This window comes from Anguilla rostrata, chromosome 9 (assembly GCF_018555375.3).
Source record: "Anguilla rostrata isolate EN2019 chromosome 9, ASM1855537v3, whole genome shotgun sequence".
NCBI classification, from domain to species: Eukaryota; Metazoa; Chordata; class Actinopteri; order Anguilliformes; family Anguillidae; genus Anguilla; species Anguilla rostrata.
In genome coordinates this window covers 5,392,245-5,463,118 of record NC_057941.1, presented here as the reverse complement: position 1 = coordinate 5,463,118, position 70,874 = coordinate 5,392,245, and the positions used below count along the sequence as shown (strand labels likewise).

Here is a 70,874-nt window from a genome sequence, read left to right as displayed (position 1 = left end):
TTCTTCTTCTTCTTCTTCTTCTCTTTCTTCTTCTTCTTCTTCTTCTTCTTCTTCTTCTTCTTCTTCTTCTTCTTCTCCTCTTCCTCCCAGACTGGGGCTGCAGTCTCCACCCAGGACGTAGCCAGAGGTGGCCGACAGGCGTTGGTCTGGCCCCTTTACAAAGAGTGTGCCTGTGCTGCTCCCAGGAACTCCGAAGACCGATTTGACCCAGACCCTCCTGAGGGCACTCAAGCAAGGCAAAACCCCACCCAGACAGAGTCTACTGCGGGGGGTGTCCAATCTTACCCCGAAAAGAGCTGGCCTGGGTGCTTGTTCTAGCTTCAGCCCGTCACTAGGACACCTGATTCTTCTTAATAAGGTCTTGATCGAAGGCCACGATCAGTTAACCAGTTGAAACAGCTGCCATAGTGCAGCGCTGAAACTGTACCCATAATGGCCTTTTGCAGATAAGATTGCCCCCCCCCCCCCCCCGGTCTGCTGGTTTCAGATGAAGGGAGGTGGGTCTGGGTAAAAAGAACAGCAGGGTGGGGTAGGAACCGGGGGGGGGGTGTGCTCGCTGAATGTGTCTGGGGGGGCCTTGTCATGCCCATGGGCGCTTGGCACCATGCCCCTGCTGAGCTCTGTTTTTTGGGCTTTTTTTGGAAAGGGGGGGGGGTGTTGTTTGAGAGGCGCTGGAGACTGGAGTCTAGAGGGCAAGGTACAAGTACAAGGTACTCTGCACCCCCCCTCCAAGCCCCCCCAGGACAATATATACAGCACATATATATATACAGGGTAATATAACAGCACATACTTCAAAGAGAGAATCCTGGATGATTTTCAGCTCCGATATTTAAAACAGCGACGCTCTGCGCTCAGAAATAAATAAAATAAAAATGCAAAAATAGAAAAAACCAGTTTCGCGTGTGATGGTCGAGCCTCTTTTCCCTCGACAGGTGCCCGCGTTGGACACGTGAGCGAGTGGGACGCGCGTCCTCGTAAAAAGGGAGCCCTACGTCCCTTGTTTTCCCCTTTGTGTTTAGGAGACCTTGTGCTAAACGCAGGCTTGGCGGGGTAATCTAATTGCACAGCAGAACGACCTCGAAGAATCCCGCAGGGCGCGCATGCCAAAGTGGGTTTTCTTTTTTTTTTTTTTTTGGGGGGGGGAGGGGGCGGTGGGGGGGGGAATGAAGCTGTGCTTGTTTAACACACGCAAGGCTCACTAGTTCCGTTATGCAAACACAACGTTATCCCAGTCACAGTGCTCCGGCCTGACCTTTGTGTGCTCATCCCCCGCCCCCCCACCACCGTTCCCCCAGACGTGTGGGGGTGAGGGACAGAGGGTGCGGGGTGGGGGGGAGATGGCAGGCAGTGCCGGGGGATGATTTGGGAATGGGAACAGGACGGGGTGCCTTGGCGGGTGAGCCGCTGAAGTGTGAGGACTTGAAAGGCTTGGCTTTGCCACAGCTCAGCGCGGCCGAACAGTGTGCCATTTAGGCTCTCTCTACCTACAATCCCCGGCGGGCACCGCCGTGCTCCCTGTTATCTGCTGTTATATCCAGCACCCCACCCCCCCTCCCCGGCTGCCCCCGAAATTCGCCCCCCCCCACACTACCCTGTCTCTGTAGTCATTTACATACACCTCTGTGGTGCGTTGATAGGAGAAGGAATTACCAATGATCTGTCTATGAAGTTATTTTTCTACTTATCTATTGATCTATCTATCTGTGTGTCTGTCTGTCTATCTATCTACCAGTCTGTCTGTCCGTTAGCCTGTCTGTCTGTCTATGTGTCTGTTAGTCTGTCTGTCAGTCTATCTACATCAGATAACAGACTCACAGAATATTAGGTGTAAAGCAGTCTGTGGTTCTACTCCATCTAACCATCGATCTGTCTGTTTATTACAATTTGGATGAAACGCAGTTTTGATCGGATCATTTAAGGGAAAATATGCGGGTCGGCATGTGGAAGCGCACGGGCAGCTCTGCACAAATAGCCCTGTTGCTGATGGTCTGTTTGTCTAAGCCTCTGCTTTGTTTGCGTAGCACATCACAATGAGGACTCGGTCCACCGTTACATTAACCAGGCGGACAGCAGGCCTGTCGCCACTGTTATGGGGGGGGGGCGGGGGGGGGGGGGGGGCGCTGAACTAATTACCTTCCATCAGGAATTTGATTACGGTGCATTTGCTGCGCGTCCGTTCGATGCCGCAGGACCGGTACGTCACAAAAAAAAAAGCCCTTTTGGTCGAGGTACCGCTTTTTAACACCATTTGTCCGGACCCTCAGCGAAGCTTCTGTTTGACTGCGCTGTCTACCGTTGGCTGGACTGTATGTGTTCTGCGTACTCCTCAAAGTATTTTTAAAAATAATTTAATTAGATTACAATAAAGCTGTATTCAATGGGATTATTAGGCCATAGTTTGTCACACGGGACAATGATCCATTCTCTCTTCAGTGCACACTGTGTGGAGTCCAGAGGTTTGTGGTGTTGAGACCTAGTGTTTCCTTATATAGATGGAAATGGAGAAGATATGTATCATCAGTTAAAATTTCCAGAGTGGATTGGGGGGAAGGGGGGAGGGGGGGAGGGGGCTGCGTCTTAACCACCATACAAGCTTTTATGAGGAAAATGTCCTGACGACATTTGGCAACAACAGTGTGCTTCCTGTAAAGAGGTAGAGGAGGAAAGATCAAAGAAGGCCACCAAACGTGCCTGAAACAGCCAGCGTGTGATAGGCCAGCATCGTGATTGATGTCACAACAGGTGCGACGGCGCGCTTAACGATAGGTCACGTCAGCTGTCAATCTCTCCCCCTCTCTTTCTGTGCTGCCGAGCTTGTCACATGCGGTTAACTGAAGACAGCAGCCAGTTCACTGCACCAGTGATTCAGGTCTCATCACTTCAAAAAGCAACAGCTCTGCGATTAAAAAAAAACAAAACAAAAAAAACAGATGACCTACATAGTGAGAGATTTTCCAGGAAGAGAAGAGAGGAGAGGAGAAGAGAAGAGGGCTCACGAAATATAAATGAAATCACTTCCACTTCACACTTGCATCTCAGTTACGGTTTCGCTATTACGGTCCACGGCCTAGGAATGATGTGCAGAACTAAACATAGACTGAACCTTTTGAGCCACAGCCAGATTTTAAATTGACGCTAAACGGGACAATCTTAATCATCGAGGTGCAAGTTTTAAATGGGCTTTTGTCTTCAGTACATACGCGTGTATCCACAGAATGATGTCCCTGATGTTCTGTGCACCGCAATTGATTGCTTTGTTTGGCCTCCATGTTTGTTCTTGGTTCTGGGAAGCGTCTCCTTGGTGATCCAAGTTTCACTTGCTTAAAATAAGTTTTTAATCTCAGCGTGACTTCCAGGTCTAATAGCGGGTCTATTACATTAACTGTGCACTATATATACAGTTAATGTAATAGACCCGCTATTTGACCCGGAAGCTATTTGACCCGGAAGACCCAGTGAACTCTGATCACATGACCTTGGTGAAGAACTTTGATTGGATAGAGGAGCTCCATTACTGTCTCTCATTGTGACATCCACATATTGAGCAAACACACACCATGCACAAAAAATGATCCTGATGAGCCACATGCCACATTGCCTGCTATCAAATGTTAATTGCACCAGTGCCAACTGTGGCTAGTGATGCTTAATTGCAAACAAGGCCGGGAGCTGTTGGACCGAAGGGGGGCGAGGGGTGAGGGTGCTGGGGGGTGGGGTGGAAGGGAAGATGTTGGGGGCGGGGGGGGGTCATTGACATGTCAATTCATAACAGGCTACTGGTAAAAATATTTTCCATGTATTATACAAACTGGACATTGCAAATAATTTGAAAACTGGATATTTCGGTTGAAAAACCGGTAACCCTGGTAACCCTACGGCCCAAAAGCCAGGCAGGGCGGTGCGTAAACGTCTGGAGGGAGGGAGGGTTTCGGTCGGAGGGGTCCGCCCTGTCTCAAGCAGCTCATGTGGTCAGTCACGCGCCGGCTGTCTGCCTGAGGGAGCTGCTCATGCTCCTGACTGCGCAGTCGACCGCGGACCGCAGGGACTGCGTTGTGCGTAAAGAACATTCTGGAACTGACTGATGACACTGCAGCAGTGGTCAGACAGGCATGCAAATGAGATTGGGCCATGCAAAAATCTTAAGATAGGAAAAAAATGTGCGACAAAAATTGATTAAAAAAAAAAACCAACAACTGATTGCAGTCACAATATGATTCATTTTGTGACTGCGGTGTAATTCCATCCCCATGACAACAAAGGCTGTTTCAAAACACAGAACATCCATCTGCAACCGAGTAGACCTTTGTTATAGTTTACTTCATTTACAGACACCCATTGCAATTCAGGGTATGGGCCATGTTCATGGTTACTTACTGCAGATTTGAACCCACAACCTACTCAAGGAACTGTATTTCTGGTTCATTGACAAACACTCTGCAATGCCTACTGGCACAATAATCATATTTAATTTGACCTCCTTACAGTGTCCCTATAATTTTATTTCTCTTTTTGTTGCAAAAGGGAAGTCATAGGATAATTCTGCATGCAATTCAACATGCCTTTATTTGCATTAACTGAAATGTTCTTATATACATAAAAACACATATATGCAAACAGATGCTCACAGACAGGTGCTGTTATGTAGCAACTGATTGGTGCCTGATCTAAGTGTGCTAAGAGACCACATTTAATATATTTTTAATGCAACTAATAAAATATATTTGTCTAATCGAGGGTTGATCACTGTATCACTAAAAACACCACACGAATCAAATACTAATTTACTGAAAATCTCACAATAATAATTCACCCAGATTCAGGCGGATTCAGTCGTTAGGCTGCCGTCCCGTCAGAACCCGGTCCCGGAGAGATCACAGATACGGAGCGCGGTGCCGGAGAGCAAAGGGTGCGCTGGGTGACGTTTCCAGATCGGGCGTGCTGCCAAGGTCGGGGTAATAACTCCGCCTCCTCCGAGTGACTCAGCGCCTTCTCTCTCTCGCCTCGGTTTCCTCGAGCAGCAGCACCGAGCGGGTTTCTGGCAGCTAGCCGCTCCTTTTCATTTATATATATATATATATATTTCTTTTTTTTAAAGCGCGCTCACGACAACACGCAAGGAGAACACGTGGACGAGCAGCCTATCGCGTCCATAAAAGGCACGGGTAAAGGAGGTACTGTTATCAGGTGGGGGCGGGGGCGATGGGGAGGTCGCAGTGACGAGTCACGTTTTAATCCAGAATGATTTATGACAGCTCACGATGTTGGGGGGGGGGGGGAATTCTCTACCTGCTGGGCATGCTCCCACCACCCCCACCCTGTTGCCCCCCCCTCACCCTCCTCCCACCGACCCCCCCCTCCTCAAGCAGCTTCTCCTCTGTCAGCTCCCTCTGAGACCCACTTAAGACAATGCGGGGGGGGGGGGGCAGGGGGGCACAGTAACAGCTGTACCTGGGAGGGCGGGGGTTGCGCTCGCCGGTGTACCCGGGGCAGCCGAGCAGGGGTATAACCGTAACCGTGTTCGTCCTTCAGGCAGCCAGAACGCAGGCGACCCAAAACCCCCTGGTGCGGGGACCTTGTGGGGGGGGGGGTCCTCTGGGACAGGGCAAGCGGGTCTTCAGGTCCAGCGTAGGCCGCGGACTCCCTGACAGATGGTGAAAAGGTGTGATGGTGTAATCCTGCGATCTTCATTCCTGGTTCTGGAGAGGCGCAGGGTCCACTGGGTTTTTGTTGTTACACGGCACCAAATTGATAAATGAAAGCCCGTAAAATTACACAGTTGACCTCACCTCACCTGGTGTCTTGGGTCTGAGCTGGTTGCTGATATTAAAATGAAAACAAAAAACTAGCAGACCCTGTGGCCTTCATTCCAGGACCTGGAATGAAGATCGCTGGCGAGAGCACTGCTGGGTCACGCTGCCCGTGGGTGTCATGTGAAGAGTGAATTAAGAGTGAAAGGAGGAACCGAAAATTCTGAAGACCCCGCCGCTCGTCTCTCCACACTTCTCTTTAAAAAAAAAAACAAGGATGAAATAGGGAAGAGTGCTGGTGTGAAAGTAGTTCATTGACTGCAAATTTTTTACGACCGTAAAAGAAATAACTCTTTTTAAGGTATTGATCTCTAGAGCATCCACCCCCCACCCCCCCTTACCCCCTGCACCCCTCTCCAGGGGGTGTGGTCAAACACGGACCCCCCCCCCCAAAACCCCCGCCCCCGGGGAAACCAGGCGAACAGCTGCTGCTTCCCAGGACCCAGCGTGGTGACGCTTATCCAAAACGGGGGCGGCCCCAGCGCCTCTGAGCGAGAGCATTCTCAGAATCACCCTAAACAGCCCAAAGTCAGCTGACCCCACTGAGGTGACTCGAGACGCTGAGCTGAGGCGCCCAACATTAGCATGCTGGGGGAAAAAATAAATAATAAAAAAATAAAAAAACATTCTCAGTGGGGTCTGGAAACACCCCGGCGCATCAGTTCTTATCAGAACAAGACACATGGTACGTGCATATTATTATCTGCATATTCATGATTAATGAATATTCATTCCTGCGCCTCCTCGAATGATACGCCATTAGCATATTGCCCTTCATGCAATTGTGTCAGCTTATATTGACGCAATGCTTCTTCTGTATTCTTGTGCGGCTGCGTTTTCCTGTTTTCCTCCTGATGATGGTCCTTGCATATAATCGTTTACTTGGAACTGCAGTCTCTCAACGGCATTTAGAACAAAGACACAAAACCAACTGTAAATGAGACAAACCACATATTATATACATATATAGGCCATTCAAGCACAACAATGCTCGCCATTTTCCTGACTAAATTGTACCTAGTGCTCTGATTACGTACAGACTAGATAGTATCTGACGCCTTATCAAGCCTGGTTATATATGTATTATTCATTGTAACTGGGTTAGCTTGCACGCGTAAGATACTTAACTTTGCACAATTTAAATATTCATGATGGAACATATAAATGGCAATTAACCATCAGTTAATTAGTTTAACAACAGGACAGTTGTTCTGTGGGAGTGCATGCTGGGACATATGCATATTTTAGTTATGTACGCTTTTATATTTGCAGGTGCTGCCCGTCGCCAATGCGCCCGAATCTCGTGTCAGCTGAGGACAAGGCTGTGGCAGGTAGCCATTTTCCAGTTTTAAAAACTTCCCCTCTGAGGTTGCCGAATGCGGAGAAGGGATTTATCGATTTTCCCCTCGCAGCGCGGGCCGGACGGACAGAGGAACATCGGGAGTCATAAACGCGGGGTGCGTTCGGCGAGACAACGACGCGAGAGATTTAAAAAAAAAACGAGCTGATGCGGAAGGATTATCCGCGTGTCGTAAAGCAGTCGATCGGACCGTGCCCATCAATCCAGCGGACGGTGAACTCTGGGAACTGAGGTCAAACAGCCGCAGCAGGCCCTCTGAGACGCCAGGCCAGGGATCAATGGCTCCACCAAAGCCTGAAAAGGCCAACTGCTCTCTTTTACAATAAACCCCCCGAATGCAATACACTACAGTGCCTGTTCTGTCTGTCCGAGAAACAAAAAAAAAAGCCACAGAAATATTTGTAGGCGGAGATTTATTTCAACAAACGTTTGTCAGGTCAGTTGAGGCCAAACACAACCATCTTGGAAGCTGAGAAGACGAACCGCAAAAATTTACTCTAGTGCCTCGGAAGGTTTACCTTAGTAGGCTTTGTAAGTAAAAAAAAAAAACTTGAGGCTTTATGTTGTATTGCAACAGGCAGATTAGCAAAACAAAATTATCTGGAGAGGGTTGTTGCGATAGGATGAGTTTAAAGCTGTACAGGAGCCGGAATTAGTCGCTTCTGTTCCAGTTACAGCCACAACAAATTAATGATAAACTGTAACAGAAATAGTATCGCAGGGCTGGAAGTGACCTTCGCAGACTGCTTATTAACAAGAAAGAAAACGTACCGTGTTTCCTAACCGTTTTGGCAACCAGGCGTCTGAGGATTACCTGACTCAGGTAACAGGTAAAGCCCAAAAAACAAACAGAGGGAGGGAGGGAGGACCGCCCAAACAAAGCCGCGCGCGAGGACGGCTCTGAATCGGAGCGTCCGAGGCCACGCTAGCCCCGTTAGCCGCCGCGGCGCTCTCCGGCCCTGTGTGTAACCGCATCCCCCCCCCCCGCGAGGAGATGAGAAACCCGACCCGCCGTCTCTATGGATACCGGCCGTCGTAGGGATCTGCATTATTGATGAGGCCCGCTCTGCGCCATCGCCACGGCGCCGAGGACGACGCGGACCCGCTGACTCAGCGCTTTCGCGGTCACTGCCGGGCTTTCATTTATTTATTTATTTACTTATTTATATTTTTATTTTTTATTTTTCTCCTCTCTTTAATTTGGCCTCGTCAGCGTCAGTGTCAGCAGCATCAGCAGCAGCGGCAGTGTTGCAGAGGGGAGAGGAGAGAGGAGTCGGACCCAGTGGCCCCGGCTGAGGTCAGCCGCGGGAGCAGGGGGGTCCGCTTCCCCTACGGCGTCCATGGCAGCGACGGGGGCCCCCGAGATCCGGTACGCGCATCCTGGGGGCCTGGCTGTCATCGGGGGCCCTCGAAAACCGCCGCCGCCCCCCTCCCCCTCCCTCCTCCCCACTCCACAACACCTGGCACTCAGGTCTCTGGGGTACAATCGGGCCCAGCTGCTACAGCGTCACATGCCCCCCCCCCTCCTCCCCCCCACCCCACCCCCCCCTCAGAGGACTGGGGACGTGCTGAATACCGCCGTGACGTTGACTCGCCGCATTCCACCCCATAAACGCTGAGACGTGCCTCTCTGCCCCGGCCTCTCCTGCTTAATTAGTATTTGATCCCTTGGGGGTGGGGGGGTGGATTCTGAACGAATCGGGAGCAGGCAACACGCACTACAAATGCTCGGAACACATAGCACGGATGCAATGTGTGCGATCCCTTCCTTTCTCAAGACAAAAACAGTTAAGGTGAAAGATGACCTGATATGTGATTAGAATGTTCTTAACTGGACATTCTAATGCTGATGTAACAATCACTGCTGGTCATTGAAAGCAATGGAGTTCTAGAACACTGACCTAGAATTTTGAAAAAAATAAAACATTTTTTTTTTTGAAGTATGCTTCAAGGCTTTAAAAACAAGACCTTACTCCATAGACAGACCCAGAGTTAGACTGAAAACAAGCTAGCGCTGTTTTTGCTCTAAATGCGGGGCAGCTGGTAGCATCAGGAAGATAATCTGCCGACGGCTCCTTTATTGGCGAGCGTATTTGTACTGTAAACACACACGCGCACAGTCGCAGAACGCACACAACAGGACGGACACGGGCTGTGGGGCGGGGGAGAAGTTGCGCCGTGCATGAATAAATAAACTATCAATCAGCGAGTAAAGACCCGGGGTGTGCATGCACCTCTCGTCTCAAGCCCAGAGCTGGGTTCAGGAGCTCGCGTATCGAGGAGAAGCCAAGCTCCCGGCAGCACGGGCCGGTGCTGATTGCTTTGTTTGGTGTGTGTGCACAAGCTAAATATTTCATGCTGCGCAGTGCCATAGGTATTACACAATGCAGCGCGGCCTGCATCGCAGTCTATCCGGGCTCTCCGGGAGAAATTGCACCATAATTTGCCTTAGGTGGGGGTAATAAATTTTTCAATGGGACAAATGTTTTATTCATACCCTCGCCTGCACTGTTGTGATATAAAATAGGAAGGCAAAACAAGGCCTTATTTGCAACTGCACGCATGCGGCGCAGACGACAGCGTACCTCCTGGTCATCATCTGCATGGCGTGGGGAAAATAAATGAAAAAAATCCCACTCTTTCAGGAAGCTCTCATAAATATGCTTATGCTGTTTTCCACCCTCTCGGCACCCGCGCATTTGTTTGGTAAGGAAAATGAACTGACGGTAAAAGGAGAGCAGTTTCTGGCTTGGAGGAGAAGCAGGCCGGTAGAACGAGTTATTCATTTCTGTGATCCATTTACCTACACACTCTGACACCTCTTCCTGCTCAGGAAGAAATATGTATATGGTGCAGGCTCTTCCACCTCTTCCCAGCGTTGTCACCGCGTGAATGATTAAGTATCTATGGGATCGAGCTGCGGAGCTGGAGAGAAAATTGGCAAAGAGGGAAGGGGGGGGGTGCAAGCGCAAGCATACACAGAGGTCCCCAATTAATCGCTTCTGTGCAATTATAACAAGGCAGCTGCTAAGATACTGAAACAATATGCATGTTGTACAATGAACAGGCAAAATGTAGGATGTAGTTAGAAATGTGATCAGAAGATTAAATGAGATCCACCACCCCCCCCCCCACACACACACACACGCAGATGCAGTTCGCACACACACTCACTATGAGAAAAAGGTGACATATGTTCAATTTTTTTCCATGAACAGAAGTTAAAAGAGAGACAACTGTGAGTTGTGCTGAATTGGAAGCGGTGCTTTGGGTATGAAGTGCTTTCAAGCTGATTGCATCCTGAATTTTTAAGAGCCAATTGATGTTTGCATCGTGATCCTCTGTAATGTAATCCCTGAATACAAACGCTGCATTGTCCTCAACCTGAGCCACACACACACACACAAACACACAAACAAACAAACACACACACACACACACACACACTGCAATGGCAGCAGATAATCACAAACATTTGAATTCAACTCAGTCTAAACCGTTATCAGTTAAGAGCGAAACAGACGGATTGCTTATCTCAGCTTAGTATACGTTTACATGAAAACAAGCCAATTTTTTGTATTAAATAACCTTACATCACTTTTTAACACCCCCACCCCTCCCCTCATCCCCACCCCCCCCCCCCCCCTCCCCAAACGACTCCACTCAGACCTCATATCTTTTACAAAGCACAATGTATCAGTTGGTTTAAAGCAATCTCGCCTTTTGTTTGCCGCAAGGCCCGACCTGACTCAGGCGAAAATGATCAAGCAAGAAAAGCTTGATTATGGACCGAAAGCAGCAGCGGCCTGTTTTAACCAGATCCCTGCCTGCGACCACGGCCACGCTGCTGCTCTTTAACCCCTTAATTTTGTGGCTCTACTGGCATTGAGTCTGATACCTCTCCTCACGAAAACGGAGAGGGACAGAGAGTCGGTGCCACTTTTGAAGAGAGCCCTTCTCAACAACCCCCCCCCCCCCACCACCAAAGCCCTCACCCTGCACACACATACATACAAGCACATTTTACAACCACATAGAGGTCAGAAAGAATTTTTGGAGGTTGCTTGGTGTGGGGGTGAGGTGGGGGGTATATGGGTGGGAGTCCACATTTGCCTTTCAAATTCCTCGCTGAAGCAACCATGCCGACTGCTACTCGCGTCAAATGGTCATATGTTGAACTTGTCGACCTGGGCCTGTTCACTTACGTGTCGTGAATTTTTCTCATTTATATCCCACAAGAGAAATGTACTTGTTCGGCGAAACTGCAAATTTCATCTCCACCCCTCAAGTGCTACTGAAGGGTGTGGTGACATTTTTTTAAAACAACAAAATGTACGTATGAAGAGCTTAGGCTATGTGCTCAGCTGGCAGGCTAAGTGTATTTTTGGCCATTACAATTCCCTATGAAAATTCTTACTTGTATATTTGGTAGATGGTCTAGTCCATACGGGCCTATGACGCCCACAATGACAAGCAGCATGACAGTCAGACAGGTGGCAAGGACATCAATAAATAAAAACAAAAAAGACACAATTTAGGGAACATGGATTTAATATTCAATACTACTGGATAAATATATAATGTAATATTTCTTGAATGCATTATTTTTTGTTGAATATTGTTTCGCTGTCTGCTGCTTGACAGCTAGCTTATTTCAACAAAGCTAGATTGCTAGCTACACTATACTAGCCTGACCTTCTTTTCAAATCATTTGAGCAAAGAAACGATCGAAACCAGTCCCGGCAGTTTCTGACTTTGCCAAACAGATCCCGTCAATAGTGTATTTTTGGGTGGAGTGGTCCTGTACAACTTGCTCTTTCGAAAGCCGATTGCAGTCGTGGAAAGGAATGTTAAAATTGCCTGTCCATTCCCACGAGCTCCTCTCAAGACCTTACCAGGCGGGTGGCTTGAGGAAGCCGGGTCTACTGTAAACCAGCTGACCTTAAAGGGCGGAGATATCATTGTGCCTTTTCTTAATGCGGGAAAGATGGGTGCGGCTTTCGAGGCTGTGGCCAATTGAACGCCGCTGACTCTACAGGCGTGCGAAGCATTTCTGAAGCTGCTGTGGGTGGAGTTTTGAAAAGGGGAGGGGTTATAGCCGGAAGTGTATCGCGACTGGACTGGCTGTCATTTAGCTTCGGTCTGCTCTGAGGATAGAAGGACAGCGGTGAAGAATTGCGGTGGCAGAGAAAGAAACACCGAAATACGAGCAGGACTGACACCACAAAACAATGAAACCGGTAGATGAACACATTTCAGTGAAAGCCAATTGAAATAGCTACTGCTAGCTTCACTGAAATATAAGGAACTACCGATGACGTAAAATTTGTTTGATAAATAAGGTTAGCGGCTAGCTAGCTAGCTGGAGAGAAGGTTGTGTCATTGAGCAGGCAGGACACGTCAAGACGGAAAATATTGCTAGCAAGCCACGGGGTTTATTTTTTATGTAACAGAATTATAGGGAGGCATCACATCTGTAGAAATTACATAGTAATTCAACGCTCTGCAGTTAATTTCTGTGGTAAATACAGCAACGGATCTCGTCGGGGACGTCGCACAAGGGTATAAAAAGGTGAAAAAAGTCAATTTATTCTTGATTAAACCCGATGTCGGCTTTTACACTAGCCTTTACCGAGATGTGTATATTAAAGATTTACATTGAGGGCTATTAAAATAGGGGAGAAATTGACCTAAATCCTGAACAAACAGAAGACGTCATCAACATTTTCCTGTACTTAAAAGGGTCGAGGCTGGATGGCCAAGGTGTTTGCAGGAAAAAAGGAAGGAAATTCGATAGCTAGTAAACTAGCTCGTTAGCAGGCAAGATTACTTGTGTATTCAATGTTTTAGTTTTCTATAGCTAAATGCATAACTATACTTTACAGGCAAAATCAGATGGAAATGCACTGACGAGTAAAAATGAACTTTATATATCTGGCGAGCTGGCTTATCGGGTACTGTGACCCGTATGTTGGTTAGCGTATGTTGGTTAGCTCTTAGCTTGCTAGCTAATATATTTGGAATCGCCTGGGTATTTTATTGAAACGTCACGACGCTATTATTAGATGGCTTGCTAGCTTGGCAGGCAGCAAGGACGGAGTGATTAATTGTAGCCGACTAGCTACGTGAATGTATTGCAAGATGGTTTGCTAGTTAATTACATGTAGCCAGCTTACTAGCTAACGAGTCGTCAGCAGTACTGGTTCGCTGGCTAACTGAAGTAGCTTCCTGGCGACCTTCCCATTTTCTTAGTAACATTGAGACGAGAACGAAGTTGGTTAGCTGGCTAGTCTGCTAACGTTAGCTAAAGCAGTAGCTAGCGCTATTCGATTTCGTATGACGTGCTATATAATATAATACCCTGACTTGTGATACTGCTGAAACTAATGGCTGTATGATTTTGCTTGCAATGCATGGTCATTTAACCCAGTTGGAGAGACCGATTTTGTGGCTAACTCTCTCGCCTTTCCACTTGTCGTTTCTCTTTTAGGAAATAAGGAAAACGGAATAGAATATTGTCTGGGAAATATAGCTATTGGATAATATAAATGGGGGATTACGGGTTTGGAGTCTTAGTACAAAACAACACTGGTAACAAGTCCGCTTTCCCAGTAAGAATTCATCCACATCTGCAACCTCCGCATCATCATCAGAATGCGTCTCAGAGTTCTGCGGCTTTTATAAATAACAACACGACGGGCACTGGCAGCAATGGCGGGTCAGCTTGGCTGTTTCCCGCAGCAGCTACGCACAGCAACATGCAAGACGAAATTCTCGGGTCCGAAAAAACTAAAACCCAACAGCAGCAGCAGCAGCAGGAAACGCAAGAAGCGCAAGAAAAGCAGCAGCAGCAGCAACAGCAGCTGTCTCCCGGCCACCAGGAGAGTGGCATGATATCTGAGCTTGAGAAGGCGAGGTCGGAGGAGGGGAAGGGCGAGAACGGCTCCGCGGAGAACGGCAACGGGAAGGAGAAGCTACGCATGGAGTCCCCGGTGCTGACCGCGTTCGACTACCAGGAGACCACGGGCCTGGGCACCACTGCCCAGTCCAGCACCTCCTCCTCCTTGAGCGGCTTCAACAACTGGTCGGCTGCCATCCCGCCGACTCCGTCCACCATCATAAACGAAGACGTCAGCTTCTTCAACCCCGCCGCCTCGGCCAACAACGGGCCGCTCCTCTTCCAGAATTTCTCGCACCACGTGAGCCCGGGCTTCGGGGGCAACTTCTCCCCCCAGATCGGGCCCCTGTCCCAGCACCACCCCCCGCACCCCCACTTCCAGCACCCCCACAACCAGCACCAACAGCACCGTCGGTCCCCCGCCAGCCCCCACCCCCCGCCCTTCCCCCACAGGAATGCTGCTTTCAGCCAGTTGCCCCATTTGTCGAATAACCTGAACAAGCCCCCCTCGCCGTGGGGCAGCTACCAAAGCCCCTCCCCCACCCCCTCGTCCACGTCCTGGAGCCCCGGCGGCGGGTACGGCGGCTGGGGCGGGTCTCAGGGCCGCGATTACCGCCGCGGGCTGAACGGCGGAGTGACGCCCCTGAACTCCATCTCCCCGCTGAAGAAGACCTTCCCCAACAACCACGTCCCGTCGCAGAAGTACTCGCGGGCCAACGCCGGCTTCAACCCCAAGTCCTGGATGGAGGAGGGCATCGGCCGGAACGAGAACATCTTCCCCTTTCAGGTGAGCCGTTTTTTTGGGGACGAACGCGATTTCATTTTATTATCATTATTGTTATTTTTTTGTTAATTTCTTTTCCAAGGGAAGGTCGGAGGAGCAGGACCGGCCTTCCCGTGCCAGGGCCGGGCCCGCCGCCGGATGCCGGGTCTAATTTGGGCGATTAGGGCCCCTCTCTCCCGGGCCTCGTTTGACGGACGCGCGGCGGCGGCGGCGCTAGATCAAAGCCGCGCGGGCGCTCTGAATGTCACAGGGCCCTGATGAGTGATGCGCCCGTGAGCTGCTGCCTCGCACCCGCGTTCGAGAACCAGTCGGCTTCAGAAACCCCCCCCCGCCTCCCCCCCCCCATTCCCCGTTTCAGAGAAACGTTACTGCTCCAAGGAAACGGAGAGGCCAAACAAAAAAAACAAAAACAAAAAAAAAAAGAAGGGAAATATCGCATTTCCTGGCTCCCCACAGTGACTCGCACGGTCAGGTGATAACTGGTAATTACCGCGGCGGCAAATTGCAGTGTGGGCTCTTAATTGCCAGACGCGCCCACCGCCAGCCTTTCATGATGCGCGTCGCTCTCCGTTTCCGTACGTTTTTTTCGCCTTTGTGAGAATAGCGGTAAAGAGAGAGCGCCACGTTTCCGCCTCCGCCCCGTCCCCCCCCTCGTCCTTAGCGGGGTATCCCTGCGCGTTCCTGACCGACCGACCGACCGGCCAGTATCGAGCGGCTGAGCTTTGAGATGAAGGAGGAGAGGGCACCAGGTTTAGTTTGTGCGTATTGATCGGGGTCGGGGTGACTGCTGTGGGAAGCGGGTGTCGGGGGAAGGGGGGGGTGTTCGCCCTCCAAAGCCTCAGGGCCCTGCACCAGGCACGCCGGGTCATCATCCGCATGGGCCGGGCCCAGGATATCCTGCTGCCGTGTAATTGGGATTACTCAAAGGCAGGTGGAGGAGAGGAGTGTTCAGCTGCAGGGCCTGGGATTTCCTGCAGCCAAAGAGCCGACCAATCAAATGGCAGAGAAGTATTCTGCACAGGCAGAATTAGGACGCCTATTTCTCTCTGTCTCCTCTCTCTCTCTCTCTCTCTCTCTCTCACTCTCTCTCTCCCCCTCTCTCTCACTCTCTCTCTTTATCTCTCTCTCTCTCCTCTCTCCTCTCTCTCTCTCTCTCTCTCTCTCTCTCTCTCTCTCTCTCGCTCTCTCTCTCCTCTCTCCTTCCTCTGCCTTCTGCGTGTCTTGTTTAATGCACGTATGTTTAAAAATAACCGGCGTTCCTGTAAGCCGTGTTGTGGTCTCTGGTACCGTAACACAATAGGTAAAGTGAGCAAATGGAAGCACAAATGGCTTAATTGTTCTCGGAATAGCTGGACTTTTCCGTTGGCTTAAATTGCTCCCGTTTTGCTCTGCCCATCTGCGGTAAAATCGGCTTGTTGCTGCATTGCGTGTGGCGCTCGGACACTCCTGAGAATTCCGTCCTCTAAAATAATAATTAAGCAAGTTTTTTAACGAATTAATTTTTTATATCCTCGTAGCCCAGAGAGATGGTGCAGCAGTGCTAGTGTCTCCGGACTCCGGACTCACTCAGTGTTTCATTCTTGGAAGAACCTGGGTGATGTTTTTTTAAAGTTGTACAGGCACTACCTGTTTTCACAGTCCCCTGTGGTTTGTTTGCCCGGTTGGACTTTTGTGGATGTTTGCGGATTTTTAAACCCAGCCCCCAGCCCCCGGCCCCCGGCCCCCGGCTCCGAAGGTCTCTGCCTCCTCTGTTTGCGGCCCGGATTCGAACAACAAGCGAGCGCTCGGGTGCGAGCACGCGGGCGCCTTTCCCGGAATCACATGCCTCGCTGCTGTCGCAGGAGGCCGCGTCCGAGCTCGCCCCACAGAGTTTCCAGTTTATTACGGAGAACAGGCGCTGGATTGTGTCCCTGCGTCTCCTCCTCCTCCCTCTCGCTCCCCCCCCCCCTCGCCCCCGGCCCCCCCACCCCGGGCTCGCTCGGCGTTAAAGGAGCCCTCTTCAGTTGAGAGCGCGGCCGGACAGAAGCTGCTTAAGAAACGAGATCCGTCCATTTTCATTTCCCAGCCTTCTCCCCCCCCACCATAACATGTACATGTTTACAAGCTACGCTGCGTTGCGCAACACGGAACGTGATGTACAGACAAAGCCCCGATGCTGTGTTCCACCAGAACATACGCGGCCCAACTGTCAATTTAGGGGAGGGGTTTGGGGGGGTGGGGGGGCAGGTGTTTTACCTGAAGCCTAAGTTCAAGTGTTGCCAAATTAATAGCCTTTAATTAAAATCTACATCCTGCGGCTGGCTAGCTCGTAAAGTGGATTATGTTGTACTGAGCTCCTGGCCTGGGTTCCCCCCCCCCCCAATTGTGTTCAATGGTAGGAAAGTAATGGATGTCTCGGATTCACTGAAGTTTAAACTGGACAGTTCCAAGGTGCCGCCGATCCCCTCGGTGGGGGGGAATAGGTCAGGGGGGGGGACTCTGCTGACTGCTCACGCAGGTGAGCTGTAATTTACCCTGGGGGGCAGAGAATAGCAGGGGCAGAGAATAGCAGGCAGACCCATCTAGCCGCCGTTACCGTAACAATAGGGAGGTTTCGGGAGGGCCAAACAGATCCACCCGTTTGCTGAGCCGGGTTCCCCGGTAACCGCCCCCCCCGGGGGGGCCGTATCCGCGATGGAGACAAACGCAGAGCGGGCGGGGCGGGCGGGCGGGGCTGTTTGCCTTACGGGCCAGACCCTCTGGCGTTTTTTCGGCGTTTGTTTGTGACCTCTCCTAGCGCCGCGTTTGTCTCTGAGCGCCGGGGTCCGGCGACAGGTGGCCGCGGTAAACAGTCGGCAGGTTGCCTAGTACCCGTGTCATCTGCGGGGGGGGGGTTTGCGGAGACGCACCGGTGGGGGTTGGGCGGGCGGGGGGTGTGGGGGCAGGGTGGTGTTTGACAGTACCTCCTGGACAGGGCTGTAAAAATAGCCCGTGTGCTCACGCGCGCATTCATGGCCGGACAGCTGTCCATCCGTCCGTCCGTTTGTCCGTCTGTTCTGGGACCGCGGTGACAGGGAACCCCCGTCCGTGGCCAGAAATGGTCCGGGCTATCCTTGCTTTTAGCAAGGTGCCCCATTTGTCAAATGACTTCAGTAAGCCCCCTCCCCCCCCGGCTCCCCCCCCCCCCACTTTCTGGCTATCCCAGACTCTCCTTGGAAAAGGTTCCAGGGGCGGGGCTGGATGTGTTCCAGCAGTGCTGTGGGATGGTTGGTGGGTCAGCCGTAGAATTGGATGAAGCTTCTAAGCGCCGCCATTTCAGTCGTAGTGAGTGGGAAAAATAAGTTGTGTTGAGGTTGTAGACATTTTCTTAAAATGGAATTTTCTAGAAATGGTGGGGGGTGGGGGGGGGGGAGGATCCATCATCCCAGAACGAGGCATTCCAGGACAGGAGGGGCATCGCTGGCAGAGCCAACTGGCGTTCCTGACCGGGCGCGTCTACGTCTGTCAGTCAGACTGGCCGGGCATCGGAACATTCCGGAACATTCTGGAGGCTCCCCGTCAGTCGGCCCGAGCCGTGCTCTGCCTGTCCGTCTGTCACGGTCGCCTACTTTGCAAAGTTTACCTCCGATAAAGACGCGCTAAATAAAAAAAAAGTTTGCCATTGATTGGTCAGTCTCCCAGCATTGGTTCAGCGCGTTAGGCCTAAACACACTAGAGTGAACTGCGTTAGAATGGTGTGCTGTAGAAGTTTTGAGGATGTTTTTTTTTTTAAAAGGGTTAATTCTGAGAAAAGCAGTCTGCTGCCTAAGCATGAATCAGCTCACACATTTCCCCTTATTCATTTTTTAAAAAATACTTATTTTGAGGCCTTCAATATTATGAAATGATTTTTCATTCTGCAGTGTCCCCTGTACCTCTTGCTCTGTGACTGGTATTCCGCGGCAGAATTAGTTGAATATTAAGAGCAGGAAGTTCTCCGCGTGGGACTTGGATGTTGCCCTTAGCAACTTGTGCAGGAATTCTTTGGGTTCGCTGTCTTTGGAAACGCTTACATGTAACTTATTATGTGTGAGTAGCGCTCAGAAGCGCTCTGGTTGCATGAACAGCTTGTGTGACGCACCGTGTTTTTAAAAGCGCTGTGGAGAGATTTTGTGTAGTTCTGCAATTCTGGGTGAGGATTAATCTCGTTTCGCGTGGCTTCCTAAGCTCTTTAGTGAATTATCAGAGTGCCCCTGCATTACAACGAGCAGCTAAGACACCGGCAGCGCTGCTCACCAGCTGATATTGTTAGTTTCATTAGGTTAGGTTCATTTTTTTTAGGTTTCTAAGTTTAGACCGTTGGGTCCCAGTCAGTTTTTGGTTCCACAAGCACGAAACGAACAAGGCTCTTGGATAATGAAGACTTCCTGGGGATGCTTTGGTGGGCTTTGCTGGTTAATTGCGGTCCTGGTTTATAAAAAAAAAAAAATAAATAAAAAAAGGCGGTCACATCCCAGCTGGAGCGGGGGGGGACAGGTTGCGTGGACGCGTCTGAAGCAGAACATTCCTGGGGTCTGAAGGCCGGGAACACGGCTTGCACACGCGTCACCGGGGGAGGGGGGGGGGCTTAGGGTTGGGGGGCGGTGCAGAAAGAACGGCGAAAGCGTCGGAGGTCCAAGCGATGGCGGGTTCGGCCGCGGTACTTTTTTTAATTACGCGATCGCCCGCGGAACAGATTCCACACCCCCCGCCTGTGGAACCCCTGCGGGAAAGGGGGATTATAATGGGGCTCGGGCTGAGTTGTGCTTTGGGGCCCCTGCTTGTCTTTTTTTATTATTTTAGCCTTGTTCACTGTGGAATGGTACTGTTTCAAATCCATAAACAACCACTCCTATGTCCGTATTGGAGGCCATGATTGTAGTTTTTTTTTTTCTGTCAGGGAAGACGTGGAGCTTGATTGGTTGAGGAACGGCGCTTGCCGAGTTTGGCCGTTACTCTGGGGCAGGCCCAGAAAGGGGGAAAGCAAACGCGGCTTCGTTCAGCTCGCTAGGCCGGCTTCAGCTTCAGCCTGATTTCATTTGACTAGCAAGACACCTTCAGTTATGCGTTTGGTGCTTTAAAAAAAAAAAAACGTGTGATAGATTCGGTAGAAAGGGAACATTCATTCCACTGAATGCAGGTCATTGATTTTTATTTTTATTTTATTATTTATTTTTTTTCCCCTTTTTTTAAAAATAATTTAAAGGTTAACAGTCGTGCTGTGTGTAACCCTGATACTGTATCGGGTGTTGCGTACGCAGGCTGGATAGGCCTCAGGCTGGTTGTGAAATCCAGTGGCGCTTGCCTGCTTGCCGCGAGTCGCCCGGCTCCTGCGTTCTTAGGGGGCTCGTACGTGCGCATGGCCAGTGCCTGTCTAAACAGAGGGGCGGGGGGAGGGGGGGTGAACGGGAGTGAGAGTGACGGGATCAGCTGCCGTGGAAACGCTGATCAAATAGTTTACGGCAGCTGGGCCTGTCCGCTCGTCTGCTTAGCAACTGTAGCTTACCTTTTTACCGGGTGGGGGTGGTGAAGGGGGGGGGGTCTCTCACATCCTGCTGCCTCGTTCGTTTAGACCTGTCATCATCGGGGGAGCTGACAGCGCTTTGTTTCGTCGGCCTGGTGCTCAGTTTGTGGCTGTAAGTGCATGCGTGCAGGTGGCCTGTGGAAGGTGTGTAGCCATAAACGTACCTGTCGGCCTGCGTTCGCTTCACTCATCATAAGGCTGTTGAGTAAATTAATGTGTCGCTACATGCAAAATTTGTGCGCTCAGAACAGAGCTTTGCGTGAACAATAGCTTTGGAGTCTACCTCTTGTTTCAGGATAGCATGATCCAGTAGGCCTATTTATTAATTCATTTATTTGCCCTTTGCCTTGCTGTGAATATCGGAAGCTGTGCTTATTGTTTCTTTGTTTCTGTGTCTAAGAATAGCAATATTGTCTTCGCTGACAAAGGCAAATCTGTGGGCTGTTTTATTTTTCATATTTTTTTTATTGGAAAGAGTCCTCAGGCCAGGGCTCACCTCTGCTGTTTGGTTCTGCCATGTGCGCTTCTGCCTGTGTGCGCTTCTGCCTGTGTGTGGTTCTGTCTGTGTGCGGTTTTGTGGGTGTGCGGTTCTGCCTGTGTGCGGTTCTGCCTGTGTGCGGTTCTGCCTGTGTGCGCTTCTGCCTGTGTGCGCTTCTGCCTATGTGCGGTTCTGTCTGTGTGTGCTTCTGCCTGTGTGCGGTTTTTTCGGTGTGCGGTTCTGCCTGTGTGTGGTTCTACCCATGTGCGGTTCTGCCTGTGTGCGGTTCTGTCAGTACACAGTTCTGCCGGTGTGCGGTTTACCCTGTGCGGCTGCTGTGGCCTGCAGTAACAGTCACTGCGGCTGTGCGTTTCTGGCGCCTGCCCAGTGTTGAACGGCAACTGCGCCTGGCTTTGGACGCGCATTATTAGACAATTTTTAATCTTTATTTTTGTTTTTTATTTTTTTTGCTGGAGGGCAGCGGTTCATGGCTGTATCGTTCTGTCCTTCTCCAGGTCGCGGAAAAAAATTGTCGCGAAAAAAAACCGTTGGCGCCGACCGGGGTTTGCCACGTAACGTCTGACTGCGTGGAGGAATCGAACGTTTTTTTCTTTTTTAGACTGCCGTCAGCTCCTTTTCCCAGATGGCTAAAGTTCACCTCCCTGCCGTCAGCGCACACCTCTGTTCGCTCTGGCGTGTCGTGTGCAGCTCTCCTCCACGCATCGCGTGCGTCCCGGACGACCCGGCAGATGCCTGAAATAAATAAATAAAACCTGGGGGGACTCTGTGCTTTATCTGCCATTCGTCATGTGTGTGAACGCAGCAGGGTCTCCACTTTTACAGAGGGGAAAGTGCTCCTGCCAATTCACACGTAAGACAATGATGATGATGATTCCCTGTAAGGGAAAACTCGGAACACCCTTGAGGGTTTTTTCCCGCTCGAGCAGTTTAAACAGGGCATCAAGGAGAACCTGCTTTTGGGGAATAAAAATATAATTTCTGGGAAAAGACGCTGACACCCTAAAACTACGTCTGACCCCCCCCCCTTGTTTCCGCAGGAGCGCACCCGATCGTTCGACGGCTTCAACATGCACTCGCTGGAGAACTCCCTCATCGACATCATGAGGGCGGAGCAGGACACCTTGAAAGGTGAGACTGATCACATCGGAATGCCATCAGAATGCGTTGCTGTTCATGGAGTGTGGCATGGTGGGCATCCTGTGTTGTTTGTATCAGGCTCCAGTTTTTTTTGTTTTTTTTTTTGGATTATTTGCAATATGACGGCAGTATGGATTTATTAGTATTCCTCTCTTGTACTGGCAAGGAAATATTTCATAGTGCCTGGAAATGCATGTAAATATATATATTTTTAAATCAATGTATTGCAGCAAACCCATCACATTTATGGTGAATTTGGGTTCAGTTCAAGCAGTGCATCTTTCCAGGGAAGATATTCTGCTGGATCCAGAATGGCTGTGTCAGCTGTTTGTAAGACTCATATCTCTGATGCCTTCAGCTGCAGTTGGAGTTTGGCCCATTGATTGCCTCAGCTGTAATCTGACTGCGCAGCAGCGCAATCTCTCTGATCTTCACCTGACTTCCTCATGAGATGCAGGCCCTGCCATCCAGTCTGAAAGCGTCATGCTAACGCAAGCTCATTTTCGGATCACACGACCAGACGTTCCGCAGTAAACCCCAATCGCACCTCTCCCTCCGTGCCTCTCTGGGGTGAAAGGGCACGGGACAAGCACAGAATGATAATAAGAAAGTCTACACAGGCCATTTATTTTCAGCCACGCAGCTCAACCCCCCCCCCCCCTTCTCCTCGCTTCCGAATCGCATTTCGTCCGTTCGTTTTATTTCAGCGCGTATCGCGGCGCGCTTCCGTTTCGTCCGCCGCGCGCTCGGGTCCGCCGCCGGCGACCGCCAGTGAAGTTTAACCGCCGTCTTTCCATTCCGTCTGTTTCTCGCACCTCAAAATGTCGGGCGAGTTATAAAAAGATTCTGTAAAAAAAAAAAAATATATATACTGAGAGCGCCTGCGAAAAGCAATCTCTCAGAGCAGTTTGATCCGAACCGCCATTACAGCGACCTAAAATCCCGCCAACCCCCCCCCCCCTCCCAGGGGTGCGTCCCCATTCGACTCCTACCTGGCACCCTGGCAGGAGCCCCCCTACCTTCCCTCTTTCTGAATTGTAATGTTCCGTGTTCTGGAACACTCTGGTAATAAGACGCCCTGATTCCATCTCGCTAGCTCTCTTCGTATGCTAGCAGCCCTGCAGCTCTCGCAGGTTAATGGCCGTCTGCAGGTGAATTGGCTCTCTCTTCAGTCCCGGGGAGAGCTTGTGAATACCAGTGAACCCTTTGAGTCTTGAGTCTCATGCATATTGACAGGACGAGAACACGAGCCTTTTTGTTTTTCGTTTACTAGCAAGTGTTAAGTGAGAGACCGATTTGTCCATCCGTGCTGCTAGATTGTACTGCATAATGTTGTTGTGTTAGATCAATATTTGACTGTTCACACACCGGATATGGGGAGGGAGGTAGCGGTAGCAGGGCTGTTACGGTTTAAAATGTGTAGCCTAGCCTAGCCTAGCCTAGCCTGGTGCTCGACATGGTTGAGGCAGATTGAGGGTAGTTGTAGCGTTAGCAGGGCTGCTAGGGTTTAAGATGCGTAGCCTAGCCTAGCCTGGTGCTCGCCTTGGCTGAGGCAGGTTGGGGGTAGCTGTAGCGTTAGCAGGGCTGCTAGGGTTTAAGATGCGTAGCCTAGCCTAGCCTGGTGCTCGCCTTGGCTGAGGCAGGTTGGGGGTAGCTGTAGCGTTAGCAGGTCTGTTAGGGTTTAAGATGCGTAGCTGCCAGCCTGGTGCTGCCTTTGGGTGAGGCGGTTGGGGTAGCTGTAGCGTTAGCAGGTCTGTTAGGGTTTAAGATGCGTAGCCTAGCCTAGCCTAGCCTGGTGCTCACCGTGGTAGAGTGGCTGCACAGGGCCCTGACTCTCTGGGTGCAGCTGCACTTCCTGGGATTAAGCTGATCCAGGATTCACTGGGTGGAGTCTGCCATTTTTGAGCCTGGGGGTGGAGAGGGACCACACCCATCTCTCTCTCTCTCTCTGTTTTTCTTTTCTCTCTCTCTCTTCTCTCTCTCTCCATGTTTCTCTCCCCCTCTGTTTTTCTTCTCTCTCTGTCTCTATCTCACTCTCTCTTTGCCTCTCTCTGTCTCTGTATCTTTCTCTGTCCCTCCCCCCCTCCATGTCTCCCTACCCCCAACTCCCCCTCCTAGCAGTTCAGTCTCAGTGAAATCGGGCCTCTTGCTGTGATTGGCGGGCAGCAGATTTGATGTATGGCTGCTTTGTGAACCTCGCTGCATGTTAGATAAGTGAAATGGAGCATAGTTCATGCGTCTGCATTAGCTGCTGCTCTAGAAGCTCTGACGCCCTCTTCCACGGGTCGACACTGACACGGGATGGGCGTGATCCGCACTGCCGTCCTGGAAGCCTTGTGTGTGTACGGGGTACAGGAGAATCCCGCCAGTTCTGTCCCCTCTCCCCTCCTCGCACCCCCGCTGAAAGTGAGACCGCAGCCAGGCGGAGCTGTGGCTTTGGCCCTCGGAATTCGGGCACCGGAGGCTGCGGGTTTGAATCCCGAGTTGTGCTCTTGCGGTTCTTCATTGCTTTGCTCTAGCAGGAGGGACCAAAGGCACGTGTTTAAAAAAAAACGAGCATCAGTGAATCAGGCATGGGAACGTGCAGGTTAGATTCCTGCGTGGCTCGTGTTGCTGTTGTACCCGTGAGCCGTGAGCAGGGCACTTAACCTAAATTGCTTCAGAAGCCCGGCTGTATAAATGGATAACATGTAAAATAATGTACTCTCTGTGGGCCAGAAGTTGCCCTGGATAATGGTGTCGGATAAGCAGGTGATTAATGCGGGCTAACCCGCTAATGTTCCTCTGGATGCAAAATGTGAAGCTGTAATGGCGAGAGGGGGAACGTTTGTTGTTTTTGGCATGCTCCGCTCTTGCATTGCCCTGAATGCACATTCTGCGTGTGTGTGATGTGATGTCACTGTGCTGATTGCTGTCTGTCCTTTCTGCAGGGCGTTTGGGATTCACACACCCCGGGGGGGACAACCCTTTGCCCATAAACGGTAGGTGAACGGGGTTTTATTTTACTGCTTTATTGTCCCGGGCCGCGATGGTGGAGTCCCGGAGCCGCGCTCTTCCTTAATCTTCTCACTGCGATATCTGGGGTTGAAGAAGCTTGTGTTGGGTCTCTCGGGCAGTGTGTGTGATGTATATCAGCAGTGTGTGTGGTGTATATCAGCAGTGTGTGTGGTGTATATCAGCAGTGTGTGTGATGTATATCGGCAGTGTGTGTGATGTATATCAGCAGTGTGACAGTGTGTGTGTGATATACCGCAGTGTGTGTGATGTTATCATTGAGTTCAGTGTGTGTGTGATGTATATCGGCAGTGTGTGTGATGTATATCAGCAGTGTGTGTGATGTATATCAGCAGTGTGTGTGTGATGTATATCCGCAGTGTGTGTGATGTTTATGAGCGGTTAAGGGGGCTGGCTGAGGACAGCCTGATCGCTGGGGATGAAAGGCCTCGCTTCAGGGCTTTGAAAGCCAGTTACTGTAAAATGGAGGCCGTGATCTCTGTAGCGGCTCGAGTCTCGCCAAAGCTCGACGGGCGGCGGGCAGATGTGGCCCGAAAGACGACGGGTAACGGCGGGAGCCGTTTCGACTCCACGCGGATGCGCTTAACGTTCATTGGCCGGACTGAACTCTGGGATGGCGGGAGACCCAGGCGAAGGCTCTGTTTCCCGCGCGACGCTGGGCTTTCGCGGAGAGGGGCGGGATCAGCTGCGGCCGTTTAATTACTACTCCTTTTCGATTTCTTTGAACGTTTATTTGAGTAGTCGTTCCTGACGCCGTAGTGCCCCTCCAAGCTTCTGAGACCGTGCGCAATGCCTCTGGGGAAGAGGAAAAAAAGAAAGAACAAAAAAACAAACCTCGCTGTTATCTGTCGGGTGTTGATGTGGCAGCCTAATGAGAAAACAAAAAGCCACGCGGCCTCCATGTGATCAACACAAACACATGACCTGATCACATGGCAGCCGAACAGTGTCGCAGTTAGACTGGCTGTTGTATCAAGGTATGAGTGGTGTTTTTTTCCCCCTTGTCCCAGAATCATGTCACGTGCACTCTGAAGTCTGGAGGTGCACTGCAATGACAGGTATGATTACAGGGGGAAAAAAAAAAAAATACAATACGCCACTATAATTATCACGCGCCGAACATATTCGATAATTATCGTTATGGTTTGTCGCCCAGCCCTGGAGGTAGATTGGGTAATTAACGCAAGAGACGCCTTTCTCGTCAATGGGGGAACATCGCCAGGAGAGATGGTGCTTTTAAAAAAAAAAATTTTTTTTATTTTACTGGCTTCTGCCAGCCTCTGGGTCATCACCACCCGTACGTTTTCCCTGCTCCAAACCACACAGTGAAGCCCATTCCCAGCATCAGGGTGCTAGCGCTCTGGGTTTATGGGTATTGTAGTTCTCCCATTACCAGCAGATCAGCTGAAACCATAGTGACATTGGAACTGGATGGCAAATGCTAAAAGGGTTAGCCTCTGGCTGCTCCACACCGTCTTGTCCCAGAGCTGCTTTCTCGGTGCTCCTCTCCTGGTGCTCCCAGCTCTCTCTGACCTGTGGATACGTGTCTCCCCCTCCTCCCTTGGGAGGAGCTGGGATCTTAAATCTCTGAGTTTTGGGATGGCTCCTGGCTCGGGGGGGGCGGCGGACGAGGGCGTAGGGCGGCGCAGGGGCCCAGAGTCCCCCGAAGGCGGGGTCGAGCTGGTGAGAGCCGTCTTTCCGGTTCCCTAGGCCTGTGGGTGCGGCCGCTTTTGGTGCTGAGGGCAGTTTGGTTTGTGGCTCGACAGGAATCGGAGGATGTGGAATCGTTAGACGCCAACAGTGACACTAGCGCATAATTGCAGGTTTCTGTTTCTGAACAGGCTTTATTTGCATTGTGTTACATTTGTCATTTGTCTGGCGAAAAAGGGGGTGGCAGTGTAGCATAATGGGTAAGGAAGCTGGTCTTGTAACCTAAAGCTTGCCGGTTCGATTCCCAGGTTGGACACTTGAGCGAGGTGCTTAACCTGCATTGCTTTCTGTATATATCCAGCTGTGTAAATGGACGCAGTGTAAATTCTATGTAAAAAAAAAAAAAAAAAATTTGTGTAAGTCGCTCTGGATAAGAGTGTCTGCTAAATGCCTGTAATGTAAAAAAAGGAATAGTGGGGCCCAAATTGTATAAAAGGCAAAACGTATGCGAAAACACTTCAAATGTTTTATTTGCATTAAACCTTTTTTCAAGATTACTCCTGAATTGCTTTTGCGGCGGCAAGCAAAGCCGTTCTTGTAAAGAGTGTCGCTTTTCTTCACCATTGCAAGTAGTTTTAAGAAAATGAGACATGTCTTATTTTATATTTCTGTTGTGGTTCTGCTCATGGATTATCTGTCCTGTTTTACACGCAGCAAGGAATTATGGGAGACGACGAGGTAAAGAAATCATTTTGGGCTTCTCGATATGGTGCAATTTCCTTGCGATGTGATGTAATTTGAATTGCCAGAAACCGAACTGCCAGAAATGTGGTCTCTGCATGCATGTCTGTGCCAGGGCTGCCCAACCCTGTCCCCGGAGATCCCAACAAAGCACACCTTATTCAACGGCTAGGGATCTGCTCGAGCTGCTAATTAGTCAAATCAGGTGTGCCAAATTAGAGTCGAAATGGAAAACGTGGATGGTCAATCTCCAGGAACAGCGTTAGGCAGACCTGGTCTGTGCCTGTCTCTACACCTGTGTGACTCCTCAGTTTTACTTCTGTATTTGTGTCTGTGTCTCTTGGTTTCCGGTGAACATTTGTGGCTTAAGAACAATGTTGCCTCCTTCAGTGTATATGTTGGAGGGGCTGAGGTGTGTGTGGCTGAGGGGGAAGTGTGTGTGTGTGTGTGTGTCTGAGGGGCAGTGTGAGTGTGTGGAAAGCAGATTGAGGGACAGAGGGGTAGTTGGTACATCAGTCTGAACTGAGTGGAAACTCCAGTGTTTGCTAGAGCTCGGAGATGATTGGCGCGTGAGGGGGTGGGGTTAGGTCCCAATGGGCCCGCCCCCCCCCCCCCCCCTCACAGCCACATCATCAGCAGCAGCAGCACCACATCATCACGGGCAGGAAGAAAGCCCCTCTTTATCCCCCACACGCTGATTACACATCTGAAACAACAAAATGGACGTCACAGTGACGGTACAGCAGAGAGCCAGAGTGCTGTGCGTTTTAGCGCGCGGCGTCAGGAGCACAGCTGTACGTAAACGAGCGGTGTTGACACAGTGGAAGTCTGGAGGCACAGTGTGGTCCGGTGGTAGTGGTTTTTAGGAACTGAGCCCACTGCTTGGTGGTTGTGGGTTCAAATCCCCAGGGAGGCACTGCCATCACTCACTTGAGCGAGGCGCCTAACCGGAACGACTTCAGTAAACATCCATTTTGTAAAGGGCCGAAAATGAAATCGCTATTAACCCCTTGAAGGCTAGGATTCTTCTGGAATGTTTTTTGTCATAATTCTAAGTCCGTGTTCTAGAACTCCCCTGCTTTCAGTTACCAGCAGTGATTGTGACATCAGCATTAGAATGTTCAGATAAGAACATTCTGATCGTGCCTTTGTGATGTCACTTCTTGAAGGGTTGAATAGCTCCCGTGTGGTTAAAGAGACAGCTGTTAGCATTGAGACCGGTGTTTTGGGGGCAGAATGTCCTGGTGCGACGGGGACTGACTGTTGGGTGTTTTTGGCTCTGTCCCAGGTCACTCGTCCCTGTTCCCCATGGAGGACGGCTTCGTGGACGACGAGCGGGCCGAGCAGGTCATGCCCGGGTTGGGCTCGCCCCACTGTTTCCCCCACCAGAACGGCGAGCGCGTGGAGCGCTACTCCCGCAAGGTCTTCGTGGGGGGCCTCCCCCCCGACATCGACGAAGGTGAGCAGGGCGACTCGCCCCCGCTGTCCCGCCGGGTTTCGCCCGTAGCGGGTCCAGCAGCGGGTCCTTCGCGGTGCCCGTAGTCCATTGGTGTAACCCGTGATGGGAGGGGCGTCGATCGAAACGCCGGAGCCAGGGATCTGAGCTAGCCTGGGTCTTGTGTTAGCCGTGTTAACCACGTTAGCGGTTTCCACTCTGCGCTAATGTGCTTTAGTAAAACCTAGACTGGCTCTGGAGTGCATTTCCATCCCTGCTCTGCAACAGAGTACCGGTGCGGATGGGTGCGAGCTAAAGATCCCCAGGCATGCTTAGCAGATACAGGCTACAGCTACAAGCTCCGCAGTGCTATTTCTGTGAGCCGTAGGCTACAGCTACAAGCTCCACAGTGCTATTTCTGTGAGCCGTAGGCTACAGCTACAAGCTCCACAGTGCTATTTCTGCGTGCTGTAGGCTACAGCTACAAGCTCCACGGTGCTATTTCTGCGAGCCGTAGGCTACAGCTACAAGCTCCACGGTGCTATTTCTGCGAGCCGTAGGCTACAGCTACAAGCTCCGCGGTGCTATTTCTGCGTGCCGTAGGCTACAGCTACAAGCTCCGCGGTGCTATTTCTGCGTGCCGTAGGCTACAGCTACAAGCTCCGCAGTGCTATTTCTGCGTGCCGTAGGCTACAGCTACAAGCTCCACGGTGCTATTTCTGTGAGCCGTAGGCTACAGCTACAAGCTCCACGGTGCTATTTCTGCGAGCCCTCGCGCGACCGTACGCTAACCGCGCGTGCGCTCTCCTCTTTCAGACGAGATAACGGCCAGCTTCCGACGTTTCGGGCACCTGTTCGTGGACTGGCCCCACAAAGCGGAGAGCAAATCCTATTTCCCCCCTAAAGGTAAGGGGTGCCCGCCCTGTCCCGCTTACTCACTTACACACCTGTACACTTACACACTTACTCACTTATTTACACACTCACTTGCACATTTACTCACTTAAATGTGGTCATTTACATTAAGTATGATAATGGGTTTATGCAAATCGTCCCACTGTAGATATTAAAAAGGCCTCTTAAGAACAGTCAACGGCTTGTTATAATTCAGGAGTTGCAATTTCGGTCGGAACGAAAACCAGGACCGAACTTTGGTGACACTGGGCTCACGTCCGCTCTGGTTTCCCAGGTTACGCCTTCCTCCTGTTCCAAGACGAGAGCTCCGTTCAGGCGCTGATCGATGCCTGCATCGAGGAGGACGGGAAGCTGTATCTCTGTGTGTCCAGCCCCACCATCAAAGACAAACCGGTGAGTTTAACACCACACCCAGTTTCACCTAATCCAACCATCATTAATGACCGTCCGGTGAGTTTGACACCACACCCAGGTCTACCTAATCCCACCATTATTAAAGACAAGCCAGTACATTTGGCACCACACCCAGCTTTACCTAATCCAACTGTCATCAATGAAAAACCGGTGAATTTAACAACAGTGTAATATGTCTCTCTATGCTAGTCCCTCCATGCTAATAAGCCAGTGATGATTCATTGTTACCAGGGCTCTACTGTGCTCCCATTTTAGGCACATCTGCCCCTGAGAATTAATGTGTGCTAACTGCTAACTGGAAAAAATAATTTAGGAGCACATTTACTAATTAGGATGCATTAGTGTGCTCATAAATTTTTAGGTGCGACCGCAGCTCTGTAGCTCTGTCTGTTGGTTGACCCACAAAAGTGTCCCACCCCGTAGCGGCCACAGTTTTCGCCCCAGGAGGCTGAAATTTGGCATGGAGGTTGGTCATGACCGAAGGTAGAGCCGAGTAACTTTCAGGCCGATTGACCAAGAGGGGGCGTGGCATAAAAAGGTGTTTAATTGCCGAATGGATTCACAGATTTGCACAAGGTTTTGTGGAAAGGTTGGTCGTGAGCCAAAGAAGAGGTCACGTGTTTGTGTGAGGGTGTGTGCGCGGATGCGTGCACACATGGATGCATGCGCGTGTGCGGTCGCAGCTGTTGGGGATTCGCGCTTGTTCATCTTAGGAGCGCGTGCGCACGCCTTTGAAAAAATTTCGGACGTGTCAGTACCCAGCCCGTGCGTGACGGAGTCCGGACCGAGCCTTCGGAACGCTCAGCGCTGCCCTAACGGGGCGGGGTGTTAGCCATGCCTCCCATTTAACCGCGCCCGTCCCCCCCCCCCCCCCCCCCCCAGGTCCAGATTCGCCCCTGGAATCTGAACGACAGCGACTTCGTGATGGACGGCTCCCAGCCCCTCGACCCCCGCAAGACCATCTTTGTGGGAGGGGTTCCTCGCCCCCTGCGAGCAGGTAACATGGAGCCCCCCCCACCCCTCTTTTCAAGATGGCCAAAGCTACCGTTAGTCCGTAAAGAAATTTAAATAAAGTCATTGAATAATTTAAGGAAATTATGGCAGTTAAACGGCAACAATAACAAAAACAAAGATGCTTACAGTATTTATACAGCTGCACAAAATAAAGTAGAATCATTTATTACACTAATTGGTGACAGCAAATGGGGTGTGAATGGTAGCTGGAAATACAGCCCTGTGTGTAATGTTGTAATCGCTAACCACTTGGCTGTTAGCAGTTTAAAAAAGAAAAATGACACAATTGTTTTTTAGATTATGAAAAATAGGTGACAAGAATTGTGTGTGTGCGTGTGTTTGTGGCTGTGTCTGTGTATATATTTGTGTGTGTGTGTTTATGTACTTGTGTGTGTGTGTATTTATGCGTGCATGCGTGTGTGTGTTTATGCGTGTGTGTACATTTGTGTGTGTGTGTATTTATGTGTGTGTGTGTATTTTGTGTATATGTGTGTTTATGCGTGTGTGTACATTTGTGTGTGTGTGTGTATTTATACTTTTTATTTTGTGTGTTCCTCCCCGCAGTGGAGCTGGCCATGATCATGGACAGGCTGTATGGAGGGGTGTGCTATGCAGGCATCGATACGGACCCGGAGCTGAAGTACCCTAAGGGAGCAGGGCGGGTGGCCTTCTCTAATCAGCAGAGCTACATAGCTGCTATCAGCGCTCGCTTTGTGCAGCTGCAGCACGGAGAAATCGATAAACGGGTGAGCCTGCGGAGGCCCTGGCTCTCAGCAGCCACACGCGCACACACACACGCGCACTCACGCACACACGCGCACACACATGCAGGTACACGCACGCACACACACACACACACACACACACACATGCACACACACACACGTACACGCACACACACACGCACATGCATGTACACACACACCACGCAACACATCCATCACGCACACACACAAATACACAGAAGGCATGTAAACTCTACCTTCACGAGATACAGCCTTAACCACTGCCTACGGAAAGCTTAACACACTGCCTACGGAAGAGCCCAACACACTCACTACGAGAGCCTTTATATGCTGTTCTATGAAGAGCCTTTAATGTGCTGTTCCTTATGGAAGAGCCTTTAACACGCTGTTCCTTATGGAAGAGCTGTTAACACGCTGTTCCTTATGGAAGAGCCTTAATCACGCTGTTCCTTATGGAAGAACCTTTAACACGCTGTTCCTTATGGAAGCGCCTTAGACACTGTTCCTTACGGAAGAGCCTTTAACACGCTGTTCCTTATGGAAGAGCCTTTAACACGCTGTTCCTTATGGAAGAGCCTTTAACACGCTGTTCCTTATGGAAGAGCCTTTAACACGCTGTTCCTTATGGAAGAGCCTTTAACACGCTGTTCCTTACAGAAGAGCCTTAATGTGCTGTTCCTTACGGAAGAGCCTTTAACACGCTGTTCCTTACAGAAGAGCCTTAATGTGCTGTTCCTTATGGAAGAGCCTTTAACATGCTGTTCCTTATGGAAGACCCTTTAACATGCTGTTCCTTATGGAAGAGCCTTTAACATGCTGTTCCTTATGGAAGAGCCTTTAACATGCAGTTCCTTGCGGAAGAGTCTTAGACACGCTGTTCCTTACGGAAGAGCCTTTAACGCACTGTTCCTTACGGAAGAGCCTTTAACGCACTGTTCCTTACGGAAGAGCCTTTAACACGCTGTTCCTCACAGAAGCATGCGTCATAGCGGTTACTTAAAGCGCGCAGCCCGGGCTCTTACGCACTCTCCAGGTGTGTGACCTGCCCCTGTCTGCAGGATTAATGGCGGTGGGGTCCTTTATTAGCGGAAACGGCCGCCCTCCCTGTCTCCCTCCCTCCCGAGGGCGGATTGACCGCACGCCGTCCCGTTTTTATCGCCTCAATAAAACCTCTTTACTCACAAGTCAGCGGCCAGTAAAAGGCTTTCCCCCCGAGCGTAAATCCTCCTCGCGGAAAGGGGCCGGGGACGTTCGCCTTATCGTCCACTCGTTTGGGGCCTCCTTAGCGACCCGCCGAATCGCCGTGGAAATTTAAACCGCCCCGCGGCGTCGCTTTCCTTTCGCAGAACGCGCTCTATCCGCGATGTGAGCGTGTGCGTATCGCGGTCTGTTTTTGGCGGGAGTGTCCGCTTACTTAAACACGTGATTGGAGCGGTGCTGGAGAGCGGAGGAGATGCTCGATTTGTTTCCAATTTGAAGCTATTTATTGCGGAATGCTGGAAGTGTCTGATGTGAAAGCACACGGGCGAAGTGCTGCGTGTGAAACACGCCTCGTCCCCGAGGCGGCGCCGGGCACGCAGTCAAAGGGAGACGTCTTTAAATAGACACGCTCTCCTTGTGTTTCACTGGTCACCACTTCCCCGAACGACGTTGTGCTGTGCGCAGTCCTAATGGGGTCTCTAGCTTGTTTAGACTCTTGGGCCCGAAATGAAAACAAGGTTAACGGTTGTTTTTTTGGATAGAATGACACTGCAGTGGAAGTTGTGTCTGTGATGGACAGGAAGGGGTGGGGCTTGGGAGGCTGTGATTGACAGGCACGAAGAGCTCTGCTTCTCTTCATATCCTCTTGGCTTCTCTGAGAGTCTTCCTCAGCCCCTTATCGTGAACATGTGACCTGACTCTTTCTCTCTCTCTCCCCTCTCTGCCCCCCTCCCTCCCTCCTTCCCTCCCCCCCCCCCCCCCCTCAGGTGGAAGTGAAGCCATACGTCCTGGACGATCAGCTGTGTGACGAGTGCCAGGGGACGCGGTGCGGGGGCAAGTTCGCGCCCTTCTTCTGCGCCAACGTCACCTGCCTGCAGTACTACTGTGAGTACTGCTGGGCGGCCATCCACTCCCGGGCCGGCCGCGAGTTCCACAAGCCGCTGGTCAAGGAGGGCGGGGACCGCCCCCGCCACATCTCCTTCCGCTGGAACTGAGCGCGTGCGGAGGGGAGGGGGAGAGAGGGCGGGCGGGCGGGCGGGCGGGCGGGCGGGCGAGAGACCCAGAGGGGAGGGAGCGAGGGAGGAAGGAGCGGAGCTAAGGGCCGGCAGTCGCAAAAACGTCATAAATATATAATATATTTAAAAAATGCACTTTTCTGTTGCTGGTTCCTTTTAGTTTTGATTTAAATCTTTAAAAAAAATAAATTTTTTATTTAATATATTTTAAAGAAGAAAAGTGAAACTGGAATTTTTTTTTTTTTTTTTCTTTTTAGAGAAGCAAAATGCTTAGAAAGACAAAAATTATATAATCCCATTTCTCTTTATTTGACTCCATTTGATTCTTTTATTTCTGCACATGTAAACTTGAATACTTTGAGTGAAGAGATAGATGCTTCATCACCTGATATCACTGAAAACTACTCCTCCCCCCCCCCCCTCCCCCCCACCTAAACATTCAGTTCTAATCCAATTGGCTACACCCTGACTATTTATTTTAAAGCATTACATTCAGGCGTGATCTAGACAAAAGAAAGGATAGAAAGCGTAACAGGAAGTGGGACTGTGAGGCGTTCCTGTCGATTAGGAGCGCCCTTTCTTCTTCGTTGGGTGCAGATTTGGAGTGAAAATGGCAGTATTTACCAAAGCGTGGTGGCTGCAGGATTGAGAGAACCAGGTTCCCAGTGGCTGGGGCGTCGGGCTCGTTTGCGAGATCAGTGTTTTCGAGCGGGGTTTATTTTACATTTTATTTCATTTATTATTATTATTTTTTAAAAACAGCCTCTGGTTTTCTAAGGTCACTTGTTGGAGCGGGAAACCCCTTTTTTTTTTTTTTTTTAATAGCAGTATGCTCTCCCATTTTTCTCACATGCAAAATACCTAATAATACCTCAAGCTTAGCTGCTAACGTTCTGCAGGAAGTCAGGGATGGGCCCAGCTGTCCTCTCCTGTCCCCGAACACAGTCCCAGTCCACAGGGTAAATGACCACGCTGGCGAAAAGGTACATTTTTTTCAGCACTGCCTCTCCACGCGCGTATGAATCCGCTTCAGCAGGGCCCTAAAGAGAACCCGGACTTTAGAACTGGTCAGGCTTGGGGGTTCTGAGAGCTTGCGAACGGACCGTAGGCCTGTATTTAAAAAAAAAAAACGTTTTTTTTTTTCTCCTTTTGGCTGCATGAGGCAGTAATACTCAGGACCAGCCTAACTGCTGGTCCCGCCCCCTAGCCCCCCACCCTTTGCGCGCACATGAAAATAGGCCCCTCCCCCAACGCTGTAACCCAGCCCCATCTTTCTCCTTTACTTTCTGTTTTGTTTTTATACAAAAGCAGAAGTCACACTAGCCGAGTAACAGCAAGAATGACAAAGAAGTTCACGCGCACATAAACACACACACAAACACGTGCATACGCTCACATTCACACACGCACGCACACACACACACACTCACACACACACACACACACTCTGCACTGGATGTAAGCTCGGCCTTGGCCCAGGATGTGGAGTAATCATTACATGCATGCCACGCCCCCACGCCACGCCTCACAAGGAAGACCGCCAGTCCCCCCCCCCCCACACGACCTCCACCCCCCCCCCCCAACCCCCACAGCAATGCAGCGTTAACACCTGGACGCTTTACAGATCTCCAGCCAAAGATCTCCATATAGTGAGCGCTGTAGGGACACTAAGCTACTTAACTTCTCTATTTGTTTTTTTATTTTTTTATTTAGCAGAAAGTTTTTGACTCTTATTTCTCTTTTTTTTTTTGGACTTCTCTGGTTTTCCTTCCCTCCCTTTTGGTAAAGTAGAGACGGCCTCACAGCTAACCAAAGATAGGCCTTGAATCCATGACATCACACACACACACACGAACACGGACACACGCACGAACACACACATGAACACACACACACACACAGGCACGAAAACACACACACACGCATGAACACACACACACAGAGGCACGAAAACACACACACACACGCATGAACACACACAGCTCCTGCAGGGACAGGACAGACCTGGTTTGCTTTTAGGTGGCGGAGTACAGGAGAGTATGCTGTGGCAGTTTTTTTTTGTTTTGTTTTTTTCCGGGGGGGGGAAGAAATACATTTAAAAAATAGCTTAACGCTCGCGTACGTGATTGCAGTCAAACTGTATCTTTAATCTGCTAACATATTACTTGTCAGGGATTTTAGTGCTGAAATAGATCTTAATATACTAGTGAGAGACCTTGTTCTGGCTTGATGGTGTTTCTTTGCACCTGCTCTACCATGACTTCAGTTTCTGGGTGTGGTGGTTGAACATTTTAGTAGTTTAACACTTTTTGAAGAATTTGCTGTTAATGAGATAAAAGAATTATTTTATACATGGCCTGCTGATTTTTGGTACTGTGTTTTCTAGCTAAATTATTTTGTCATGCACATATAAACATTTATTATGCACTACTTTTCTAAATCTTTTTTTTTGGTTTTTTGTTTTTCTTTTTTTTTCCAACAGTCATTTTAGGCACATTTTTCACAAATGGGAAAACTCCTTTTTGCAATACCTCAATTTTTCCACATTGTGAAAGGTAGCTTTTGTACTTTTGTTACTGAGAGATCTGCATATATGGGAAATTTCATTTAAAAAGAGAAAAAAAAAAGTTGAGTGATTTTAATATACATTATTTTCAATTATGCTTTTTATAACTTAAGTGCTGAGGGATCTTTCCGGCTTTTTTGTGCGTGCACCGGTGTTGAAACTCCCGCGGAACTTTCTGCGGAACACAGATCAGTGTATTATTGAAGATCTTATATCTTTTACACTAGACGTTTCTGTATAAACGAAACAATCTGATCTTACAGCATGGCGAAAAAAAAGAAAAAAGTTGTTAATCTATTGTTGATATTTAAAAATAGAGATTAAAAAAAAAGAAAAGTTATGTCTCTACATGTTCAGCACCTGGCTGTTGTAGATGAGGAAAAAAAAAAAAGATTTTGGCTCCCTCACCATAGCGGAAAATATAATTATAATACGAATGCAAATTTGGTTCATGTTAGGCTTTATCGCTTATCACAAGAATGGATGTTAGGTGTTTAGATATTTTAACATAAAAAAAAAAAATTATAAATATATATAAATATATAATATATATTCTTGAACTGCCAACTCTAGCTCCTATTGTAATCCTTTAGCATGCATGACAAAAAGAAAAAAAAAAAGTGAAAATAAGAAATGCAGGAAAATAGCTTTTGAAATTAATTGTCGTGATCGTGCACCAGACGTGTTTCTAAACTTTAATTTAAGAGCATCGCCCCCCCCGCACCACCCTCCCCTCTACACCCCCCCGTGCATTTAATCTCTCTTCCTTCCGCATACACACATCTCTGCAGGATACGGCGAGAAAACGAAAAATATATCATTAAAAAAACTCTAATTTTGCAGTGCTGGACTTTAACATCTTCTAGGACACTGTTGAGAAGACTTGATCACTCACCCACACACACACACCCCCCCCCCCCCCTCCCCCACACACACACACACCCCCACACCCGTACACACCCTTTCTCCTGTGGCTTTCAGCCGCTCGTAGAGAAAGAGGACTTAAGACTTGAATGTGGTAAATGTTGCAAGTTAGCTTCGAGTCGTTATGTGCAATACTTTTTTTGAACCTTTTTCAGATAAAAAGAATCTTTGCAATGTAATTCTTTAATGCCATTTTTAATTGCAGACATTTAAAGAAGATGTTAATATGTTTTTCATAGTCATTTTCTACTGTTATTGTAATCCTTTTCATGCTGGTGTTTGTAAAAAAAGAAAAGAAAAGAAATCAAACTATTTGTACTAATATGAATAATTGAAGTTATTTTTAAAATATTAAAAGTTTTGTGCTCATTTGCTTATTTTGTTTATTTCAAGCTACTGTGATTGATTGCATTGTAATTATTAGGTCAATAATGTATTTAGCAGTTTATTGGTATATTTTTAATTGGAATGTATAATTAATTTTTATAATTTTGATCAGATTTTTGTTATATTTTTGAGGTGAAGCTTTTAATATGTTAAAGTGTCTAGTTTTTACTAATTGCTATATTGTTCTCCACAATATATGGTTCACATTTTCAGAAGGAAAAAAAGATATTTAAATATTTGTCTGTTAATGATGTTACTTAATGGCAAAAATTTCAGTAGTTTTTAACTGTGTATGGGAAGGTCGTTGTATTTATTAATAGCATTTTTTTACTTAAGATATCACCTTAATTTTTATTGTCATTCACATTTATAAGTTCCTATTTTTGTATTTTTCTTTCTAATTAAGTTATGTAATGCAAAAGTCCATATTTCTAGGAGTTGGCCTGTAGAAGTACTAGTGAAAACAAAAAAGAAAATCTAATGTTATTTAATTGTTTGCAGCCAACTATTTATAACAATATGCATCATTTTTAAATATTTGTAATGTGAAATGTTGAATGAATAAAACTTAACTGTGACAAGAAACCGCGAGCGAGCTTGATTTCCGTTCAGGTTCTTTGTGTGATCTCTGCCAAAATCAAAATGGCAGAGCTTTGCAGAGACACAGATCCTCCGGCTGTGTGTTTGGGTTTCCCTTTGTAGGACAGACATGGATGCAACGTTGCCTTCTGGAAGAATTACCGTGTCTCCGGCGCACAGACCTAAACTGGGTCACAGTGTGGAATTAGAAAAGATTAAAGCACCAGATATGGTTCCAGCCACTGTGCCGCTAATGTGGTGCATTTTTAAAAAATTATTTGTTTGTGGATATATTTATTCTGGTTATTAATACAAACAGTTATTCACCTTAAATAAATGCTGGTATTGATAAATATTAAGACATCACTAGGTGTTCCATTTCTGTGATGCAATATCAAAGGATTAATGTCGGACATGGCAACTGATGATGCACAACTGCATTTCAACACCAGTCCCAACGCTACTGTGCAAGTCATCTCGTCTGTGCTCAGCAGCGACATCTGATGGCGGTGTTTAGTATGATGCTATCCATTCTTACGATTTTTTTTAGGATTAGACACCACTACTGGCGGAGGGGAGGACATGTTAAGATTACTTTTAGTTGGGGGGGGGGGGGGGGTTAGGGTAGGGTTGGGAAGTACCCTGACTACCCTGTCATAATTATTTTAGTACACCTTCCTCTTTGCCCCTCAAATTAGGTCATGGAAGACGCAAGCGTAGTTTACGGTCCTCGGGGGCCGCTGGTATGTTGACTTCAACCTTTTATCGTAATTGTGTGTTAAGCAAACGCTATTCGCTCCTGGCGCTGACCACCTCGTGCTTGTTCTTGCGCTGTACCACGCGACTATGCGGATACAAATACATCCGCAATAATAGTGGTTGGGATACAAAGCTCCGGTGACACCATCAATTTCTCTATCGGAAAGCAAAGGTTATATGGCGAACAGGTCGCGCCTGCCGGCGGGCGCCGGTTTTCGAGAGCCAAGTACGTGGAGAGGGACAAATTCCGAAGTCCGGTAACACTGGCTGCCGATATCAGCGCATCCGCTGGAAAGTTTGACTTTGAAAGCTGGTCGAAAATAAAATACAGCGCCAGAAGTGTGATGATGTAAGATCACATGCCCCTTTTTTGTTTTTGACAAGAACATCTGAATGCCTCAGTGGGTGTGTTTAAATTTCTAATTAGTGGTGTTTTTTTTTTTTTTTTTTTTTGTATGTTGATAGGCCTATTAGTAAAAGGGAAAACTCAGTTTGTGGCTTGGTGAATGAATTGTGTGTGTGTGTGTGTGTGTGTGTGCGTGTGTGAGAAACATATAGCAGCGCAGTTCTATATGTTATACCCTCCACTTGAATTACTTTTCCTACTTCCTTGGCACGAATGCTGAACAAAATCAGGAGATATTCCTGTCATATCATATCCTGCTGTAATCTAGAAGGTTCTACTCTATTGCTTTAATTTAAAATATGGTTAGAAGGGAATTAAATCAGGTTACAGGAATTTGACTCCCTCCCTCCCTCCCTCTCTTCAAAAACTATGTCATCACGTTGCTGGAATCGTGCCGAGTGGATCCATTGTCCCAAAGCTCCGGAATATTCTGCCTGCACCAATCTCAACAAAGGGCTTCGAATAAACTGTGGAGCTCAGGTCAAAAGATTATTACCTCAGAACAATGCTCGGTGTGAGTGTGCAATTTCTGTGTCGCATGCTTTCCCTGTTTGACTGCCAGATTTTTGGCAAATAGTTGCAAAAAAAAAAAGAAAGCACCTTAAACAAAGGTTTATAAACTTCAGCTGGGGGATGAAGAAATGTGCCTCCGCTTCTTCATTACCAACCGTTTCAAGCACATCCTCCTTTCCTCTGAATTTGAGCTCCTGGCGTTGGGGGATTGAATGCCTTCAAGCTGCAAAATATTAACTCGGGATGCAGAGCAAAATATACAGTCTGCCATCTGTTCTCTTAACCATTTTTGGATATCCAGCATCCATCAAGCTATTTATTGTTACTACCACTGTTGCTTCATATTTGTAATTACTGTTATATTTTTTAAAAATGCATTCTGCCTGGGTGGTGTCATTGATCTATGTTCTCTGTCCATAATAAACAAACATGGTTTGGTATAAATTGCCATGCTGTATCCTAGGAAAGGTTTGTAATTGTCTTGGGCTTATGAGGATGTGGTGTGTGATTGCTGTTGGGCTTATTAGCAGTGCTGGTGAGATTTAACTATAGATTGGTTGTCTTGGAGACTAGCAGGTCACGTGACCTTTGAAGTGATTTTAAAGATCTCTATAGTGGAAGGTCAATGTTAGATATGAGGGGTGCAAATACTGTGCGACTGCAAATGAAACTGTAACACAAGTGACCTCTTTTGGCCATTTGAGATATTGAACTTGTATGCCATTGAACATAGACACAGACTACAGTTTATTATCCACTGGTTCTTGATTATTATAAAAGTGTTGCCATAATTGGACCTTCCATAGATACTTTGTTCTTTACTGTAGATACTTTTCTTTGTCAGTCATCAGTTTGAGACAACGTAAGTGCATTTCTGTGCTGTTATAAGTATTAACTGTGAAAAACTGATATTTTAGCATGAAATATATTATTTCCACCAGTACTGTGGCCCGTATCTTAATTATAATGAACGGAATTAATATTACGCCTTTTCATGACATGATCGCAGAGCACTTGTCGGTGGGATGATGACTCACTTCTGTTAGAACATAATGCACAGCAGCCATTTTGCACCAGGACACACGTCACTTATCAGGTCTGTTATTCCGCACATAACACATCTGCGTCAAGTGTTCTAAGGCCGGAAATGGCGCTGAATTGAATGGGCCAAACGTTGAAGCACAGCAGCTGGTTTTCAGTCTGAACAGCCAACTGAAAAACAAGTAACAGAAGTAATATAGGAGTTACATAACTAACCACTTTATGGCTACTGGCACGCAACAATTTAAGTCTGAATTTAATTAATAATATATTCTATGAATATGTAATTATTTATTATTAGGCTATAATTGTAATTAATTGTATACAATAATTCGTAGAAATAGGACAAATTAATCACTGACTAATGACAACATATAGGGCATGTCGCGTTCTGCAATTAAATTTCTAGGTGGGAATTTGAAAACTTGCAATGCGCATGAATTTCAATGCCAGAAACAAGCGTAATTATTTTGTCTTAGAGACGCAATGTACGATCACATAAAATTCAGTGCACATACAGACATTAATTTGATCATAATTATTGGGGCGTTAAAACAAGTTATTCAGAAATTGTGTTGTGATGGCGTCAGAGCAGAAAATTATAGTTAATTAGTTAGATATTAGATAGAATTAATACAATGAATTTCGATGAATTTATGGATCTTAGAATAAGACTATATAAACACATTTTAGTTATTTTCCGCACATAAGCTTAGCTTAAATACTTCAGATACGCCCAAGTTCAAAACACTTCCATGAATCTTCGCAGCATTTATGCGTCGAATAACACCAGCGTGGACGATACAGGTAGAAACAGGCTATCGGATCAACGCATTAACCTGGCGGCTGCGTTCACATTTCTAGTCGACAGGTGGCGCAAACAGACAAAGTAGCAGACCAGTTGTGGGGCAACAAGCTTCTTTTTTTTTTGGAGCCAGTTATTGCAGACCAAACATCGAATTTTGTTTGAATTGGAAATCCCCCTAGTGGCGCCAACTGCAAAGCAAAAGGGCCAGTATTTGTGTTCGGGATCTGCAGGCTAGACGCTGCGCCAGCCGTCCGTTTCGCAGCGCGCTCCCTGGCTACGCTCCTCTAATCGTCAAGCAGTTCTTTTGAACGTAGGCTCTAAGCGCGTCTCCGTCCGTAACTACATATCTGGTCTCTCTCACCTCTGTTTTTTTTGTGTGAAATATAGCCTGAATACAGGATTTGAATCTGCATTACAGTGAAGTGGCTGCTTTAAACAATATAATTGATCCAGTAAGTATTGTTTAAATATTTTGTATTTTTTAATGCTTTATATGCGGGCTACTTCAAGAGGATGGATGGAGGGTTGCAGGTGTAGCCAGATGTAGTGAACCGAAATAAGAAAACAATTTAGCTTTTCTCTTGTGTTGTCTATCGTTAGTTTGGAACTTGAGCCCATTTCCAATTTTTTCTGTCTTATGGGTGTCAGAACGCGTTATTATTTGTTTATATTTTGCATAGATTACTGTTTTCTAACATGTTTAAATGTCAACTAACCGTTTCCAATAATTAGGTCTTATCCGCGGAGGATAGTCTGTACTTGCTGTATTACAAAATAGCATGTGCAAAGAAATATGTTTAGAATACTTCGTATGCGCTGAAAGCGAAATATCTGAGAACCAGTGGTGTGGATTTTACGCTTGTATACAAGGACAGGTATGTTACATTGTGATGGGTATAAAAAAAACGAAAAGAAAACACGATTAAGAAATGTTTTCGAATCATTGGCTTTTTAGGAAAACAATCAGTTCCGTTCGCAGACGGTACGATGTCAGACAAACAAAGCCTGATTGATTGCCGATGACTGATCCGCGTCTGTTCTGTCTTTGCTTTTAAGGGAGTATACTGAAACGCCAGGGATTTGCCGAAGATGGTTAAATTGGGGAGTAATTTACAGGACAAAGGCGCCAAAGCGGCCAGTGTGGAGGACGGCTTTCAGAACGTTCCTCTCATCACGCCCCTGGATGTCAATCAACTTCAGTATCCAGCCCCAGACAAGGTAAAAGACGCCGCTGTCTCTGTTTTGAGCTTGTTATTCTTTACGACGCGGCTCTTGCCTGTTTATTGATCAAATAATAATAAAAAAATGAAAACATCTTTGGCCATTTTCCGTTGAAGACGAGCTCATTTATGGCCGTCACCGCTGTCTGGGGCAAAATTGTGGGAAAAAAAAAAAAAAAAACACGATAGCGAGCCAGTTCTTGTCACGTTGAAATTGCTGTCTGCGGTCTCACCCGATAAACCAGCGCTTATATTAACCCTTTGTTTGGGTTGAGTATTTTCTCATGGGATTTTCAGTGATTACTGGGTCATAATGAGCAGAATCAAGCGTCCGGAGGACAAAGGACTGTCACTCAGTAAACAACGTGGAATAATAATACAAAACATACTCAAACCTTTAACGACATCCGTCAACCACTTCTATCATTTATATTAATGTTATCTGATTCCGTGGAATGTAAATAAGTGATGTCTGTGTATGGGTTTAAATTTGTGTTTCTCCAATACCTCCAAAACTCATTCTGAAATCAGGAATCTGAAATGCATGCTGGGATAGCCTCCAGCACCCCCGCCACCCTGCCCAGGATAAGCGGTTATAGATAATGGATGGATGGATGTACATAAATATTTAGATGTTTAGATGTTGAATGGGGAAATTCTGAGATCCTCCAGCTCATAGTCAACTGTGTTAATTAAGATAAATTATGTGGATTAGGGGAATTAAGATAGAACAAAAGCACAATCTCTGTGCTCCAGGGTCAGGGTTGCCAACTCCTAGGGAAATAATACGGTTAAGAATAGATACAGCTCTGATATTGAATATATCTGAGAGTTATTGTGAAGGATTCATTCTGTGATGAATGTGGAAAGACCCTCCACCTGCTCATTGATGTTGGAGATTTGGGGTTGTGACTCAGAGTTCTGGGAATCTAGTTAATTTACAGTATGGGTTTAGAACGGGACTGGACAGTCCTGGTCCTGGGGAGCCGCAGGGTCTGCTGGTTTTTGTTTTCACCTTAAACACAACAACCACATTAGACCCAAGAAACCTGGGGGACTATTTCACAATGCAGGTTTACTGAGTTAGCTGGATAGCTGCGCTGAGTAAAACCCAGAAAACAGCTCTTTTTTTTTAACTTCAGTCCATGTTCCAGATGTGGGAGGGTTCTGGGTTTTACTCAGTGCAGTTATCCAACTAACTCAGTAATCCTGCTTCGTAAAACGGGACCCAGGTGAGGTAACTTGACTGTGTAATCAGCTGCTTTAATTGCTTAATTAAGTGCGGAGGTACAGCAACAGCCGGCAGGCCCTGCGGCTCTCTGGGACCTGGGTTGGCCTCCTCTTGTTTAGTTAGATCCCCTGACAACCAGGAGATCCACGTCAAGCAGGAGATCCGTGTCAATCAGGAGATCTGGGTCCAGTAAGTCTTTTTTTTTTTTCATGTGCTATTGCCTCAGGCATGCCGCTATGACAGTCTTGGTTGTATTTTTCCAGGAAAAAAAAAAAACCCTCTCCAGAAATAATTATCCGTCCATTGTGATATACGAGTGCGATGTAAGCTTGTCGGAGGTGGAAGCTTTATCAGATGCCTAATGCTGGGGGAGATGAAAGAGGGAAGGATAGCCCCTCAAACCGGCTGTGAGCAGGTGCAGTTGGAAAAGCACATAAAGAGCTGAGCAATGAACAGGTGCAGATCTTGCTCTCCACGTTGAGGGAAACTCAGTGATTTGCATTTGAATCCTGGTACCTTAAAAATAATGCTCTTGCTAACAATGCTCTGAAAAGTGTCATCGCATGATTCAGACAAGCCCTTTGTGATGTCATGGTGTATGCAACCTATGTCCAACTCCCGTGTGGGACTTATTATGGCATGATACACATGCAAATTAGCTGAGGTCACTCTTGAGTTGTTTATCCATGAACAATTCATTGCGTTCTCAAAACATTTGCTTGTACAGAAGCCCCCCACACACATGCACACACACACACACACACACACACACGTACACGTGCAACCAGGGATGTTAGTAATGATATTAAGGATGTTATTTTGGATGGTATTTTTGAGTCCACTGGCACAAATACTGTCGTTTTCCCTCTGTGTTTTGGCTCCTGGTGATGTCATGCACCTATGCAGTGATTTTCTTGGCAAAGAAAGGGATGTGCAAAATGCCTTGGGTTCACTAAATTCCATCCAAGCCATACATGCACAACTTGCATGCGTGCTCATCTGGTAAATACCACCAACAAATGTTGCATAAATCCAAATTGTTCAGATTTCATGTGACTTTTTTTTGGCATTTAGATGTTGCGCAGTGAAACACATCTATATCGGACATGGCAGAAATCCAATTTGCTTCCCCTGGAAAGCTGACAAACGTAAACTTCGTTCAGGCCCACGATGGTCGTTTCCATAAATGAAGAGGCACATTTGGAAACGACACGACTGCAGTCACGTAAATTAATTAGCACGGAACTGTAGCTGCAGATAAATGTGGGACGTGGTGAAGGGGGGCTCTTACCCGATGCTCTGGTGATGGAGGGTGGGGGGTCTCTCACTCGATGCTCTGCTGGTGGAGATGGGGGGGGGGATGGGCACCCCCATTAATCGGAATGACCTGGCGTCTCACGTACGTAGGAAGCAACATTGTGGGGCGCAATCTGCCGCCTGACACGGAGGTGGGGGGGCGGGGGGTGAGGAGGGGTGGGGCACGGCTGTTGGACTCACATGCCAGCTGGAGTGGTCTTCGGTGTGTTACTGAGGATAATCCCTGGGGAGGCTGAAGGTTAACGTGTCAGCGGAGCGAGTCTTTATCTCATCCGTCACCGCGGAAACGGACGTGTGCCGTGGCAGGTGTGAGTTCAGGCGGAAGAGCGAGAGGTCTGCTGGGGAAAATCTGCCTCCACCAATGGGCTGGCGTATTCAATGCGTGTCCCAGTGGGCTGGCGTATTCCACAGCATGTTCCAGTGATCTGGCATATTCCAGTGGGCTGGTGTATTCAATGCTTGTGTCAATAGGCTGGTGTATTCCACAGCGTGTTCCTATTGGCTGGTGTATTCCACAGCGTGTTCCTATTGGCTGGTGTATTCCACAGCGTGTTCCTATTGGCTGGTGTATTCCACACGTGTTCCTATTGGCTGGTGTATTCCACAGCGTGTTCCTATTGGCTGGTGTATTCCACAGAGTGTTCCTATTGGCTGGTGTATTCCACAGCGTGTTCCTATTGGCTGGTGTATTCTACAGCGTGTTCCAATTGGCTGGTGTATTCCACAGCATGTTCCAATAGGCCAGCGTTTTCCAATGCATGCACCAATGGGCTGATGTGTTCCAGTGGGCTGGCATATTCAATGCTTGTGTCAGTGGGCTGGTGTATTGCAATGTGTGTTCCAGTGGGCTGGTGTATCCCTGGGCTGAGACATAGCCTGTTAATTTGAGTGGCCTGTAACAGCACTGTACCGATTAGCCTTTATATACTTGGATAAAAAGGGTGTGAATGAGAACTAAAATAAAAACAGATCCTCAAAGCAGTGGGAGCAGTTCATTCAGAAGTCAGTTTGAAAAAAAGCTGTTTTTTTTTTCATTTTGTGTTGACCACCTAGCTAGCACAACATTAATTTGACATCTTTTCTGTTGCCACCAGCCTGATTTACATACATACGCACACATGCATGCATATATGCATATATACATACATACGTACACACATATATACATGCATACATATTCATCATTATTTTCTTTGCTGGTATTAATAGGTTTCTGGCACATTTAGCCTCAGTCATTTACATTCACTGATGAATAGTGACACAACAGTAAAGTAGTACATATTAAACACTGAACCATTTCCATTTTTGCATAAAGGATTAGAAGCACTACAACAAGCAGGAGGGCATTCACTCACTGGGGGTTTATTAAGACGTATGGTAAGAGCAGATGGGGCTATTGTTCTGACTGAAACGATGGTGCAGTGGTCAGTCTTTAGATGGGAATTTTCAGGTTCTGTTCCGTCATCCAAACGACTGCATAAGTGAGTACTGTTATTAACTGACTGTCTCTCTGGGTTTCAGAACGGCTGGCCCTCGATTCATATACACCAGGAGATTGCAGCAGCTTACTGTGCTGAGTTCTCTGTTGTACTCTTGTTGTGATTCTGGAGGGGGTGCGGTGGGGGGGGGGGGGTCGATTGGGGGGGAGGGGGGGTTGACGTCACCTTGTACTGCGGATGCTCACTTGCTCCCACACACACAGATAGGCTGCCGTTTATGTAAGGTGTCAGCTAGAATTAAAAAAAAAAAAAATCCAGATGAAGGTGTCTGCTGGAAAATGAGTCGTGTAATATTAAGGTTCTGTGCCTGCAGTAATGTCCCGTTCTCTGAGTGTCTGTGGCACGTTGAGCAATGCACCTGAGCAGCACGATTATACCCGCTCGCGATGATTGTTTTTCGACAAGAAGAGGTGGTGGAGGCCATTGTGCTGTTTCAGCTTTGAATTATGGGTTTATTGGACCGTACATGCGGCCTGTGCCACCACCGCGAGGCTGCTGTAGTTCCTATATGGTGCCCCGGGGGGAGGGGGTGGAGGGGGGGGGGGTGGGTAATATCCCTGTAAGTGTTTACATCATTTCAAACGGTGGCTAGGGAGGATTGTGTTGCTGTTGTCTTTGCGAACAGTTGCACAGAGAGGAAAAAGAGAGCAGGGTGGTGAGGGAGGGGGGTGGTTGTGGAGGAGAGAGAGAAAGAGAGAGAGAGAGAGAGAGAGAGAGGGAAAGAAAGGGAGAGAGAACTGGGATTTAGGATTAGAGGCTAGAGGTCTTTTTGAGTTTTAGATCAGAAACTATCGTTACCAGAAATGGTTTACCGGAAACAGCTTCTAGAACTTTGATTGCGATGTTACATTTCCACTTTCACCTGAATGCTGCGTGTAATGAATCGCTGGCTGATTTGTGATGTTTCCAGCTGGATTTACGTGGATTGATGAGATACTTCGGTTCCAGAATTTCGTAAAAATTCCCTGAATAGAGATCACCTTGCCTCTTAGTAGAAAGATGTGTGAGTGTAGATGCTTTGTGAGTGTTCTGTACGCTGGCAGTTGTTCGTCTTCTCTGAGTGTAGATGTCTCTGAAGGTGTAAAAGAATAGGATGCGTTGGGGTGGTCTTCATGATTTCAGACCTGCCTGGAGATGCACGGTAGCATTAAAAATCAACCGAATGTTACATTTTAAATGTAAGGAACCGTTTAGTTTGGTTCCGAATGTGTTCCCTCGAATTCGGTCAAAAACAAAATCGGAGGGCTCATCAAATGGACTTGGTGGAGCATGCTTGTCGATCTTCCTGATCCTAAAGCACTGTTGCGTAGGGCCATCGAAATAATCAAAACAAATCGGGCTGTCAAATTTGTAGGCCTGTGTCCAGCCCTCTTAGACCAATTCACAAAGGGATGACATATTTTAGAGCCACAAACAAGTAAGTATTTTAATATTTTATTTAGTATCAGAGACAAACTAGAGCACAAACCACACGAGTGGCTCCCATTTTGTTGTGGGTGTATATCGTATACGATATACACCCAAGTTCCGCTGTCAGTTAATTTTATCCAGTTTTAACCGGTTCACCCCATTTGTTTATCTACTCCATTGAATGGCTAAAGAAGCGTTCGACGGCAAGCATCGTTTCTGCGTGCCGTTTGGAGAGTGGTTGGCGGGTTATCGTCCGCCGGCAAGCCCCAGACGAATGAGCCGCCGGCTCGGAGGCGTCATATTTGTGTGGCGGATATAATCCAGCGAATCACATTAACCGTTGCCTCCCCTGAGTTATGGAAGCCTGTCGCTGACTACAATTACAAATGGGGGGCTCGGGGTGGGGCTGGTTTCCCCTCCCCTTGGTGCACTCATTACCTCTCGCAGAAGGAAAAGCAGAGGTAATGCAACGGCCTCTTCCAATTTCGTGGAGCAAATTGCAGAGGTGGGGCGCGACGAAACGGAAGCAGGCGGGCCGCGTTTCGGACGGGAGAATGAAATGGCGGAGTTGCTGGAGGACATGTCAGGAGAACAGCAAGGGGAGGTTTTCTGGTCCAGGAGGCTCATTCACAGCAGGCTTTAGGATATTAATAATCAAATTTCAATCAATCAGATTCTATTTATACAGTGCGTTTTTACAAAGAATTAGTCACGGACCCGGTTGAGTCCAAGCCCGCCATTAAATGAGGAATCGGAAGCCCCCCGAGGACTTAATTTAATAAACACATTCCTTGATCCGTCACGACTGCAAGCTCCCACTTCCTTATTAAAACCCGGAGAAATAAGAAGGGCTGCGTTTAATTAATTTGTCACAGGATGTCAAGCGTCAGGGTACGCGGTGTCAACTTTATCCCTGAAATGCGATTGGGCGGGTGCTGCTGCACTTCGGAAAGCACGCCGCCGCATCGCAGATCTGTCAGTACAGGTGTGGCGGGAAGGGGGGGGGGGGCGGGGGGGAGCAGGATGGATGTGAGAAGATCACATGATTATTAATGAATTCACTGTCGCTTTTTTATTTTTTCAGGTCGTGGTGAAGACGCGGACCGAATATCAGACGGATCAGAAGAGCAAGAGTAAGAAGGCGCCGAAGGTGGAGGAGTTCACCATCAGCTTCAGCGACGGCGTTTCTGAGAGACTCAAGGTGAGGGGCCTGTCTGATCGACACGATTCGCCCTGGATATCACGCCCCAAACTCAACCCCCCTCCCCGTTTCCCCCCCTCCGATTGCCTCTGGCAGTGCGGAATGGAAACTGTCTCCAGGGGCCGGTCGTCCTTCCAGCAGTACCCCCATTCAGTCATAAATATATTTTCCCCACATGGTTTGAAGTGTTTGTGAAGGCAGAATTTTCTCAGAAAGCCTTTTTCTTTCTTCAAAATTAAATAAATAAATAATATAAATGTGTAAACATGAGGTTATGCTCAGTGCAGGTTGGAATTTGTGCTCGTACTGCTGCTAACTGAGGCGCAAAATATATTTTAAAAAACAAAAATCGATCACTCCGTGGGTGCTTGTTCTCCTCCATCTTGAACAGGAAGTCCTTGTGTTTATTACTTCCATCTGATTGGCTGGCACAGTTGCTCAGGTCGATTTTCAGTAAGAGCGAAAGTGCAGTATTTTTGTAGCATATGGGTACATGTGTGCTCCTGCTGAATGCGTGTGATTTATTTTACCTGCTACATTTTCAGGGAAAGGGGCGGGAGTGGTTGGGGTGGGGGGAGGGGTGTCACTGACATCTGTCATGTGAGACGTGGAATGTAAAATGTTCTCCTGAAAAGAGACATGGCAAGATTGAGTGGAAAAGCACGCACACACACACACACACACACATGCACACACAGATGCGCACACACACACACACACACGTGCGCGTACACATGCGCACACACTCACACACATGTGTACACACACATGCGCACACACACTCACACACATGTACACACAAACACACACATGTACACACACATGCGCACACACACTCACACACATGCGCACACACACGCACACACACACGTGTGCGTACACATGCACACGCCAATATAAGCGGGGGAGACAGGCTGATCTAATCCATAATTCATGCGCTCTTTGACGAATTATCGCATTAAGTCAGAGGAGCGAGCGCAAAGTAAGATGAAGGCATTTGAAAACGGGTCAGCTGAACACTGACAGGAAAGGGCAAAAAGAAAGAAAAAAAAAACCCAGAGACAGAGCCGTTCGCAGTTGGTTTTGTTGCCCCGACGACGGCGAGAAGCGTGGGGTAACTGGAAGGACGAGCCGTTGGAAGTTTGGAAGTTTCCACTTCCCGTGGAAGTGGCTGATGGGAAATTCAGGGCCCAAGCCCAAAATTTATTTGTTAACTAGATTATTTTCATAGCTACTCTGCTTTTTAAAACTTTTTCATGAGCAATGGGTCTTTTGATGTCCTCTGTTTATACACCCTCTACATTTACGTTTACTGATGGAAGTCCGAAGCTTCACGTCTGCCATATGCGGCCAATCATTACCTGTGCCGATCTTTGTGATTGGCTCAGATCAGCCATTCACCTAACGATATAAGAGGCTCCACCCATGTTGGGTTCATGAAGACCTGCTTTCCACATCTGTCTTCCGCAGATGGAAATATGTGTGAACAGTTGTGAGGGGTGGGGGTTATCCCACCTGTGGATTATTTGGCAGGTTATGTCCTATAGAGGAAATACTCACTGTGTTGACTCTCTACAGTATGAATATTGTTCTCTGCAGGGAATCACCTTGAATCTCTGTAGTCTTTGTTTCCTCAGACAGCCGAGCCTTTGTTCAGTAAAAATTCAAAGAAGAGTGTTCTGATGTCTGTGGAATAACATCAAAACTGGCTAAGATGCCCAAGAGATGTAAAGTCTTTTTGCTAAGAGAGTGGACAGCTCAGATAATAGTAGACTTCCTGAGTTCAGGGTTGTATTTTTTTTCATTCATTTAAAACTGTGTTTTTTTTTTTTTTTTTGTTGCATACTGCATCATGAGAATATTATTTTGTGATCCGTATATGGGAATATGAATCACATCACGGGCTGAGTGTATCTTCATAAGCCTACTTACTGGGATAATCTTCTAACCTTTCCAAGCTGATGACCCATTTTATTAACCAGTTCATTTCCTGTATCATGCCCCAGTGCAGCCTGACACAAAATTCAGATGTAGGAACAACATTTAGAAATATCATACATACGTATAAATATCTACAGCACAGCGTTTAATTGGTGTAGTTATTTTTTCACCACCAGCACAACATTTTTGATTGGTGTAGTTATTTCTATACCACCAACACAGAATTTCATTGGTTTCAGTATTGACACTGCTGTGACGAGTAGTGTATGGTGATTGTATGACATGTATGATGCCATTTATTTGATTGACAGCATTTGATTGGTGTAGTTAGTTCTACACCACCAGTGTTTGATTGGTGTAGTTATTTCTAGACCACCAACACAGCATTTGATTGGTGTAGTTATTTCTATGCCACCACCACATAATTTGATTGGTTTCAGTATTGACACTGCTGTGCCAATCATGTATGGCGATTTTCATCAAACTGGGCGTGTGCCCAGCAGCGTCTGTGGCTGTTGGTCCAACTGTTCAATTTTCATCAACCTCCGAGCACCGAGGAAAGAGATCAGACTGTAACTCGCCCCCGCCGCCCCCAACGAGAACATGGATTGTGTCTCCACCATCAGTAAAAACAGAACAGTTTTTTTTCTGTTTTTCAAAAGCGCAAATAAAAAAAGTGGTCAGATTGCTAGTGTCCTTCGTCACTGATGCAGCAAAACTCAATCCCTTTTCTTTTTATCAGCAGACGGACATCGGGTAGATTAAACAGGCAGGAAAGGAACTGTTGATCATATCCACAAGTCGCACATCTCTCTGTGTTGAGCTTCCTGCGATGTGATAGAATAAGATAGAAAAATAGAAACGCTAACAGGAATGACTGGGGGATTGTAATGGCGTGCAGTTGAGGGAGCGAAGCTTTTTAGAGATGCTGTAGACTACAGAAGCAGCAGAGAGGCTGGGAGCTGTTAGCTGGTACAAGCCCTGCACATCCAGTCAGTCTGTGAGTCTCTGGGGCTGCAGCGCCTACTGATTTTTAATATTTATTTATTTTTTTTATTTTTTATATCACTCTGTGAACAGGGAGGGAAAATTGAAGTGGGAGAAAGGGAGTGAGCAAGAGAGGAGAGGGAGAAAGGGAGTGAATGATTCAAGGTTTGAGAGAGAGTGAGAGAAGGGGGGGATGGGGGGGGTACGGATCACGGGAAGACGAAGCGTTTCGAGATTTCTCCGTTACGTAACCGGTTTGCTTCTCGTGTGCATCTTTCACGCAGCATCCCTCCACGCCGGCCCGACTCTCTCTCTCTCTCTCTCTCTCTGCGCCTGTCTGCCCTGTTTTGTTGTTGAGGCCGGGGAAGAAGAAAAACGGCCTTCTGACGCGCAGTGATAAAAGTCGGCCTTTTGTACCTTTGCCTTCTGTCGGTAGCGTGTGCCAGGGAGATAACGTGACCTCCGAATACGGCGCTCAGACAGAACGAGGGACGCTTGATGGGTGGCTGTCGTACTTTCAGGTTGCAGCGAGAGATTGCTTGTTTTTAAAAAAAAAAAATTTTTTAAGGTGGTGGAAAACACGTTCATTTTCTTCTGCTAAACTTCAGTCTTCAATGTTCTAACCTGTTGATGGATATTTTTTATGAATGTGATTTTTGTCACTGTATTGCAGGCCCGCAGTATGGGGAACTCGCCTTTCCCCCCAGTTTTTTTCTAGCGGAAATTGACTCATTTTGGCTGGTCTCATGGGGAATGGGGGGGCTTTTGTGTCCAATCTGCATCTGCATCTGTGTCACAATACAAATCCTATTACCTCAGTCATGCAGTGATTTATGACCAAGCCTTTCATTTTTACAAAATGGGTGTGGGTCTGTGTGTGTATTATGTGTGTGTGCGCCCGCGTGTCGGTTTGTGTGTGCGCACGCTCGCGTGTTAGTGTGTGTGTGTGTGCGTGTGTGTGGGTGTTAAAATGAACTTTAAAGAGCCCGTAAATAACGGTTGTTAGCGGTGAGGCTGTGAAATCGCGCTGAACACTGCAGCACAGAGTGGCCGCCTGCTGTGTGTTATTTCGTGCTAATTTGGGCTGGGCGGACATTTTGCTTTACAGGAGCTGACCTCGCTGTCCAGGGGACCGCAGCTGTCACCGAATGATTAATCTGGTCCGCTAATTCTGCTTATAACGAGCCTTAGCTCCTTAGCTTTTTGGCCTCCTCCCTTTAACCTATTTAACAATTTTGGGGGGAGGCAGGACATGGATATATGAGGGTGTTATTTCTGCGCTGAAGTTTCTAGAAAGAAAAAAACGATAACGTATAAAAGGGGGAAAAAAAACAACCCCCCCCCAAAAAAAAAGAAAGAAAAACAGAATGAAATTCAAGAGAGATTTATGAGATTTTTAGGTCAGTCTGCAGATGCACAACACGATAAACTGATAACTGAGCGAGGCTTGGATTAATTTTCATAATCATGATTTTCCAGAGCCAAATGCCCTCATAAGGTTAGGATGTGACACAGAATGTACTGTGGGGGTGAAAAAAAACCAGAACATTTGGTTCTGCATTCTCTTTTCGTATTGCATTTTTAATTTATTTTAGTCGTTTATCATTTCAAATAGGACACCTTAATTGAAGTGACACAAGGGATAGGGTGGTGAACTGAGCCATGACAAAGATGATTTATGATAGCAGATGGCCTACTCCCTGCTTTTCAGATTTTTCACTCTTAACTTTGAAGGATGAATATATGAGTAAAATCAAAGGGAGGCTCATATTGGATTTTTGTTTTCTAGACGACTGGTGGCTCCATTACTATAATTGCCTTGTTAAAGAAAAGCATTTGTATTGTCATCTTTGTAATGCTTGCTGTGTATGTTGGCTTGAGGTTAATGAATTATTAATCTCGAAGAAAACTCCATTCTTTGAAACGGAAATGCTAAAATTCCACCCTGTCATTCTCAAATCGCCTATTCACGGCGGTCCTCTTACCAATTTCTTCGAGAGAAACAAATAAGAAATGAGAAATGATCACAAAAAATGGAATATATGATTCTGCGGCTGATTTACATGCTCACCAACCAACGGAGCCGGCTCTGGGGTTTCACTGGTCCTGCAATAACAAGCCTGTGAACCAGACCGAGGACAGTGTGATCGAAGAAGCTATTCGCAGACATGGCTGCAGGCCTGAATGACTGCATATAATGTTTATGCCAGCGATCGGCTCTGCCAGCCAATCAGATACCAAGCCATGCCACGTGGCATTTACCTGAATTTCAGGGGTATGTTGCAGATTTTTTGTCTGCTGAAGCGTTTATCAGCCTGTCCTTCTCTCTCTATCTCTATCTATCTATCTCTGTCTCTTCCCCTCTCTATCTCTCTCCCCTCTCTCTATCTCTGTCTTTCTCTCTCTCTCTCACTCCCAGTTGTCCTGCCTTTTTCACTCCATTTCTTTCCTTACCCCAATCTATTCGTTTCTTTCTCTTCGTTCATTTTGGTTCTCATTCTCTCCCTCTCTCTCTCTCTCCCTCTCTCTCTCAGTCCCAATTGTTCTGCCTCCTTCACTCTATTTTTTTCCTTACCCCCATTGTACCAGTTTCTTTCTCTCCATTCATGTTTGTTCTCATTCTGTCCCTTTCTTTCCCTCTTTCTCTCTCTCTGTCTCTCTCTCTCCCTCTCTTTCTCTCTCCCTCTCTCTTTCTTTTCGCTCCCTCGCTCTGTCTCTCTCTCCCTAACCCTCTCTCTCTCTTTCTTCGCTCCCTCGCTCTGTCCCCACACACACCTTCCCTCCGGTTTTTTGTTTCTTCGCGTTCCTCCCTGTTGACCCCGGCGGTGCCCCCGCCGCGGGACCAATTAGTGGCCCGGCGCTCGTGTTTGGAGCGCGTCCCCCCCCGTGTTCACCCCCCATGTTCCCCCCCCGCGCATCATTAGCCCGCTAAGTGACGGAGGCCCCGTGCCGTGAGAGGGCCCTGTTAGCCGCTAGCCTGTCCGTGAGGACCGCGGCTTGTTGTTCTGCTCCCGGTGCATTGTGGGTAGCGTCTCCAACCGGGTCTCCAGCCTGTGGGCCGAGGTGGGCATTAAGAAGCAGCGCAGGGCTTCTTTCGTCCCTCCGTACTGCGGCTTTGAATAACACGCCTTTTCGCCAGGGCGGCTAGCGACTGTTTCCGGGAAAACCGCTCTGGGTTTATTCGTTGTGACGTGTAAGCGCTTAGAAAGACTTTTAAAAAATAAAAAAGAAAGAAGAAAAAAATGCTTGCTTCAAACGTCATTACTCAAAATTAAAGGAATCATTGATCTAGGGGTAGTGGTTAGATTGGATGGCTCCCCTGAATCGTTTCTACATCCGAGATGTTTAAGCACCTGAAGTGGCAAATGAGGATTAATGAGGAATATCTTGTTAGAATAATGCTTTCTGAGAGATTTGCTCATTGTTTGTCGAGATTCTGAGACTAATTAATCATTCAGGGAGCAACGTTCACGTTTGCCACTTCCCAGCTTTCCAGGGACATCGTTCTCAATGATACAGCTTTTTTCCAGTAAATCGCATTATCGTTTATATTCATTAACATATCCTTAAAGCTCCGTTACTGATGTGTTTATTGCAGTGGGTAAAGGGGATTCTCATTTGTGCATTCTGTGCCTTTGTGCATGTGTGTATCTGTGTGTGTGTGTGTGTGTGTCTGTGTATGTGTGTGTATGTGTCTGTGTGAGTGTGTGTATGTGTGTGTGTGTGTGCTCTGGTGTGTGTGTGTGTCTGTGCGTGTCTGTGTCCCTGTGTGTGTGTGTGTGTGCATGTGTGTGCATGTGTGTGTGCGCTGGTGTGTGTGTGTCTGTGTCTGTGTGTGTGTGTGTGTCCGCTGGTGTGTGTATGCATGTGTGTCAGGGCTGTTTTTGTCGCTGCAGAAATCCTCTTTTCATTCCTGTTTGTTCTAAGCCGCTGTGCAGATCGACTGCTAAACAATCCACTTTATCGGCCTTAAATCAGGTTATGGAGACCTATAAAAAAATCCATCAGGCATTCAGCCAGTGAGTTCAGAAGGCCCGTCCAAGTTTTTTGGTGCAAGTGCATTCTGGGCCTCGCCTTTCCTTTTACAACTTCCTGCCTGTTTAGTTTATGCAAGGGAACAAATAATTCGCAGTGCTTTCCCTGCGAAGGATCAGGCAGTTTGAAAGGAAGGAGAGAAACCAAACGTGTGCGGAGCTGGAGGCAGACCGGGCGAGCGAGACAGGAAGAGTCTCTCTCCTCGGCGTCTCCAGACAGCGTCGAAGGCCGACGCGCAACGCCGACGAAAAAACCTTAAGACATCATTTTCTTCACTTTATTCACCCCCCCACTCGCACCCGTCGCCTTGCGCTCCTTCGTTCCCGTCCGAAGGTTAGCCTGATTAGAACATTGAGTGGTGGTACGAGCCGCCCGCGAAGGTCTGTCTGCTGCTTGTTTAGGACGATAAGTCGCCTCACAGGGTGCTAGAGAAAGGCACTCATGTAACTGTGTGTGCGTGCATGCGTGTGTGTGTGTGTGTGTCTGTGTGTGTGTGTGTGTGTGTGTGTGTGTGTGTCACTTCCTGTTGTCCCCAGATGCGCAGTGCTTCTGTGTGCCCTCCCCTGCCGCCAGTCACTGCTGATGTCATCGTTTTCTCTGTGGCCTTAGCTCATCTACAGACTGGCGTAAGACTGAGGGATTAATGCCTTTTATTTTTTAGTGTTCTCATTTTCGGTGCAGAATGTCCCAGTGTCTGGTTCTGCTTCACCCTCGGCAGTCTTCCGTCCTCTCAGAAATGTTTTCTGAGCGCCCAAAAAGCGTGTGCCGAAGACTCGTAGAAAAAAAAGGCTTAATAGCGCAGATAGTTTCTCAATTGCGTTTTCTCCTGCCCCTGCTATTGTTGCTAAGGAAAACAAAATAGTCGTTTTTCTTCGGTTATGAGTTCGGAGCTGACACCCACAAGCCCATAGCGCCTCACGGAGCACGGAGCGCTCGCTGGCCTATCGATTCGCTTATTGAGCTGTACCCCCCCCCCCTGCGCCTCCCCCTCCTCCTCCTCCTCCTCCTCCTCCTCCTCCTCCTCCGCCAGCCTTCCACGGACTTCCCTCCCACGTGCGAGCCGCGAGGGAGCGGCTGGCGCGCGTTACCGTAGGGACCGGGGCGGGTGGGGGGGGGCACCAGTGGGAAAACGCCTGTGCGCTAACAGCCTAGAAAGCGAGTGAAAAACAGGGGAAGACAAACACGGAAAGACAGAAATCGCTGCCGGGGAGCCGGGTTGCGGTGACCTTTTTTTGTTTTGTTTTTCCGATCGGAGCGAAAGCGAAAGGAGGTTTTGTGACGGGGGGGGGGGGGGTCGGCTTGGGGGCTTTCCTGTAAAAAGGGGGGACCCCTGTAAGGCAGCCAGGGGGCGACATAGCTCAGGAGGTAAGACCGATTGTCCGGCAGTCGGAGGTTTGCGGTTCAAACCCCCTGGGCATGTCAAGGTCCTGAGCAAGACACCTAACCCCAATGCTCTGCGAATGAGAGGCATCAATTGTAAAGCGCTTGGATAAAGCACTATATAAATGCAGTCCATTTACCATTTGCCTTATCGGGGGGTGGGGGGCCTCAGATGAACGGGGGGGGGGCGCACTCGTTTTAACGTGTTTATCCCCAGACATCTTCTCAACGGATGCATTTTTCTGAATCCGTAGAACGCGTATACCTCTTTGTCACTGAAGCAAAATAAGCATATCCACTGAAAATAGATTAAATATATAGAGAAACGTATAATAACATCATTTGGGACCTGGGGGGATGTTTCACAAAGCAGGATTACTGAGTTGACTGGATAAGTGCAATGAGTAAAACCTGGAACCCTCCCAAAACCGGGACATGGACTGCTGTGTCCTGTAAGTAATCCTCCTTGTGAAATACCCACTGGATCCCAGTTTTTCTGTTTGAATCTCTGGGGCTTGATTGGCCTCCCATAGGTGATGGTGGCAATGAGCAGCATGGCCAGACTGGGAGTTTTTTTCAGCACAATTGTGCTACTTTTCATCAACTTTTGTTGCTGACAATAGGAGACATTAGATCACAAATGCACACGACCCCCTGGTATTCTAGTTTTGAGTGGCAAGGATATAATTTGGGTGGGTTTTAATGCAATAGGGCCTGCAATTATAGGCTGGCAACACAGGAAACGAGTGACTGTGACTCAGACTGAATCATCTGCCAGTCTCCAGTGATGCTGTGCCGTTTCCTGGGAGTCTGTTACCCAGCAGCACCCTGGCCGACAGGGACATGGTCTTTGAGCTGGTCTTCCTTCTTCCGTGACAATGGGAAGCACGCCTGAGTGAGCCATTAAACTCCTGTGCCTTGTATCAGGAAACTGGCGCTACCCTCTCTTGGTGCTGAGTTTAAGCTACGCTTGAGGGAATGTCTTCTGGTTCCGCTCTGGGGCCTTCTGGGGTCTGGCTTCTCGCTGCAGGACTGTTCTGACGTTCCGGATTTCCTGGCTCATCCGTGCCTGTTTTACTGGCCTACCCTCATGGAAATGGGGGTGACCGTTACACTGCACTGGGCAGCAGTGTCTGACTCCAAAATAATGTTTCAACCTTTCCTGTGTGCTAACTGTTATGCATAGGAAAAGGAGACTGCTTTCCACCTGTACTGTGGCTCTATACGGATTGCTATCGATCTTGGTTAGACGCAGACGTGTCTTTGACTTGTGTAATCTGCATAGATACAGTTGTGTACCCCTCATAACAAAGCACACCTCATTCAACAGCTAGCGATCTCGTTGAGCTGCTTATTACCAGAATCAGGTGTGCCAAATTAGGGTTGAAACGAAAACCTACAGGATGGTGGATCTCCAGGAACAGGGTTGGGCGGCCCTGGCCTAGTTACGAGCCGACAGAAGGTGAACTCAGCCTTCTAGTCTTCTGAGACCCTTCAACACCTCTTGATTAATTTCTTTTAAAAATAATTTACTGAAGGCGAGTGTTCACTAAAGGGACCGATTTTTTTTTTGAAGTTCACATTGTACCATTGCACTTCAACTAAACAGCTGGCTGGATGGGTTTGTTAATTGTCGGTCATCATACCTTCACCTTCCTTTTTTACTGTGCTTACTGTGTAAATATCCAGCTGCCTGAATGGGAGAATGTTACCTGTGAGCTATGTAAACTGTCTGGGGTAAGTGAAACGGTTAAACAGCTAATGAGATGCGATTCCGCCTCCACGAGAATCACGGCACCGACAGTGTGGTGCTCAGACTCCCCCCCGGGGTCCTTGGAAACACTGAAAGTGCTTCATCTTGCATTTGGAAAAATGTGAGGTTGTGAGAGTACTTTTTTTTTTTTTTTTTTTTTTTTTTTGCGAAAAGGACTCAAAAGTGCTTGCTTTTTCTTCTGGTTCATGCATTTTGTGAGGCTAAGTTTTTGTGACTTTTTTGCCGCGTATCCCAATCAACCTACATCATAAGTCTTGTGAAATCAGTGATTTTCACTCTGAATAGAAAGTCAAGTCCATTGTAAGATGTCTGGAATATCTTTGAAATGTTTTTGAATTTAAAAGTAGATGTATTGCTCGGGCAGTCAGCGCTAAATTAGTCTGCAATGTCAGTTTGGAGGTCCCAAGGTTGTTTATTTGTTTTTTGTCTTGTCCGGTAGTGAAATAATGGATGGCTGTTGACTGTAGGCGACAGCCGTTGACTGTCAGTCTGAGATGCTATGGCAACACAGTAATATGAGTTCAGGTTGCATTTGTCTATCAATGGTGTGCAAAAAACATTCATATGATTCATATACCTGGAAAGAACAGTAATTTCTGTTGGCCCCTTTAATACAAAGAAATGTTTGTACGAAATCGTATGGGCACACACACACACACACACATACACAAATAGTAAAATAACTTATTCTGGGAATTGGGTTGAGTGAGGAAAAATCCACCCCCTGTCTTATAATAGAGAGGCAGTCCACTCCAGGAAAACGATTCACACTTAATCCAATTATAAGGGTCTTTATTTCTGTGGAAAGAACACACCTGCTGACAAAGTCAATGCTTTAATAAAAACACTGTACTTGTTTACAGCGATCCTTTATCCCCTCTAAGAGAGGCTGTGTGACTGTGTGTGTGTGTCAATGCCAAGGACAACCACCTCATTAGGCAGAGAAGTAAAACTTACTTTCTCAAAGTCCAGCTACTTATTTCCTTTTTTGTTTTCAGCTGAAGGCCTGTGGGAAGATCCCAGACTGTGATGCATTGGTGTCTGACTCACACGGTTACTGGGCTAACCATTATTGGATAGAAGATAACAAGCAATGCTGAATAGGACAGAATACATCATTTTACATAACCTATAAAATAAAATAATAATTATTAATAATAAAATTATTATTAGTAGTATTAGTATAATAATAATAATAATAATAATAATAATAAAAATATAGATAAAAACATGTTAACCCTTCAGAGCGTTTAGGAATGCCTTGATGGTGTAATAGGTGACACAGGAGGAGCTGCAGAAGCAATCTGCTATTGATTGCTCTTGCCTGTCACAGAGGTTAACAGCAGGAGTGTCACCCCCTTATTGCTGAATTCTCTTCTTCTTCTTTCTTTTTCTCTCCTCCCGCTTTCACTACACAGCCTTGGCTCAAGGGCGGAGGGAAATTAAATAAAGTGGCTTGGACGTTGAGGTGTGTTGTAAAAATGGGGGAAAAAAAACGTTTTTTCAATTATTTTCATTTTATTTTATTTATTTTTTATCGGCGAAGGCTCTCATGGGTTTCCGCAATGCCGAAATTGGGGTGAGAGGGGAACAATCGAGGTGTTCGGAAGCCAGACTGACCTATGGCGAAATTCACATGCGCAGACCTCTGCAGTGAGCTCTAGGGGATCAACCAGCAGGCACCAAAAAAAAAAAAAAAAAATGTGAAAACAAGAATACTGAGGTGACAGCTCCGGCCCCTTATGAATTCCTATAAGTCTCTGGGAGCATAAATATTAAATGTGCTGTATTAATATACGGTGCAGGGCAGGGACCCGAGGTGCTGGATATAAACCCGTGTCAGGGGGGATGGGGAGGGGGATTATGGCCGATGGATTATATCGACGTCAGATTTCAGTTGACGACAACAACAACCTTGAGCACTGAGAGAGAGAGAGAACAGACAGGCGACACGTGAGAGCAGACAGGCGTTTTTGCGTCTGTCTCGTCGACCGTCGAAGCCCTGGCGTTTGTCGAACTCTGACCCGTGCCGGCATTGCCGAAACGTTTTTGCGACTCAAGGTCTGCACTCTGTTGTTGTCTCGGGGGGGGGGGGGGGACGGCATTCTGAAATAAAGAAGATTTGAGGGGATAACGGAGTGTTTGTCCTTTTGTCCCCGGCGACCTTCTACGGATAATCTTCATCCTTAATACGGTCATCGCAAAAAAAAAAAAAAAAAAAAAAATGGACAAAAGGAGAGAAGAAAAGAAAATCAGGTTTTAACTGCTCAAAAGCAGTCCGTACAATCAGAGGCTTGAAATGGCCACGCCGAGGGCATGCTGTATCGATTCACTTCAGGGACAAAATGACCGTTTTTTGAAAATGAGAATTTTGCAGCGGACGTTATCAGGCGACGAAGTTCAGCTTTCCATTCTGGAGATGACCGGAGCCATTCATGCTTGAATCATCCTTCCCGGCTCAATCTCGTGGGGGGATGTCCATGAGTGCAGTTTCTGATTCGTGGAAAAGAGGGAAGAAAAAAACGAATAGTTTTGCAACCCAGATGTGATCATTGTACTGTGTTACTGCTTTTTTTTCGATTCAGGAGCTGGCTGGACTGGTCAATATATATGTATTTCTTCACACACACAAACACTGAATTTGCAATCACTGGGCCTAAAAATGTGTTTTTCCACAGACTGGTTTGAGCTGATGAAATGTAGATGGCTATCAGAAAATATACAGGAAAATAAAAATGTATATATAGGTCTCAGCATATATACACTCCCTATTTCTAAAGCTCAGCCAAAACTTATTTTCACAGGTTAGGCCTGTTGTATATTATGCTATGAAGAATTCATAGATATCACTGCTTAACTTTCCAAATCTAGGTTTCTTTCTGGGTAGAAAGTATATTCTGAAAAGGTGACTCAGTATTCCACCCTCTTATACTGTCATTGGAAATGTGATGAAAGAGAAATAGTATTTTCTATACGTGTTTTCTGCCGACATCAGCTGATCCTAGATCAGCATTCTAGGCACTAATATAAACCGCTTACATTATAATGTAACGAGTCATCTGTGACAGTAGTGCTCAGTGTGGTAGCCTAGCAACTTATCAAGCTATATCCCATAACAACGCAATAGTGACAAGCCACCAGCTGGGTGTATATAATACTGGGCCTCTCCCAACTTACAAAAAAATAAATAAAAAATGTACCAAAATCTATTTCTGATAAGTAAACGTGTTTCCTTTTCGGTCAGAATGAACCCATTTAATTTTAAATGATTTAATGAGCCTATCATATTTTCACTGACTGTGCTAGCCGTGTTTGCTTGTACACAAGCGTGGCTGAATCGCCTAGACAGGCATATGCCTCCAGCCGCTGGATCAGTCAGGTACCCCCGTTAGAGTCCATTTTATGTTTCATTGATCACCTGCCGAGGCCTCGGCTCCAGACCAATTATAATGAAGACGGTAGAGGGATTAAGCGTGGGTTCATATCAAGGTCAGGAGACGAGCCACAGGGAAAATGAGAGTTCCCACACACACAAACTCGGGTTTTAATGAAGCCAAGCGATGGACTACACCTACCCAGCTCTGGACTAAATGGCTATTAAACGCCCACTCTGTAATTCTGCTTGCTAATAAAATGCTAATAGCTGACAACAAAGAAAAAGACAATGGTATAGTAACTATACTAGAGAGTTATTCTCCTGACGAGAACAACGAGATTCTAATGAATAGCACTTCAAAAGAAAAAAAAAATCTGGCCGCTTCATTTGAAATGTAATTTGGAACCGCGTTTTTCACAATCGTGGTTAGCTTGGTAGTTAATAAGCAATAGTCACATCATCATCATCATCATCATCATCAGGCAGCAGTGTGGGTGGTTCATTATTGACCAGTCATGGACTCCATTGTTTGATTGACACCCACAGTCGTCATGACACCAGCTCAGGATCAGCATATGATGGGAAACATTCCCTAGTTATAACTTCAGTGTGAATATTAAGAAATTCTCATTTTTTTAGATCCTGGCAGAAATGTTTCACAACTGCTATTAACCCCTCAGTTTGACAGCTGAGCTGCTGAACATATTAAGAATACGATTTAATGCCCGTACCTGTTAGCTTGAATGCCTTCTTAAAAAGGTGCGTGGTGTTACCTGTTAGTCTTGCTTTCACCCAGAGGTGCAAATTAAATTAGAAATAGGCAATCCTTCAGCTATACCATGCATGTGAAAAACAGATCACCCTGTATATTAATATTCATTGTTTATTTATTGTTGTCTTCCCTCTTGGAATTCATTTGTTTAATTAAACTGAGCTGTTTAGAGACAGTGTACAGCCTGTGCGTTTAGCAAGACTTCATGTGGAGCTGGGAATCATGCTGGAATGTGCATATACTATATAAGTAAAGATGCTAATCAAAATCCAAAACCATTCAAGTTGTAGTGAATGAAAAATAACGTTTTTGTGGAGGGAGGAAATATTGCTTATGAGGAAATATTTCTTATGTGTAGAACAAATGAAGCCCGTAAGACGTAATGCTGAAAGGTTCATGTTTCCGCTGAAATATCGAAAGATGTAAAAGGTCATTGAAATATGAAAACATACAGTATGTCGCTGGCACAGCATATTGGGCGATATGAATTATTGATGCATAATCTTGAATATTTGTTTGGTTAAGTGTTTCAAAGGTTTTCATATTTGAGCCGGAAATGTCACAATTTATTATTAATAAACGCACTGGCTACTGTGAAAGGGCAGTTCGGGTGGGAGAAAAATGTTGTAACAAACCAAGCAGGGTTGTGAGGGCATTAAAAAACCCCGCTGTGTGCAAATATCCTGGAATCAGGAATATCCCTGTATTTCTGAACATGTGAAAGATCCATTTAAAAGTGGTAACTATTCGTGAAGGAAAAGTGAGGTTTCGTGAGCTGTGACCTGAGAATGTGGTACAGTACGGCACTTGGGTGAAGTGTAGTTCTGCTCAGTGACTGCACAGAGCATACAGTTCCCACAATCCCCGTTTCCTCAGCCCTACCTGCGGGTCCTTGGTGAGTCACTCTTGATCTCTCACTGGCCATTTCATTCTAGCACCGTCTACCATAACTCATTCTTTAAGCCTATCGTAGGAGGGGCCTGTTTGTCGCCCCCCTGCCAAACCAAAGCAGGGGTTTTTGCGGAACACAATCACATGCAGATCACTTCGGGTGGAAAAAGCATTTGGCGAAAAGGGCTTTACAATACAGAACAGTGCAAAGCACTTAAATTGTCATAATTCTCATACTTTCAGGGGAGCTTTGAGTTGGCCCATTAAGGTGTAAAATCACAATATAAATATTCTTAACTGAACATTCTAACGCTGATGCAACAATCGCTGCCGGTAATCGAAATCTCTTCGGAGTTACACTTTGAATTGCCTCGAAGGAACGGTGCATAAATTTGCATGACTGCAGTCCCCCCGGGTGCTCGAACGGGACCTGTCTGTTTAGGAGCGGCACGCCGAAAAGCGTCCAAAAAACGGTCTCGCCGGAGACGCTTCCACCGAGAGCCAGTGTGTGCTTCGGCATGCAATACGCTATACTTCCTTTACATTTGCATTCGGTTCACGGCGAGGAAACAAACGGGTTCTGACAGTCTGCATAATGTCTTGGGGGGTGGGGTGTCATGGCGATGGTAGTGTGAGTTAATTAGGGAGACATAAATGGTTTTGCACTTCCCAAGGTCTTAATTTGATCTCCAGGTCCCGTTGGTGAAGCAACCACCCGCAACACAGGCACACACGCATGCATGCACACACATGCACGCACACAAATACACGCACACACATGCACGCACACGCATGCACACGTGGCTGTATTACTGCAGTTTCCCCTGAGCTGGGGGGTGTTGGGTAATCGGCATCCATTTAACCTCTCTTCAGTGAAGGACACAGTGAGCATGAGGCTGTTTTCTCCTGTCAGCCTCAAACACAAAACACCAGCCCTACAGGCTGCAGTGAATGTAGGAGCACCATACCTCCAGCCAGTCTTCAAACCCCCTGTCAGATCTGTCCATTCCCTGACCTCGAGGCGACTGGCTCTCTCCTACCTGACGGGTTACTTCTCCCAATCACAACACCTGTCCGTACCTCTCCCTGTGCCCACAGATTTCCCAAAGTGGTGAGGACATCTTCCAACACATAATGCAGACCCACCTCTTCAGACTGTATCTTGTTTCCTCTATTAAAAGAGGCTGTTTGTTTGCCTATAAGAGGCTGTTTGTTTGTTTATAAGAGGCTGTTTGGAGGCTATAAAAAGGCTGTTTGTTTGTCTATAAGAGGCTGTTTGTTTGTCTATAAGAGGCTGTTTGGAGGCTATGAAAAGAAGCTGTTTGTTTGTCTATAAGAGGCTGTTTATTTGTTTATAAGAGGCTGTTTGTTTGTTTATAAGAGGCTGTTTGGAGGCTATGAAAAGAGGCTGTTTGCTTGCCTATAAGAGGCTGTTTGGAGGCTATAAAAATAGGCTACAGCATCTCTGAAAAGCTTTGCTCCCTCAACTGCACGCCATTACAATCCCCCAGTCGTTCCTGTTATCGTTTCTATTTTTCTATCTTATTCTATCACATCGCAGGAAGCTCATCACAGAGAGATGTGTGACTTGTGGATATAAAAAGAAGTTGCTTATTTGTCTATAAGAGGCTGTTTGGAGGCTATGAAAAGAGGCCGTTTATTTGCCTATAAGAGGCTGTTTAGAGGCTATAAAAGAGGTCGTTTGCTTGCCGATCTGACCAGTCATGTCGTGACTCGTTCGCAGGTCACCATCCTCATTTTCCTGGCTTTGGCATTCCTGGCCTGTATAGTATTCCTGGTGGTGTACAAGGCCTTCACCTACGACCACAGCTGCCCGGACGGCTTCATCTACAAGGTAAGGAGTCCCGGTGAGCTGAAGCTGGAATCTAGACATCTACAGAGGTGGACGTCTAGGCTGAGAAACAGTCTGACCAAAACAGACAAGGATAATCACAATATAGCGGAGGTTTTACCCAGGTATAGCCTGGCTACGTCCTAGTTGGCTGGAAATCTTTCACTTTTCTACCAAATGTAGCCAGGTTTTCAGCTGAACACCGGGACTGTCCACCACAAATATGTTCACTGGCAGGGCCCATGTGTGCAGTGCTTTATTGCGTAATTTGAGTTGTTACTACCGTGGCCTGTTGGTCTTGCTTGGCCCCCAAAAACATAAAACGTGAGGTTCATTTGGCTGCAATCACAGAGGGAGCTGAAGTTTTTGTTGGCTTTACACTGTGGGGTGAAATATTCTACGGGACATAGCTGCTTAGCTCTATATCAACAATATCATACAATGTAAATTGCACTCGCATTTATTTAAAAGTCATTTAAGAAAACTGGTAGAATCAAGGCTGATGTTTATTGAATAGGGAGGACTATTAACTAAAGTATGAAGCAGAATTCCTTTCAGTTTTCACTGTAAAACATCTTTGTGACACTATGTCAATAAAAAGTGCTATAAAAATAAAATTGAATTGAATTGCTATTATGCTCACTATAGAATTATTGAATGATATAATTATTTTAATCCACAAGCAGTGATGAGTGTTTTGACTATATAGTGCTGCTCAGGTTCAAATAAAAGTTTTCACTTGGGAACATAATAGCTTGCTGTGTTTTTCTATTTAGCATTATTCTTTTTTACGAGCACCTGGAGGAAACAAAGGACCTGTGTGTGTGTGTGTGTGTGTTTGCGTGTGGGTGTGGGTGTGTGTGTGTTTGTGTGCATGTGTGTGTTTGTGTGTGTGTGTGTTTATGTGTGTGTTTGTGTGTGTGTGTGTTTATGTGTGTGATTGTGTTTGTGTGTGTGTGTGTGTGTGTTTGTGTTTATGTGTATGCGTGTGCATGTGTGTGTGCGTGCGTGTGTGTAATCTGTGGAGTAAAGTCCCTGTGCCTCTCCCCCTCCCTCCCTCAGCACAAGCGCTGCATCCCCGCGTCCCTGGAGGCCTACTACACGGCTCAGGACAGCAGCTCCAGGGGCCGCTTCTACACCGTCATCAGCCACTACAGCATGGCCAAGCAGACCACGTCCCGCTCCGTCTCTCCCTGGCTCCCGGGCGGCACCCCCCAGCACGACGCCAAGCCCCCCAACACCGAGGGCCACTGAGCCCCTCGCCCCCGAAAAACGCCCCTCTTTTTAACGGGAGAAAAATAAACACCCCGCACACACCCACCGCACCGCTCTCTGATTCGCTGTGCTCTCAGAGGCCGCCCCCCCCCCCCCATACCCTTGACTCCGCCCATCACTTGTCTCATGTACTGTATTCTATGCCCCATCATTTATTTATTTATTTATTTATTTATTGTTTTTTAAATCTCGTAATTTTTGCTGTTTTGTATTTGGTATTGGAGCAACCAAGCGTTTGTACAAAGGCATGCATCCGTGTGGAACTTCCGTGTCGTCTGAGTTATTTATTTAATTTATTTTTCGTAAGTTATATGTTTTTTGTACATGTTTTCAGTCGAAATCTATGTCCCTCCAAGCTGGCTTCTGGTACTTCGCACAGCAAAAGGCATGTGATTGTTACTACAAGGGAAGAAATTTTCAAATCTACTTCTTTTACAATCATTTTCATGAAATATCTGTGAGTAGCTGTTCTTTAATAAAAAATAAAAAAGATGCATTGTGAATACTGGCTTTAAGCCATTTATGGTCATTTTAACTTGTAACATTTAACTGTGTATAAAAGCTAAACAGTTATTGTAAATGTCACAAACTTTCTGAGTAAGACTCAAAGAATTTTGAAAAACAAGTGAAAAAATATTTGAAGACTATAACATATGAGCAGTTTTAACTCAGTGTACAGTCAGGTGGGCCATGGAAGGTTTTAGACAGTTTTGCTTTGAATAGTGATCAATTTTACAATAGTATTTTAACTCTTTTCTCAGTGGGAAATTGTTGTATGAGAGGTGAAAAAAAACAAAATCATACTTCTGGGCCCTGAAACACAATGTGGAAACACTGAGGTTGATCACTGTTTACTTGAACCGTGATGTTAAAGGGTACCTGGCTGCCCAATCTTTGCTAAAGTACCGATTTAGCAACACTTTACACTTCATCCAAACTGGAAAAAAAAAAGTTACTTTTTCATCAGTTAAAAAAAAAAATTATATAATTATATCTTTCTCATATTTGTGGTGTAGTTTGTCAGTATTTAGCAAATCCTGGTATTTTTGAAGTGTGCTTCTTTTAGTTTTAAAACAAATGAAAATAAAGCAATGTGTGTCAGAGATTCTTTGCCAGCCTTTGATTTTCTCAGTGAGCCAATCAGAGTTCACCTGGCAGCACTCACAGATGTGTGTATCTCAGAGCTCAACACAGACATTAAGCACTAAATGAATAAAGATTGTCATCAAGTTTCACATAAAGCGATGGGCAAATGCCTATTGGCAATTATACATTATATTGTATTGTAAAATGGAAAATATGAAGAATGATAGAGACACAAAATGCATGCCTTGTTTTTTAGACCACACCCAGTATTTTCCATTAACCACACCTCTGCAATAACCTATTTACTCTCGATTAGTGTACTTACTTGAGAGGCAGGGTATTGTTTTAATGGTAATCAAGAATGAACTTAAAATCCTAAAATGAAATGCTGAAGTATTCAATTAACTGCATGTGCTACATTGCGTTTCAGGAAATGAAACAAATCCAAAATCATGTAAGCTGTAAAATCTATTTTAACCTTCCTTCACACCTACACAGATGGGAGATTTATACTATCTGATAGTAATGCAGAAGGTGTGGCGTTTTCCCCCCAGTGTAAATATGAGGGAAGTGTATCATTGGCAGAAACTTATTTTCTGAGCTGTTTTTCCCAAGTGCATCCTTCTATTATTCTCCCTTTTCCTTGCTTTTAAATCTCAAAATTATTATTATTTTTTAAAATTATATCTATTGTAGCAGGTAGGTCAACTGAGAATTAATTTCTCATTCGCGGTGAATACCAGGAGAACCTTTCTTTGGTTTTGCAAATCAAGAATGCGCTTTTAAAAGTTTGTGCCCAAGTAATACTGACAGGTGTACAGCAAATATTTAAAAAATCCAATTTGGGCAACACACAAAAGAAAAGAAAGTAAATAAATAAATAATAACAATAATTTGCCTCGGGAAAGAGAGCTGCACCATCTCCAATTCCAGAATACGAATAAGGCACAATGGTGCAAAAGCAGGATTCTCAGTTCCGGTTCCGACGCAGGTTTTGTGGAAGGAGAGGGCCAGCCTGGTCTAGAGCTAGAGGGAGTCCTTATGCACCTCAGCATGGACACTGTGGTCAAACGGAAAACACGCTGAACTCAGTCATCACTTCAGTTTGTCAAACATTATCGGCTGTCGGTGGACGTGTTGTTATGGACTGTTGTGTCCAGACACACGCAGGGAAGCGATGCTTCGATCGTCTCTTCTTCTTGCCGTCAGAGCTTTGACATAATTTGAAAGTGTTAACAGCAAAATATGAAGTCTTTCTGGCATCAGCCCGTGTCTCATTCACTGGCAGTTTTCATCTCGGTATAATTAGTATAATTTCATAACCCGTGCACACACCCGTGCTTGTGAACATACATACACACACACGAGCACACGGACACCCACAATGGTTTTCTCGTGATTCTGCTGTTCAGAATGTCTAACGCTTGGCTGCCTGACGTTTCTGTCACATTTTCCCGGAGCTGCCGGGGGAACCTAATTTGGACGGCAG

At 46.9% G+C, this 70,874-nt stretch overlaps 2 protein-coding genes and 1 long non-coding RNA gene across 4 annotated transcripts; all 3 read left to right on the top strand.

Moving 5' to 3' along the window:
• Positions 1-12,284: 12,284 nt before the first annotated feature.
• cpeb4b (cytoplasmic polyadenylation element binding protein 4b) lies at positions 12,285-38,617 on the top strand. Of its 2 annotated transcripts, XM_064349915.1 has the most exons (11): positions 12,285-12,742; positions 13,661-14,855; positions 21,910-22,000; positions 24,940-24,990; positions 27,389-27,412; positions 28,704-28,874; positions 29,667-29,756; positions 30,040-30,158; positions 31,062-31,176; positions 31,758-31,939; positions 33,907-38,617. In XM_064349915.1, exons 2-11 carry the CDS (start codon positions 13,719-13,721, stop codon positions 34,132-34,134), a joined length of 2,208 nt encoding a protein of 735 aa, XP_064205985.1. In that variant the 5' UTR covers positions 12,285-12,742; positions 13,661-13,718; the 3' UTR covers positions 34,135-38,617. The 2 variants fall into 2 exon arrangements, with proteins under 2 accessions (XP_064205985.1, XP_064205986.1); XM_064349916.1 differs by lacking the exon at positions 27,389-27,412 and having other exon boundaries at positions 12,286-12,742.
• Positions 24,999-25,820, top strand: LOC135262741 (uncharacterized). Its single transcript, XR_010332309.1, has 2 exons — positions 24,999-25,234; positions 25,335-25,820. It is a non-coding gene; the product is annotated as an uncharacterized LOC135262741 (long non-coding RNA).
• Positions 38,618-42,253: 3,636 nt separating the features above from the next.
• On the top strand, positions 42,254-69,404 carry nsg2 (neuronal vesicle trafficking associated 2). The gene is made up of 5 exons (XM_064349914.1): positions 42,254-42,590; positions 43,195-43,356; positions 49,900-50,016; positions 66,917-67,027; positions 68,087-69,404. The coding sequence occupies exons 2-5, from the start codon at positions 43,228-43,230 to the stop codon at positions 68,276-68,278; spliced, it is 549 nt and encodes a 182-aa protein (XP_064205984.1). The 5' UTR covers positions 42,254-42,590; positions 43,195-43,227; the 3' UTR covers positions 68,279-69,404.
• The last annotated feature ends 1,470 nt before the right edge of the window (positions 69,405-70,874 follow it).

Coding starts and splice junctions, on each gene's coding strand:
- cpeb4b (XM_064349915.1), top strand. CDS start 13,719: ATGGGGGATTACGGGTTTGGAGTCTTAGTACAAAACAACACTGGTAAC. Junction 24,991..27,388: donor CAACCCTTTGCCCATAAACG/GTAGGTGAACGG, acceptor TTTTACACGCAG/CAAGGAATTATGGGAGACGA. Junction 31,940..33,906: donor ACGGAGAAATCGATAAACGG/GTGAGCCTGCGG, acceptor CCCCCCCCTCAG/GTGGAAGTGAAGCCATACGT.
- nsg2 (XM_064349914.1), top strand. CDS start 43,228: ATGGTTAAATTGGGGAGTAATTTACAGGACAAAGGCGCCAAAGCGGCC. Junction 43,357..49,899: donor AGTATCCAGCCCCAGACAAG/GTAAAAGACGCC, acceptor TTATTTTTTCAG/GTCGTGGTGAAGACGCGGAC. Junction 50,017..66,916: donor GCGTTTCTGAGAGACTCAAG/GTGAGGGGCCTG, acceptor ACTCGTTCGCAG/GTCACCATCCTCATTTTCCT.